Source organism: Mytilus galloprovincialis, chromosome 2 (genome assembly GCF_965363235.1).
Source record: "Mytilus galloprovincialis chromosome 2, xbMytGall1.hap1.1, whole genome shotgun sequence".
Taxonomy (NCBI): Eukaryota; Metazoa; Mollusca; class Bivalvia; order Mytilida; family Mytilidae; genus Mytilus; species Mytilus galloprovincialis.
Genome location: NC_134839.1, coordinates 115,131,957 through 115,197,315, shown reverse-complemented (window position 1 = coordinate 115,197,315; position 65,359 = coordinate 115,131,957). Strand labels below are relative to the sequence as shown.

Here is a 65,359-nt window from a genome sequence, read left to right as displayed (position 1 = left end):
TTAACGTGACCAAGAAAAACAACAAATCCAATGAAAACTTTGAAACCATACCTACTAAACAATAATATAGACTGACAAAATAAGTAATATACAAAATATACAAACTAAAACTCATAAAACATACTAATTGAAAACTTTAACCGGCTTATCCTTCAAACAAGAAAACTCATCCGTGCTAGAAATCAAATAATAAGATAAACAACTTTGCAAATCAGATGGAAATAAACTTTGAACTTTGTTGACAACTTTGCATGATTTTTTCACTTTCTTATATATGAACTGCAGTAGAAACTGGTTTTTCTGGTTCAACAACATGAACAGAATTGACACTTTTACAAACTTTATTGGGACAATTAGCTCTGATATGTCCAACTACCAAACAATTAAAACATTTTTTTACTTTAAACTTCTTATAAACCAGCTTTTTAAGAACTTTGACAATTTGATCAAAACCAGACTTCAAACAACTAAAATCTAAACTTTCCTCACTTTCCTCAATTTCACATTGAACAAGTCCAATTGTCAAATTAAAACATTCAAACTCTGTAGCCAAAAATATAGCATCATCAAAAGTTGCAGGATGCTTAAAATGGACAAACTTTCCCATTTCCTTCTCTAATTTGCCAATAAAAAGATCCATAAAATAAGTTTGCATACTTTGAAAATTATCTGGATATGCACGATGACATAAAAGTTTGAATCTGTGTCCAAAATCGAACACAGATTCATCCGACAAAATTAAACAACTATTCAGTTGAAATTTATAAAATGCTATCCTTTCCTTAGGATTAAAGCGTTGAAAAAGTAAACTTTTCAAAAAATCATAGCTTTGCAACTGAGTTAAAGTAAGAAGACGTAAAATAGTTCGTGCTTCTTCTCTTAAGTATATTATTAACTGAAGAGCCATTTCAGAAAAATTCCAGTTATTCCACAGACTAACTGCTTCAAATTGAATAAAATAATCTTGTACATCGGCACTAACACCGTCAAAAGTACAAGGTTTCTGTTCAAACTTTATCATTTTGAAAATCAAAAATTTAAACAATATCAAAAGTAAATGCAATAAAAATATTCATACCAAAACTGAGGGGTCAGGTATCCTGGTCACGGCACCATTTGTAACGGAGGGGGTCGGTGACGACACCTCCCGGGACGTGTAGTGGCCAGTACTTCGCCCCTATTCGACCATCGGGATACCTGATATCAGATTATGGCTGAATAACAGACAATGAATCAAATGAAACTATATTTTATTTACAAATGTACAATAATAATTGCATGAATTTAAACAAAGTCGGAAATAAACAGGAGTCAGAAAACTGTCTTAAATGAAGTTCAAAAATAAAGTAATTTCAAATGTAAAATGAAAAATAGAGTTTTCCCAGAGTTAGTCTTAAAAGTCAAGTAAATTTGCTTCGCGTTGTGTTTTAATGTAGTAAAATTGCACCAAAAAGGGGTGACTAACTCTGGCGAACTGCACCGAAGTGGTGGCTAACTCTAGACTCAAGTAGTACTAATTTTAGTTCCGGCGAGTATTTGGAGGCCTGTGCAAGGCCGACTCCGACTGAATATCAAATGATATCCTAAACTTATCAGTAATCAGGCTAACTTTAACAGAAAAGGTACTGAAGAAAAGTTAAATAAATGAATATTCTAAAACATGATAAAAGCATCAAAAGTTAAATAATGAAACATTTAAATTAACAATCTTCACTTTTATCCTACTATATTTAAATCAAATTTAACTTAAAATAAACATTTAAATACTAAATAATTAATCTGTCCAAATTAAGGGGAATTAACCTAGGCACACTAAGGCACATCTATTACAATAGTTAAGTCACGGGACCTAGATAAATTCATCAAGGATTTTTTAAATTATATGATATGTGTTATATAATTCAGTTGAAGATTATCTCACACGTGTGTGAATATATCTTAAATGAGTCTAAAACCGATTTTATCTTTAGGAGGAAATACAAGGAAAAACGACTAAATACTGATATCACTTACGTTTTGCGGTCAATAACACGACTATTTCGGCACGTTTGTCTCTTATATCGGTTGCGTTCTATTAAATTAAGAAACTAAAATATAAGTCTGACCAATAAATTTATCAATTGTGTCCTATTCAAAAATGTGATAGTTTAACTGAATGTGGATACGCATGGCTGGTGATGCTTGGATCATAGAAGACGCTTACCCTATCTACAATCTTGGTAATGCTCTTTTTACGATTCTCACACTTTTTCGGATCGTTTACATTGAGTTGTATCAGTTTAGTATTTAGAAATGTAACAAGCTTGATGGTCGCAAGGACCGAAAAAGGAATAACAAAATTTATTTCAGTTTACAAATGATAATTGATCTGCTAAAAGTTCGATCATTGATTAAAATCTTTCAGATCATCGTAGATGTTACTAAGTGTTGAACTCTATTGAAGTATTCTCTAATGGAGATAAGATATACATAAAAATGTCGATCAAATCTCAAGTAACAAGGGTTGTTTTTGCTAATACCATATGTTATTTATTTTCTATTGTTACAACAGAAGCTGTTGATATCGATGAAAATGATGTGATTACTGAATTAAGACAACTGATCACAGATATTCAAAAAAAACAAAGGTAGTTATTCATTATTTTGTAACAACCAAATTCATGAATGCAAACATTGCTTGCGATATTAGATTCTGAGTTTGTTGATAATTTCTTTTTTTATAAACGGACAGCACTTCTGTGTTGACATGAATTGTCATTGATATAAATTAACTGTTGACAATTATTTTTTTTTGAAATACCTTAGGAATAGATTACATAAGCTGTATTTGGCAAAACTTTCAGGAATGTTTGGATTTTCTTATCCAAGGAATAGATTACCATAACCGTATTTGACACAACCTTTTTGGAGCTTTGGGTCCTCAATGCTCTACAACTTTGTACTTGTTTGGCTTTATCACTGTTTAGATCTGAGCGTCACTGATGAGTATTGAATAGACGAAACGCGAGTCTGGAGTATTAAATTATAATCCTGGTACGTTTGATAAATATTTGGCCCTAAATGCTCTCCAACTTTGTATTTTATTTGGCCTTTAACATATTTTTTGATTCGGGCGTTACTGTTGAGTCTTTTGTAGACGAAACGCGAGCCCTGTGCCAGTTTAAAATGTCAATCCTGGTATCTATGATGAGTTTATATACATTTAGTATAAACAACATCTTCAGAATCTCAATCCTGGTATCTACGATGAGATTATATACATTTAGTATAAACAACATCTTCATAATCTCAATCCTGGCCTTGCGGTCATAATCTTTCGAGCACGATTTTTGTACTCAGACTCGAGAATCAACTAATCAAAATACTGGATTTTGTGTTTCGAGACCTGATTTTGTATTCGGAGTACTGAGTAAAGTTTTATGACCGAGAGCCCTGGTATCTATGATGAGATTATATACATTTAGTATAAACAACATCTTCAGAATCCTAATATTTAATCCTGGAATCTATGATGAGTTTATATACATTTAGTATAAACAACATCTTCAGAATCCTAATGTTTAATCCTGGTATATATGATGAGTTTATATACATTTAGTATAAACAACATCTTCAGAATCCTAATGTTTAATCCTGGTATCTATGATAGCTTATATACATTTAGTATAAACAACATCTTTAGAATCCTAATATTTAAATCCTGGTATCTATGATAGCTTATATACATTAAGTATAAACAACATCTTCAGAATCTCAATCCTGGTATCTATGATGAGTTTATATACATTTAGTATAAACAACATCTTCAGAATCTCAATCCTGGTATCTATGATGAGTTTATATACATTTAGTATAAACAACATCTTCAGAAACTTAATGTTTAATCCTGGTATCTATGATGAGTTCATATACATTAGGTATAAACAACATCTTCAGAATCCTAATATTTAATCCTGGAATCTATGATGAGTTTATATACATTAAGTATAAACAACATCTTCAGAATCCTAATGTTTAATCCTGGTATCTATGATGAGTTTATATACATTTAGTATAAACAACATCTTCAGAATCTTAATGTTTAATCCTGGTATCTATGATGAGTTTATATACATTAGGTATAAACAACATCTTCAGAATCCTAATATTTAATCCTGGTATCTATGATGAGTTTATATACATTAAGTATAAACAACATCTTCAGAATCCTAATGTTTAATCCTGGTATCTATGATGAGTTTATATACATTTAGTATAAACAACATCTTCAGAATCTTAATGTTTAATCCTGGTATCTATGATGAGTTTATATACATTAGGTATAAACAACATTTCCAGAATCCCAATGTTTAATCCTGGTATCTGTGATGAGTTTATATACATTTAGTATAAACAACATCTCCAGAATCCTAATGTTTAATCCTGGTATCTATGATGAGTTTATATACATTAGGTATAAACAACATTTCCAGAATCCTAATGTTTAATCCTGGTATCTATGATGAGTTTATATACATTAAGTATAAACAACATCTTTAGAATCCTAATCTTTAATCCTGGTATCTATGATGAGTTTATATACATTTATTTTAAACAACATATTCAGAATCCTTTTTTTTTTTTTTATCTAAAATCTGATTTATTGCACTATTGCTGTTATAATGAATACCATGTCTACAGCATTTGTCAGGGCACCCCTGTAGTGTTAGTTTTACTGAACAAACAGGGAGATTGTTCAGTAAATTAATAATAATAATAGAAGGTTAGATTTACATGTAACAATATTATATATACAGATTACTACAGAAATTAATTTCCGGAAAAAAATTACATTCGTGAACCGCTTTGACTCTGTATATATGCTAGTTGACCTGGTCATGACCTATTGATCAAGGATCACACGATGGAGGCAAAATTAACAGTCGAAGCAGTTTGTTATATTAATTATGTAGGTGTACATACTTGGTTGCGAATTGAAGTACATTATATAAGTTTATTTATTTATGAATATGTGATATATTACATGAAGGATGCTTCAAGAAATTATAGTAGGGGTTAAATCTTTTATCACTGTCGCTGATCATGATCATGACGAAGTCCACAGCCCGTGGTTCTAAGATTAAATAATATTGAGACACATGTATTGCTGCATAAATATAGCATATAACATATATGCAAGAATAATAATTATATGTACAAGCTTACTTCTTTCAAAATTTTACCATGTTTACCACCTGAAAGTGTCGAAATATTTAAGTAGTTCAAAAAATCTTTTTTGAACAGGGCATACACATCAAAATTTGTAGTTTTATAATTTGAACTGTGGGTGCACTTGTGAATAGAAAATGTGATGAGTGTCACCAACAGATTTATATCATAATAATTTATATCACTGATTTTATATCCTATAATGAGATTTCTGTAGTTTAGGATATGATGACCTATTTTAACTTTATTTAATAGTATTTTGATCTTTTCCCAAAAAGTTTTAAAGTAATGACATTCTAGAAAAAAATGTTTATAATCTTCTGATACATTACATAAGTCACATTTACTGTCTTCTTTTATCTTCCATTGAAAAAGCAGTTGTTTACAAGGAAGGATATGATACAGCAATTTCCATTTAAATATTTTTAATCTGTTATCTTTTAAATAAGTAAATACAAAGTTAAGCATTGATTTAATTGGGATTAAAGAATCTAAATTTAGGACACGTTTCCATTTAAAGAAACTTGAAGGCGTGTCTTCATTTCCACTATTAATGTGTGTGTATATCTGTTTTGTTTCCATTACTTATAAACTTATTATCTTAATTTTTTCTTTTGTATTAATGCAAAGGTTGAGTTTATTTTTTACTTTTGATTTTATTGATTTTTCTGATTGAAGTACCTTGAGCCATTGATTTGGTATAGCGTATTTAAGTTTTGAAATTTCAAACATTAAATTGGATTTTGAGGATATTTTATTAGATATTATTTCTTGAGAGATATTACCATTTTGGTCAATTATATCATTAACATATATAATGCCTTCTTTTATCCAATTTATAAAAACTAAACATTTTCCTTGAAATTTTATCAGTTTGTTTCCCCATAGGATTTGTTGTCTAATGTTTTTAAAATTCATATTGAGTTTGGTATTATTTAAATTTTGTACTTTGAACCAAGACTTTACAATTTCTAAGTAGAATTTTGGTAAAGTTTTATGTAGGTTTTGTATAGAGTAAATGTTGTCTAGATTCATGTAAAGTAGCATGAAATTAGCACCAAATTTATTAAAGTAAAATGTCGGAATTACTTTCCAGTTAGCAAAATCATCTGCAGTAAGTCTTTTGATCCATGCTATTTGTAGTGCAGTTATATAATTATCTATATCTGTCATCTTAAGCCCTCCCTCAGTAGTATTTTTGCTTAGTGTGGTTCGTTTAACTTTTTCTCGTTTACCATCCCATATAAAATTGTGGATAAGAGTTTTAAACTGTTGAATGAATTCATGTGGTAGGTTTGTGACTGAAGCTAAATATGTAAGGTTTGGTATAAGAAGAGATTTTACAACTGTTATTTTACCTATCATTGTAAGATTTCTTTTTTTCCAATTACTTATTAATTTGTCACATTTCTGTATTATTTTTTCAGTATTCAGCTTATCACATTCAGCTCGATCTGTTCCAAAATAAACTCCTAGACTTTTTATTGGTCCTTTATTCCATGTTATATTTTCAAACTTATCTTTACAATGTTTTAATTTTCCTAACCAAATGCCCTCAGTTTTTGATCTATTTAATTTTAAACCAGACAGTGTTCCAAAGATTTCAATGATATTAAGAGTGTGACGTACTTCATCTTTTGATTTTAGAAAAAGTGTTGTGTCGTCAGCTAATTGAGAAATCTTTAAACTGTGCGTTTTAGTATCTAGCTTAATTTGAAAACCTTTGATGTTGTTATCTGGTCTTATTCTGCAGGACAAAATTTCTACAGCAATAACAAAAATCAGGGAACTTAACGTGCAGCCTTGTCTAATACCACTTTTAATGTTATATGGTGATGAGACCCACCCATTGTTTAACATACAACCAGTTATGTCTTTGTACAGAGTTTTAACCCATTTAATGAAAGAATTTGGAAGGCCAAATTTCTTGAGTGCTTCATACATAAATGGCCATTCCAATGAGTCAAAGGCCTTGGAGAAATATATGAAGAGCAATGCTCCTTCAATATTAAAGTATTCTGCATGGTCTATTATGTCTTGAATTTGACGAATGTTGAAACCTATATACCTATTTTTTATGTAACCATTTTGGTCACTATGGATGATTTTAGTTAGTATTGGTTTAAGACGTTGTGCTAAAGAATATGCCATAAGTTTTGTATCAACATTGAGTAAAGTAATTGGTCTATAGTTGTCTAAAAGAAGTGGGTTTCCTTTTTTATATAATAAAGAGACTACTCCTATTTTTTGTAGTGTGCTCATTTCTTCCTTTTGATAGCATGTGTTAAAAACTTTAACAACAATTTCTTTTAAATTTGTCCAGAAGGTTCGATAAAATTCTACACTGAGCCCGTCAATGCCTGGTGATTTATTTAATTTCATAGATTTAATAGCTTCTGTACATTCTTTTATGGTAAGCTCCCCTTTTAGATTTTGAGTTTCCTCATGAGAAAGAGTTTTATCCACTTTTGTTTCTGTTATATATTTTTTTATTTCATTTTCATTAGGATTTGTACTTTTATATAAATTTTCATAAAAGTTTTTTTCTAACTTTAAAATTTCAGATAAATCTGTTATAATTTCTCCTTTTTCATTCGTAAGTGCAGAAATATTTTTATGAGTTTGTCTGGATTTTTTAAGGCCTATAAAAATTTTTGTGTTTTTTTCTCCTTCTTCTGTCCATTTTACACGCGATCTAACCTGAGCTCCCTTTGCTTCATTTATGTATAGATTCTCTAGTTTTTTCTCAGCATTGTTTATTCTATTTTGAACATTATTATCCTGTGAGTTTTCTACATTTTCATTCAATTTTTTTAATGACAGTTCTAATTTAATTATTTCATTTTTATTTTCAGCTTGTTTTTGCCTACAGTATTTGATGGTTATGTCTCTTACTTCAGCTTTAAAAACATCCCACTTAACTCGAGGATCTACAGCCATAGTAAGTATTTTTTGTTTGTAAGTTTGAATTAAGTTATTAATGAGCTTTTGATATTGTGTGTCTTTCAATATACTGTTATTAATTTTAAAGAAACCTCGGCCTCTGCTTTGTGCTTTGTGTCTTAGCTTTAACGAAATTGCCTGATGATCAGTGTAAGAAATAGCAGCGGGTCTAATATCTGCAGCTGTAATATGTGGTCTTATATCGGAGCTGATAAGAAAATAATCTATTCTGCTTGCTATGTTAAAGTTATTTTTCCTTCTCTAGGTAAACTGTCTTTTGTTTGGGTTAATTTCTCTCCATATATCAACTAACTTGTGTTTTTTTTATTAATTGTTTCAAACTATTTACAGGGGTCTGTTGTTCAACTTGTCGTTAGGGCTAACGCGTCGTTAAAATTTCTTAATCATTCGATTAAAATTAATCATATGATTAGTGTGTTGTTCAACTTGTCGTTAATTTTAACGGTGCGTTAAAAAGGCTAAAACTGTCGTTAAACTTAATCCACCTCTTTGAGGTGTATTAAATTTAAATCATATGATTAGTTTAATCACAAGTTGAACAACAGACCCCAGGTTTATTAAATTTTTGTGTACTCGTACTTTTTCTGTCGTTTTCAGTCAGACTTTCATTTATATCCCCACCAAGTATTAAAATGCCTAATCTATTATTTTCAATTAAGTTGTTTATTTTTTTGAAGAAAGAATTTCTATTTCTTTGAATATTTGGTGCATATACATTAACTAAAGTGAAGATGTTATTATCAAGTTCTACATTAATTAGAATAAACCTACCCTCCTCATCTTTAATTTCATTTATTATTTTGTGATTTATGTTATCTTTAATTAAAATTGACACACCTCTAGATAGGGAATTGCCAAAGCTATGGTATATCTTACATTTTGTTTCACTATTTATTATATTTATGTTTTTATCAGTGAAATGAGACTCTTGAATAAACAAGATGTCACATTTTTGATTTTCACACCAAATATATAATCTATCTCGTTTTTCTTTTTTTCCTAGCCCTTGGCAGTTCAAGGAGCAAATATTTAAATTATTACTCATCTAAATAATGAACTATACGTGTATTAGCAAAGATTACACAGAGATATACATCAAAACTAACTGTTCTAAGTAGTTGTATACAATACAACCAAGACTAAACGTAAAATAGTAGTAATGCATGAGTATATATAGTATATATGTATCATTATAATATGTGTTTTTTACAATAATACAGTTTTGCAGCCATCTTATTGATTTTACTTTGTGCTGTAAAATTAATAGATTTAAATATGTTTTTTTCTTTTTTCAAAGGTGTAAAATGTACATGTACCTGTATGTATATAGGAGCTTGATTTTCAGAAATTACTTTTTCTATTTTCAGATATTTGGATTGTTCAATAAGGATTGTTCGAGCGCTCAACGACGTTATAACTGTGATCAAATGAAACATATGCTCGACAGTTTTTGATGACGTCTTAAACTTTCCATACAGTTGAACCTGGAAATGATGTCTGTTTGTGTAGAATTCTTTGGAGATTTTTTAATGTTCACATAAAGCAGTTGTGTGTGTCATGTGTTTTAATAAAATACGGATCTGTACTTTAAGTGAATATACTGCGTGGAAAGGATTAGCATAGCTGGTTGTGGAGTATGTGTGTCTGGATAGTATGGTGCAAAAGTATATGAATGTAATTAGTTTCGTACTTCCTCTGTGTGATGCGGTATATAGTGATATACTACATATGGTTGCGTACCATATTTGTAATTTCGTAGGAATATTTAGTGGTTGATATATTTTCCAAGTATCCTTGTTTGAATTGCCGAAAATAAAAGATTCGTTTGTGCAATTAGTACAATATTCAGAATCCTAATGTTTTACCCTGGTATCTATGATGAGTTTATATACATTAAGTATAAACAACATCTTCAGAATCCTAATGTTTAAAACTGGTATCTATGATGAGTTCATATACATTTAGTATAAACAACATCTTCAGAATTTCAATCCTGGTATCTATGATGAGTTTATATACATTAAGTATAAACAACATCTTCAGAATCCTAATGTTTAATCCTGGTATCTATGATGAGTTTATATACATTAAGTATAAACAACATCTTCAGAATCCTAATGTTTAACAAATCGATTAATGATTTGGATCTTGGTGCGCCTGAAGTTTTAAAGTACAATAAGGTTGGTATGTAAGAGTTAAACAATACGCAAATACTAACCTCCTCAAATACACATATTATATACAAAATTTTCAGTAAAAAATGATGTGTAAATAGAAACGTTAATGAGCAACCGAAACAAAAATAAACACTATTAAACTGCAAAATATAGATCTAAGACAGATTACTGAAAGCAATAGTAAAATGTCACTAAAATGATCCTGAAATGATAGATTTTGACTGTTCTATTTTGGTCACATAGAGGTAAATACTGAATGACGTTCGGGACACACCAATTTATGAAGTGTCATTTCCCTTTTTAACAAATAGTTTTCGCCTCATTACATATATTTTGTTATTTAAAAACTAATGTTCATTTAAATTTGGAATTTTCCTCAGCACCCTGCAGCAGTATTGAACATATGATACATTATAACTATGTGACTTTTAAATTTGAGGGACATGTGACAGATTATCACAGTCTGCTTTTGACATGTGTGATTATTGTAAGAGTTTATAACTATGTGATTCTAAATTTAAGGGACTTATTAGAAGTGGTTACATTCTACCATCTAGTTATGATATGACATGTGTGATAACTGTTATTGTTTCTCACCATCTGTTTATGATATGGCATGTGTGATTACTGTTATAGTTTATCGCATTCTGTTTATGATATGACATGTGTGATTACTGGTATAGTTTATCGCCATCTGTTAATGATATCACCATTTGTTTATGATATGGCATGTGTGATTACTGTTATAGTTTATCGCATTCTGTTTATGATATGACATGTGTGATTACTGGTATAGTTTATCGCCATCTGTTAATGATATCACCATTTGTTTATGATATGGCATGTGTGATTACTGTTATAGTTTATCGCATTCTGTTTATGATATGACATGTGTGATTACTGGTATAGTTTATCGCCGTCTGTTAATGATATCACCATTTGTTTATGATATGGCATGTGTGATTACTGTTATATTTTATCACCATTTGTTTATGATATGACATGTGTGATTACTGTTATAGTTAATCACCATCTGTGTATGATATGACATGTGTGATTACTGTTATAGTTTATCGCATTCTGTTTATGATATGACATGTGTGATTACTGGTATAGTTTATCGCCATCTGTTAATGATATCACCATCTGTTTATGATATGGCATGTGTGATTACTGTTATATTTTATCACCAATTGTTTATGATATGACATGTGTGATAACTGTTATAGTTTCTCACCATCTGTTTATGATATGGCATGTGTGATTACTGTTATATTTTATCACCATTTGTTTATGATATGACATGTGTGATTACTGTTATAGTTTATCACCATCTGTGTATGATATGACATGTGTGATTACTGTTATAGTTTCTCACCATCTGTTTATGATATGGCATGTGTGATTACTGTTATATTTTATCACCATTTGTTTATGATATGACATGTGTGATTACTGTTATAGTTTATCACCATTTGTTTATGATATGACATGTGTGATAACTGTTATTGTTTCTCACCATCTGTTTATGATATGGCATGTGTGATTACTGTTATATTTTATCACCATTTGTTTATGATATGACATGTGTGATTACTGTTATAGTTAATCACCATCTGTGTATGATATGACATGTGTGATTACTGTTATAGTTTATCGCATTCTGTTTATGATATGACATGTGTGATTACTGGTATAGTTTATCGCCATCTGTTAATGATATGACATGTGTGATTACTGTTATAGTTTATCACAATCTGTTTTTGACATGACATGTGTAATTACTTTTATAGATTATCACCAATGAAGGTGGGGGATACAACTTAAACACTGGGGCTTTTGTTTGTCCGGAGAGCGGAATGTACTATCTATCGTTTTATATAGGAGAGAGAGGTGACTTATCACCTCAAGGGGCATACATCTACCTGAAGGTAAACAATGTGAACATTATTGATGCAGTGGTAGATGCGCCTCATTTCACACAGGATCTTCAGGGCGGAAATACGGTAATCATTCGTCTGAAAGCTGGAGATGTTGTAATAACTCAACACGAAGACAGTGGTGGTCATGTGGAAGGGGCGACAGGTCTACGCCTTACTTCATTCTCCGGTTTCATGCTTTATTCCTAAAAATAAAATTATGTGAGAGTATACATTAACTTCTTGAAAAATCGATTCGTTCGGTTATTACATAGGTTTGCTAGTATATGTTAATACGACATATTATAGCAATAGTTATCATACGTACCTGGATTATAATTTAATATGCCAGACACGCGTTTCGTCTACATAAGGATCATCAGTGACGTTCAGATCAAAATAGTTATAAAGCCAAACAAGTACAAAGTTGAAGAGCACTGATGACCCAAAATATCAAAAACAATTGTGCCAAATACGGCTAAGGTAATCTATTCCTGGGATAAGAAGATCCTTATTTTTTCGAAAATTGAAAGTTTTTTAACAGAAAATTTATAAAAATGACCATGTTATTGATATTCATGTCAACACCGAAGTGCTGACTACTTTGCTTGTGATACCCTCGGGGACGAAACATATCATTATGTAGTTTGACAAACGAAAATATAAACCCTTTATATTTTCGTTCGTCTTGTAATACACAAATGTTGATTTATATATACAATGACTTAGAATTTGATTGAATGACGTATAAAGGCACATATAGAAAGATACTGACCCTATAATAATTGCGATGCATAAATAGAGAAAAGCCTTACATTTAAATAGAAAGGTACAGCAAAGCTTAACGTGTAAAAAAACTTTCATTTTTTTTAAACAGAGAAAAGTGGAACAACGCTTGAATATAGAAAAAAACTGAAGTTTCAAAAGGAAAATTAGATCAAAGCCTAAATAAAGAAAAAAAAATAGAGAAAGGAAATGTGGAATGTGTCAAAAAAGCCTATAAGACCGTTAGTTTTCCCGTTTGAATGGTTTTACACTAGTAACTTTGGGGCCCTTTATAGCTTGTTGTTCGGTGTGAGCCAATGCTCCGTGTTGAAGGCCGTATATTGACCTGTAATGGTTTACTTTTATAAATTGTTATTTGGATAGAGAGTTGTCTCATTGGCACTCACACAACATCTTCCTATATCTATATATAAAAAAAGGAGGGAAAATAAAAACCTTCATAGAGAAAAATAAAATTTTGTAAGATAAACGCAAATCAAGGATTAAATCGAAAAAGACTTACTATTATGTGCATACGATACATTTGGCCCCACTGTGATTTGTGTTCCAAACTTTGCATACAAGCTCATATTCATCCAGCCACTTCAAATAGGTAACACAACATACCTTCATGTGCTACTTTTATAGATAAATTGGGACAAAATTTAAGACATTTACTTTGAATTATGTTTCGTAGATATTTCTATATTTGGAAAGAAATATCTAACTTTTATGTTGCAAAAGATAAACGTAGACGGATCTTTGTAAAACCATGATGAACGGAATATCAACTCTTCATAAGTGTGTTTGGATATGTATACCATGCTTTGGGAATAATTCGTTTTAATCACAATTTCAGGACTTCAATAAAAGGACTCGGTGATTTTTCATAAAAATTGGCACCAAAATCTTCATACATAATCAAGCCAAATGTCACTTTTGAAAAGAAAGATCCATGTCCTCGTTTTCAGGTTGAATCAAATTGAATAATACAAATCTGTCGAGAAATACATCTTTTCCAGATTTGTCACAGTTCGACGTCGTAAAAATAACATTTTACGTTAGCGACCTGATAACCAAAAAGTATATCGAACGTTGAAGAAAATTTAAAACGGAAATAATCAGAAAAGCAAAATAAGAAGAAAAAAAAAAAGAACTTCGAAGAAAATTCAAAACGGAAATTCCATGAACAAATGGCACAAATCAAAAGCTCAAAACACACCAAACGAATGTGCATGCATTTTCTGACATTGTCAATACCTATAATATGAATTTTAAGACCATCGTGTATTATTTTTGAAGTTGATACGGATACACTGTATGGTTATTATCCGATGAACTTTGTAGAATCTCCTTAAAAGAGAAGAGCAGAGCATAGTTTAAATACAGAAACACTCACATGTAAACGAAGGGGAAGAGATAAGCTCAGAAAACTGACACTCAAAATCTAATTCAAATTTTATCTTTAATTCGTATTATTAAGTTAATGCATGAAATATCAGAAAGACAGAAATTAAAAGATTTAATTTCAATTGGATTGTTTGTCTCATTGATCTCATAATTCACTCAGTGCAGATAGTCCATGTTAAGATATCTACTTTGCTGCATTTATCAGATTTCTAATGCATTTACATTTTTGCTTTCTGATATATGATCAAACAATTGGAACTTGCTCTATATTCAATCGGGTCGAAGGAGTTCATAACAAATGGTGGAAATATGATTCTCATCACATACTATTTGGTGTCGACAATTCGGTAAAAAAAACTTAATGTTAAAATGAAAAGGGATACTGCATCGATGATGTTGTTTATATAGCTCGTATAATTATTGATATCTTCATAAGCTTTAATATTGTACATGTGTAGCGTGCTAGTTATTTTTTTTTTATATAAGTTTGATTTTGTTTATAATTGTTTAGTATTCTGTTGGTCCGCTGTTTCCCTCTAATAATTGATATGTTTCCTTTGGTTTTGGTTTGTTACCCAGAATTGACTTTGCTCAATATAGTTGTGATTATTGAACAGATGAATAAAGTAAAACTAAAAATTTTGAACTCCGATGAAAATTCAAAAAGGAAAGTCTCTAATTTAATGGCTACTGTTACTTTTGTCTTTAATTAAATAACTAAACATATATTTACATTTAGGTGTTAATACTTTTCATTTGTTCATTTATCCTGTCTATTCTTATATTTCTCAGACTATTTTTGACGTCAGTATAAAATACGATTAAAATTTCTGTCTGTAAGAAAATGATTTGAATATAAGATGAAATTGAACTATGAATCTGTTTAAATCAAGGAACGTTTAATTTCCTGTATGTCATTGGTTCGTAGATGCCATCGGTTGCGCTTTAGGTCTTATTTGTTAATTTTAATCAGACTGTTAGCTCTGAAATTGTTTCTCATTTTGTCAAACCATGGTGTTTTATAGCTTTTAAACGGTATGGATTTTGCTCACTGGTGAATTACGTTCACTGACCTATAGTTTTGATCATCTTTGTCCATTGGTGTTTGTGGTGCTTTCAAACTGGTAATCACACCACAGGTGGTTTATTATGGCCACATCTCTTACAAGTTAACACAATAGAAACGCAACGATTGAAGACCCAGTTTTATTCAGGATTGACCAAATATGGATCAACGAAATAAAATTCAAAATATAAAAACAATAGCCACGATTTTATACAGTAATGATGATGCTATATATATAAATAGACTTCATCCTCATAAGAGATTCTACAAATCTTTCCTTGACAATACAGATCACTTTTGTACTACTGCGTCGCTCATTTTAAAGGTCACGAGAGAGATTGTGATATCCTGTTAATGCCTGGCAAGTAGCGATAAGAAGTATTGTTTGTACTAAATATTACGAGATAAGATTGTTTGGGTCACAAATAAACCAACATGGCTGACATCTCTTTTCCTGCATACGCTGTCCTTGTGTTTACTATAATTCATTCTTTTTCAATGCTACCTTTACAAGCTGAAAAAGAAAATGACGGCTTTGTATTAAATCAAATGTTTACAGAAGTTCTAGATAAACAAAGGTAGGAATAAAAACTTATATATCTGATTAATTATCAAAAGTACCAGGATTATAATTTAGTACGCCAGACGCGCGTTTCGTCTACATAAGACTCATCAGTGACGCTCAAATCGAAATATTTATAAAGCCAAACAAGTACAAAGTTGAAGAGCATTGAGGATCTGAAATAGAAAATTTAAAGCCTTCTCATAATTTTTCATTAATGTCTTATAGTTTATTATTTTTTGACAGCAACATGTGAGCAATACAAATAGATGTAATGGGTACAAATGTAAATTGAAATATAGTATACAAACTGTGCTATATTATTAATCACTAAAAATAGTTATCAAAGGTACCAGGCTTATAATTTAATACGCCAGACGGGCGTTTCGTCCACTACAGACTCATCCGCGACGCTCAAAATAGTAATAAAGCCAAACAAGTAAAATGTTGAAGAGCATTGAGGACCCAATATTAAAAAATGGTGCCACGTGCATTTTCTAATAAGCCAATACGCATGATAATTAATGTTGATGTAATACGAAAATATATTGACTTCGAGTAGACAACTCTTTGTTCTTACTCCTCACTGCCAAATGCTTATCGGTTAAACAACAAATACCAAATCTATGGTTTGATTCTACCTGGTTTCAAACACAAGGCGAACACGCTATCACGAGACCATCTAGGTCGGTAGTTCCTCCTAGACAGCAAAGCGATATAGCCTTATTGTGCTAATGCGGCGTAAAGCAACCAACAATCAATCAACCTATCACTCCTTAAATCTAAAAGGTACCAGAAAACACCCAAGACATCGTGATCCGTGTTCGTATTTTAAAGTCGTGCTGATTATGAAGTGTATTGTTTACTCTGCTATCAAAATCTATCTGTTTGAACCCATCCTGGTTTTCTTACTACAACCAGAAAGTCGACGTGACATAGATTGAATTTAGCAGATTTAATTCGTGTTTAATGACGAAGTTCCTGACTTCGTTATTTTAGTTTCATAGTTTCGATGGCAGTACTGATCATACGCAAAAGCGTATAAGACACGGATCGATAAAAATCTTCAAATTTGAGTTTTTTTTTTCAAAAATTGACGTTATCAGTGGATTTTTTGTTTGTTTCAAAGACAAATTTATGATGTACACTACATTTATACTTCATCTCACAAATATTTCCGAGTTGCAGCTCAACAAAACTAGTCTCCACCTTTAGTAGTATAGATATGAATAAATGTGCATTAGAAACAACAAATTTCGAAAATAAAATTCTATCTGGTGCTTTGTGGCAGGTATTCGTCCGGACGAGACGGTGGTAATAAAACATTTCAAATCAGAACAATAATATGGCATATTAAGTTAAAATTGTTATCAGCCAGTTCCCCAATTGAGTGAACTTCTTAAATTATCATTTGTACTTATGGGTATCCAATTTGTTCTCAGTCCGTCTAGAAGGATTACAGCAGAATATGTTTGAAACATTTAATTCAAATCATAATTTCTCTACATGTCAATGGCTCTCCATACATTTATTTTGTTTTAAGTGTTTTTGTAGTCAATAATTGGAGATTAATCAAATGGCACCATACTCATATTAGCATTTAGACGTACCTCTAGTCTAAATTGTTTTACATTTTGTCTTGGCGGAGCCTTTTAATCTTAATATGCGGCATTGGTTTTTCTCACATCAAGTCAGTTGATCTTTGATGACGTATTTTCACTCATACCAAATCGTCATATGTGTATATTTATAATGCTAAGTAAAATAGAATCATAAGTACACTCGCGTCTTATGACATTGAGTTACGTAATACTGATTGTATATAAGAATCTTTTGAAATGTTTACAGTGATAGTTTTCACTTTAACATTTCTTTATACTTATTTAGGATTCATGAAGCTTCCATTTTGTTGCAACAGAAAAATAAGGTTAATCAAGTACATCAAATCGATGGAATTCATGAGCTGCAGAAAGTAACCAAGGAGAAAGACGATCAAAAAGATGAACTTCAAAAGATGAGGAAATTGATCAAGGATCAAGCCGATCAAAAAGTTGAAATTGAAGAATTGCGGAAATTGATCAAGGATCAAGCTGATCAGAAAGCTGAAATTGAAGAATTCCGGAAATTGATCAAGGATCAAGCTGATAAAAATGCTGAAACTGAGGAATTGCGGAAATTGATCAAATATCAAGCTGATCAGATAGCTGTAATTGGGGAATTGCGGAAACTGATCAAGGATCAAGCCGATCAAAAATCTGAAATTGAGGAATTGCGGAAATTAATCATTGTTAAATCCAATTATAAAACTGAACTTGTGGAAATGTGGAAAGTAATAGAAGACCAAGCTATTGAAATTGGTAAATTGAAGAAAATACAAAACTTACTCAAGGCTTATTACAACGAGATAATCAACATAAAAGCTGAGACTGACATTAACCAAAATTTTAAGACTTCACAGTTAATACAGCATGAACACATTTCTAATAACATATACAAAGATGAGAAGGATCTTGCTGGAAGAAATGTACCTGTTGAGGATTCAGTAAATAAAACAAACCAGTCTTTAAATAACACTAGCATTGTTGGGTATAAACTATACAAGAGACTTCTTCAAGGTAAGATGTTAGCATCTTGTTCTACTTTAATGCAAATAATGAAACTATGACTAGTTTAAATACTCCATTACTTTTGTAAGGGAAGGGCATCTCCAACATTTTTAGGGTAGGGATAAGCAGCTGAGAGGTCGAGTGTCCCCCCTTTTATATTTTGGAAAAACACAAATATGAACCCTGTCATATTTTTTTGGACAAACATTTTACCTATATAAAACATATTTACCCTATTTTATAGAGAGGTAAATAAATTTGTCAAATATCTGATGCATTTAATCGGTTCTGAGAAAAAATCTGATTCAGTTGTTTCTGTTTAAATCAGCAACCTTATATGCCTTCTTAATTTGGGACCCTATTACATATCAAAAAGCTTGAAGAAAGAGACTTTTGTCACTCGGGTCATCCCAACCACTCATGACACCTTATATGTCTTTTAATTTCGCGACTCTATTATTTATCAAGAAGCTTGGAGAACGAGACTTTTCACGCGGCTCATCCCTACCACTCAATTCATAATCACTAACCCCCTCCCCCTTCAACTCCGAGATATATATGTCATTACCATTGTTAACGTTTCAGTAGGAACCTCTGGATGCCCATTTATAATCATTTTTTATTGTTAGATTGCTATTCTTTTGGCGTTCATTTCAACAATAAATAAGCAATTGAGGAATGTTTTACAAAGGGATTTTTATTTAATAATTAATATAACCGTATTTATTTATTTTTCTAAAAACCAGTTTGTACTGAATAATAAGTATTTTGATAGTCTTTAGCTAGAAATCATTCACACCTGATGATAAGTTGATAAGAAAAACAAATCGAGGACATCTCATCCACTGTAAGATTCAAAATCCATGTTCAAGCATTGCTGGAAGTTTACCTTATAAAAATGTTAAGTTCAAATTTAAGAAGCTCAAATTAATGTTCTTTCTTTGATTCCGAGTGATATAATGATTAGTATGATTGACCTCATTAAACAAATATTTAAATCTTCATTAGCCATCATTTAAAAGACAACCAACTTAATTTAAGTTTTGCTAAACAAAAATGTAAATATTCTATGATTTTTTTCTGGTAGTTCTGACAAATGACATAAAAATCATAACAATTACCACAACAACTATCTGATTATAGTTATCCGAACAGTAATGTTCATTCACATCACTTTATATGTTTATCCATAATTTTACATTTTGACTAGCTGGTTCTGGCGGTATCGCATTCAGTGTTTATCTTGATCACGACGTCGATTTTGGCGCACATCAAATTTTGAAATATAACAGGGTATGTATTTTAAACCAAGGAAATCGATGTTTGTCTTTATCTACATCTTTTTCTGAAATTTACAGTGTGGTAATCGTTTGTAATTTGTGTGAGACGAATTTGAGAACTTATTAATAGAGATACAAAACGTACTTAATTTACTTAAAGGTAAATTAACATTTCTACTTAAGGGCTACAAATATTGAATTACTTACGATAATAAACATCATTTCCAGTGACAAATTACTATCGTTTGCTATTTATCCAAATATAAAACCAAAAACTATAAGACTAAAATATATAAGGATGACAATAAAGCGAAAATAGAAAAGAAAAAATCTTCGGGTGAACTCAAGTTCTCCGTTAGTGAAAGCAGTTCCTCTTCCTTGAATGGCAACCATTGTGTGTTAACTTAATGTCATGTTTACATCAATTTGAACGTCATAGTTGGTGTTGTCCCAAACGGGGAAAAGATAATTGGATGTGGATGACGACATACCCGATATCACATGTAATCTTTTGTATGCATAGACATCTCAACATCTCCAGCAGATAAAATATTTATTTCATTTTTGATAATATTTACCATGCCTCGAGTTTTGTTTGATGAGTTATCAATTATAAATTATAATGTTGATCGTAGCTTAGGAAGCTATTGAACTAAGGAATTTCCGTCGCAAAGTTCGAAAATCAATTATTCGAATGTTTTGCGAACTCCTTCATGACTTAACATCAGTGTCACAGGTAAATGTTCAAGTTATCAGTAACACATTTCTGTATTCCTTTCCATATATTTACTTCACACAGTACGTTTAATAAGTGGATTTCAATCATGCATAAACAAGAAAGAGTGCACTAGTTTACTTTTTAGCGATACTTTAGTCGACAGATTTTATATTGTACACTATTAAGCATTCTGTGAAAAGTTTTTGGTGACTGTTGTTTTATTGGTCACATTAATGTCATATGTTTTACTTAGCCTTTGGTATCAAAAAACATTTTCATCGATAACTAAATACAACTTTCGTTTTCGAATATTCTTTTAAGGGTTCAAAACATGAAATTCAAATGGGTTCATAAAAAAAAACATGAAATTCAAATGGGTTCATCAAAAAAAACTGTAATATGATTGTGTCACACAAAATACTAAATACTTTTCGCTACACCTTTATTCGCTTTCAGCTACTTTGTTTTATTGAAATAGAAATGTTGTCCTATCGAATTATTTGCCATATCCACACATACTTTCTTATAACAAATATGGTATACAACAAAAGACAACAGTAATTGAATTACAAGCTCATGGCATCATCGCTTACAAATCCTCCCTTAACTTCTGAGATTTGTTTATGTTTTTTTTTATTATTGTTGTAGATTATAACAAATGAAGGGAATGGATACAATGTACATACAGGTTCTTTTACGTGTCCAGAAAGTGGAATGTATTTACTGTATTTCAGCATTGGACAGAGAGGCGACACTGCAGCTAGAGGCGCTTATATCTATCTAATGGTCAATAGTGTGAACGTTATAGATGCGGCAGTAGACTCTTATCATAACGCACAAGATCTTCAAGGCGGAAATACAGTTATTATACGTCTCAAAGCTGGGGATGTTGTATTCACCGAGGGTGGTGCCAGTGATCATGTTGAAGGATCAACAGGAGTACGCCTTACTTCGTTCTCTGGTGTTCTTTTATACCCTTAATACCCTAATAAGATATATGTCTACCCGAGTTTTTTTTTCTTCTTTACGTCTTTGAATGTTAAAATGTGTTTAGTTTTAAATACTGACTAAAACAATTCTACACTCACCTTCTATTGGAGCGAAAATAGCATGTTATACACAATTCTTTCCAATTCTTTTTTTTGACACATTTTTTTTTTTAAAACAGGGATATTTTTTAGTTAAAAGCAAACAGCGCTGAAGTAAATCCATTATTCTTTTTACATTTTTACAAAATTTAATAATGAATGATGAAATCAAAAGCTCAAACACAGCAAACGAATGGATAACAACTGTCATATTCCTAACTTTGCAAAGGAATTTTCATACGTTATACTTTGTTTCATAGCTAGCTAAACCTCTTATTTGTATGACTGTCGCATAAAAAGTCATGTGTAATATTGAATTGTAATCAATATATATATGTAATGCAGCGCAATCTCGACAGCGCCGAAGAATTGATCATCCCGGACGTTTAATGTGATCCTGAGGAATGTTATTCCACTTGTCCCGCAAAGAAAACTCAAGCTGACTTTATGATATTGGTGATGGTTTCATCGTCTAAACCATGTCAAATCTGATGCATAATTTGCGCGATCGGACCAAAATCCGGCGAAAAGCATAATTTTGGCCAAGGCGGGTGCCAAATGTCACTGACGGTTTTTGGTACATAATGAATGATTTTTGATCTACAGAATTTGATGTTTACGCCAGACGGCCGTTTTTAAAAGACATAATTAAGGAAAGACTGAGGTGCTCTTTAACCATTTCTGCGCAAATGGTGCTTTACTGAAATTGCTCCAAAGGTTTTACCGTGACCACCATTGAACTTTCGTGACATTTGGACAGCCATCAGAGTTGATATCGGATATGTTAAAGACCAAATGTATCGGTCTTGCTCAGCATTTTTTGTACCCCGGGATGTGGCTAATCATTAAATACTCCATTTTGGTTGAATTTGTGGATGATTTGGGTAATTGTAGAGGCTACAACTTCAGTCTTCTCGTAATTGTATGCTGTGAAAGGTTTCATTGGATCATGCCCAAAACTGCATGTCACTGGTTGTCAGAAAGTCCTGGCATTTGCTCAAATGTTCATTGCAGTTTCGTAACAATAAGGGTGGGAAAATTCATGACATTAGCCAAACTTTAAGTGGACAAAATCGTGAAAATTGTGCGTATGTTGAAAAACGGTGAACTCGGTTTATGTCCTGTCAAAATAACCCGCACTTCTCATTTGTTCCAAAAATCACTCAACCGTAAAGTTGTCGACAAATGTCTTAAAAGTCATTTTTAACCATCTATACAAAGTTCTTATGTAAATAAAATAAAAATTATAAGATTTTTTTGAAAAACAAAAGTGTTGCGTTTTCATTGGCGCTCAGTATATATATATATATATTATATATAGAATAGAATAGAATAAAATATTTTACTTACCAAATTAGGGCCCCAGGAGGGCATATAGCATACAGACAATATTATTATAAACAATAACATATGCAATACACAAACAATAAAAGATATGCAACAAGTGTTATAAAAATAATAAAATAAAATAATATACCACAGAAAATAATTATTGATTGATTTAATATTATTAGCCTTGCGTCCCGTGCCAAATCTATTTGTACGTTGACGAGATAAATTTAACAAAAGTAAGGTCCTGTAGTGTTAATATTTTGGTGTAATATTTAACATTGCCATAAAAAACTTATTCGTACAATATATTCATTTATTTGGGAAAACAAGCCTGACAAGATTAAAAGAGAAATAGTATGTCTGGAACATAAATTTGGGGGCTGAAAATGTAAGTTATCCAAGAATATATAAAAGGGTTAAAATTAACGTGGGTCTGACGGTTGCTAAAAAACAATATTAAACTCAAAAAGCTTATAGAAAGCACAGAAAATATTGATATTGAAAATCTAGTATTTCTAGGCCCACCAAACAAATGTAAAAACTCCTTTTGGAAAGAGATTTTGAAAGCATGGACAGAAAAGCAAAACAAACTTAAACCAAAAAATGAAGAAGAATTTTTAACAGATTCACTTTGGAATAATGGGAATATTAAAATAGGTAGCAGATCTGTGTTCTATAAAGAATGGGCTGATAACGGTATTTTGTTGATTAATGATCTGGTAGATAATGAGGGTAAATTAATGTCGTTTGAGCAATGCAAAAATATTTATGAAATTAAATCTTAACTTTCTAGTTTATAATGGAGTTATTATAGTTTTCAAAGGTACCAGGATTATAATTTAGTACGCCAGACGCGCGTTTCGTCTACATAAGACTCATCAGTGACGCTCATATCAAAATATTTATAAAGTCAAACAAGTACAAAGTTGAAGAGCATTGAGGATCCAAAATTCCCAAAAGTTGTGCCAAACACGGCTAAGGTAATCTATGCCTGGGATAAGAAAATCCTTAGTTTTTCGAAAAATTCAAAGTTTTAGTTAACAGGAAATTCATAAAAATGACCATATTATTGATATTCATGTCAACACCAAAGTGTTGGCTGCTGATATCCTCGGGGACGAAACGTCGACTAGCAGTGGCATCGACTCAGTGGTGTAAATAGTTATCAAAGGTACCAGGATTATAATTTAGTACGCCAGTCTACATAAGACTCATCAGTGACGCTCATATCAAAATATTTGTAAAGCCAAACAAGTACAAAATTGAAGAGCATTGAGGACCCAAAATTCCAAGAAGTTGTGCCAAATACGGCTAAGGTAATCTATGCCTGGGATAAGAAAACCCTTAGTTTGTCGAAAAATTCTAACTTTTGTAAACAGGAAATTTATAAAAATGACCACATTATTGATATTCATGTCATTACCGAAGTGGTGACTACTGAGCTGGTGATACCCTCGGGGACGAAACGTCCATCAGCAGTGGCATCAACCCAGTGGTGTAATTGTTATCAAAGGTACCAGGATTATAATTTAGTACGCCAGTAGCGCGTTTCGTCTACATAAGACTCATCAGTGACGCTCATATCAAAATATTTATAAAGTCAAACAAGTACAAAGTTGAAGAGCATTGAGGATCAAAAATTCCCAAAAGTTGTGCCAAACACGGCTAAGGTAATCTATGCCTGGGATAAGAAAATCCTTAGTTTTTCGAAAAATTCAAAGTTTTAGTTAACAGGAAATTCATAAAAATGACCATATTATTGATATTCATGTCAACACCAAAGTGTTGACTACTGGGCTGCTGATATCCTCGGGGACGAAACGTCGACTAGCAGTGGCATCGACTCAGTGGTGTAAATAGTCATCAAAGGTACCAGGATTATAATTTAGTACGCCAGTCTACATAAGACTCATCAGTGACGCTCATATCAAAATATTTGTAAAGCCAAACAAGTACAAAATTGAAGAGCATTGAGGATCCAAAATTCCAAGAAGTTGTGCCAAATACGGCTAAGGTAATCTATGCCTGGGATAAGAAAACCCTTAGTTTGTCGAAAAATTCTAACTTTTGTAAACAGGAAATTTATAAAAATGACCACATTATTGATATTCATGTCATTACCGAAGTGGTGACTACTGAGCTGGTGATACCCTCGGGGACGAAACGTCCATCAGCAGTGGCATCAACCCAGTGGTGTAATTGTTATCAAAGGTACCAGGATTATAATTTAGTACGCCAGACGCGCGTTTCGTCTACATAAGACTCATCAGTGACGTTCATATCAAAATATTTATTAAGCCAAACAAGTAAAAGCGCGATGTTTGGCTAGTCTTGAACCAGCTTTAACCCACCATTTTTTCTTCATTTATAGAAATGAATGGTGAGTTGAACTTGGTGTCATGGATAGCCAAACCTCACGCTTTATGGCAATGTTTGAAAATATCATGGAAATGACAACACTACGTGACATAAATACTGCACAAACACGTGCAAGAACATTCATTACAGAGAAACGCACAAACAAATGATATAACAGTCGACACAACATGCAAATTGCAGAACAACAACGAACATATTTCATCAACGACAAACACAACAGGATATAAAAACATTGATGCGCGTAAATAACATGCAATCTCGCATCTTCAAATTTTTCATGATAATGATGTTGTAGAAAGGCAAATATATGATTATGTGGACTACAAACGATAAAGCAACAGATTATCCAACAAAAACCATAAAAGAAACATAAAAAAAAAGGTATACATAAATGTAGGATGAACAAAATACCGCTACCCGTATAGCTATGCAAATTCACACTTGTTATAACAATTATATTTGGAAATAGGTCCCGTTCGATACTTAACAGACAGACGACATAGATGATAAAACACAATCTAAGACGTGGGAAAAATTACAGTTATTAGTTTAGACACAAACACATCGTGTAGATCAACCAATTCATGATGGTGTCCATAAAATTTACGGAGCGTCGTCTTTAATGCTTCCTCCTCATAACTCTATTGGAACAGTTTCTGCGTAAGGAGCACACTCCACACGAACATGCACGTGCATTACGTATCAATTAAGATATATACACATGCGAAGGAGCAGAGGGTATGTTACTGTTGAGAAATGGGTAATTGATGATTGGAAAATAGTATCCCTTACATCGAGTTGTTACGGCCAGAAATCACCTTTAAATTGTAGCCAACACAAGACACAAATCAATAATAAAATTTAACAATATTTATTATACAAAAGTTTACAAGAAGTATTACACAAATATTACTGTCAACTTAACTGTCAAAATATGAGTCCAATCTTTTATCTTTATCTGTATCCTGATATCTTTCGGAATCCAATCTGAATATTACGGTCACAATCCAGTATGATGTTGTTTGTAGAATAAAAGTGTCAATCCAAAGGCTATGAATATTAATGTCTATCGATGTCTAAGTCCAAATCCAAGAGTAAGTCCTAGAGTGAGTTTAACTTTAGTGTCTGTATATATATATATTTGTCATGGAAGATTCTAGAACAGTCTATAATGGAACATCCTAGAAAGTTACAACAGAAGTTTCTAGTAAAATGTGGAAGTTTATATAATGCATCTTTTATTAGGATCATTCTGGAACGTTCCAATCATTCTGTAATTGTTCCAGAGATTTCTACACTGCACAATTCTAAAATTATTCTGTAAACAACTATCAGGCCACACAACACAAATCAGGCCAACATAAATAAATACAATAATTACAATATCATAACACCTCCCCCCTTAAAAGAAGTTTTAGTGTAACTAAAAGAAGTTTTAGTGTAAATAAAACTTATCATGAATAATATGAACAAAAATACATAGTATATACAAAGTGTTTTAATAAGCTCTAGATAAAGCATCTGCTATTACATTATCTTTACCCTTAATATGTTTTACAGTTACATCATATTCCTGTAACAATAAACTCCACCTAGTCAACCTCTGATTCTTGTTTCTCATTTTATGTATGAAGGTGAGAGGATTATGATCAGTACAAACAAGAATAGGATATACAGTGGGATTCAAATATACATCAAAATGCTGAAGTGCTGACAACATTGCAAAACATTCTTTTTCAATAGTTGAATAATTTTTCTGATGTTTATCTAATTTCTTGGAAAAATATGATATAGGTTTCTCAACATTATCATCTGTCTCTTGATATAAAACAGCTCCAATTCCTACATCGCTTGCATCAACAGCAAGTTTAAATTGTTTTTCAAAGTCTGGAGTAATCAGAACTGGACTATTAATCAAAAGTGATTTGCTATTTTCAAAAGCGTTTTGACAATTTTCACTCCAGATAAATTTAGAATCTTTTCGTAAAAGATGAGTCAGTGGTTGAACCACAGTAGCAAAATTTGAACAAAATTTTCTGTAAAATCCAATCATGCCTAAATATCTCATAAGTTGTTTTCTATTTGTAGGAGGAGGAAATTTGGAAATAGCTTCCACTTTAGCCATAATAGGTTTCACTTGACCTTGGCCAACTGTATGCCCTAAATAATCAACAGTGGCCTGACAAAATTCAGTTTTACCAAGATTAACAGTCAAATTTGATTGTGACAATCTATCAAAAGTATCATACAAATGTGTTAAATGCTGTTCCCAGCTATCACTACATACAATTAGATCATCAATATCAGCATAACAACAGTTTAAATCTTTTATAACATTATTGATCATTCTTTGAAATGTAGCTGGTGCACTTTTCATGCCAAACGGCATTACAGTATATTGAAATAAGCCATCTGGTGTAACAAAAGCTGATATTTCACGAGCTCTCTGTGTCAGTGGAACTTGCCAATAACCTTTCAACAAATCAAATTTGCTCACAAATTTTGCTTGACCAATGTTGTCAATACAATCGTCTATCCTTGGAATCGGATAGGAATCAGATTTTGAGACTGAATTTACTTTTCTGAAATCAGTCACGAAACGAAAGGTTTTATCTGGTTTTGGCACAAGGAGACAAGGAGAGCTCCATTCACTGTTACTCGGCTCAATAATATCATTGTCAAGCATATATTTAATTTCTTTTCTCATAACTTCAAGTTTGAGTGGATTGAGCCGGTAAGGATGTTGCTTAATGGGAGAAGCATCTCCTACATCAACATCATGACAAACAGCAGTGGTTTTGTTTGGCACATTTGGAAAACGATTTTTAAAAGAAAATACCAAAGTTTTTATTTCTTCTCTACGATCAAAAGACAGATGTGCAAGTTTTGAGTCTAAATTTGACAAAATTTCTGAATTTTTCAATCTAACTGTCTCTTCGATAGTTTTAGAACTAAAAGGTGGTTCAATTACATCTGGTTTGTCATGATGGTTCTCAAATTTAACCATGCCTAAAGTGGCAACTGGTTTACTATCACATTCATTAGTACGCTCAAAATATGGTTTTAACATATTAATATGACACACTCTGTTTTGTTTACGCCGACCTGGAGTTTTTACAATATAATTCAAATCATTGATTTTACTCTCTATTGTATAAGGACCACAATATTTAGCCTGTAAAGGATGTCCAGGGACTGGCAAAAATACAAGTACCTTATCACCAGGCTCAAAAACTCTATCCCTGGCATCTTTATCATACCAAATTTTCATCTTGTTCTGTACATTTTTAAGTTTTTCTGAGCAATTTGACATGCAGTATACAATTTTTCTTTAAATCTAGATACATAGTCTAAAAGATTCAAGTCAGTATGTTCAGTAAGCCACTTTTCCTTAATCAATTTTAACGGTCCCCTTACAGTATGGCCAAATACCAACTCAAAGGGACTAAATCCAAGGGATTCTTGAACAGCCTCTCGAACTGCAAAAAGTAGAAAGTGAACTCCATCATCCCAGTCTCTGTCAAATTGAAGACAAAAAGTTCTAATCATGTTCTTCAATGTTTGATGAAAACGTTCTAAGGCACCTTGAGATTCTGGATGGTACGCACTTGATCTATACTGAGCAATCCCTAACTGGTACACGACTTGCTGAAATAGACCTGACATGAAATTTGATCCCTGGTCGGACTGTATAGACTTAGGAAGTCCTACCAACGTAAAAAATTTGATAAGAGCTTTGACAATAGTAGGTGTCTTGATATTTCTTAGCGGAATAGCCTCAGGAAAGCGTGTGGATGTACACATGATTGTCAATAAATACGCATTTCCAGTTTTGGTCTTTGGTAAAGGTCCAACGCAGTCAATTAGAACTCTGCTGAAAGGTTCGTCAAAGGCTGGAATAGGCAGAAGTGGTGCTGGTGGTATTTTCTGGTTAGGCTTACCAACAACCTGGCATATATGGCATGATTTGCAGTATTCTGCGACATCATTTCGAAGTCTGGGCCAGTAGAAATGCTGTAAGATCTTAAGGCAAGTCTTCCTTATACCTAAGTGTCCAGCCAAGGGGGTGTCATGTGCAAGACCAATAATTTCTTGCCTATAAACTTTAGGCACCACCACTTGGTATACCACTCTCCATTCCTCCTCTGGGGTAGCATCAGGAGGCCTCCACTTCCTCATTAAAATGCCGTCCTGATGGTAATAGCATTCGGCCACTTTGTCTGCTTCCTCCTGTGGTTGAGCCCGCTGGTTGAGCTGAAGAACCTCAGGGTCTTTATGTTGTTCTTCGAATAAATTCTTTCGGTTTAATGAATGGCTGTTTACGGTTGGCCATGGCATAATAACATTCTTGTTAACACTAGGTGGTCTTATTATGGCCTTTTCTGAGCTACCAGGACCTTCAATGTCGGCTAGGAAAGTGTCAGAAAGGTCCATGTAATCAAACTGGTTTTCTTGCAAATCCTCATCTTGTTGTTTTCTAGCCATCGCTCTAGTGACAACACAAGCGGGATAGAATTCAGCATCATCTTCAGATGATTTAATATCCACCACTGGTTCACTGGTAACAATTGGTTCAGCAACCACTTTGTTCCTAGCTAGATCATTTCCTAGCAATAATGTAACACCCTCAACAGGGAGATTAGGACGAACACCCACAATAACTGGTCCAGTTATCAAATCTGACTTCAGATAAATACGATGGAGAGGAACATCTATACAACCTAACTCTACACCTTGTAACAAAACGGAGGCACCAACAGAAGTCTTCTCGGACAAAGGCAACACACCTTCTAACAATAAAGACTGAGAAGCTCCAGTGTCCCGTAAAATCTTAATAGGCTGAAGAGTGGTATCATCAACAATAGAAATAAACCCATCAGACATAAAGGGTTTATATTCCTCCATGTAATCACAAAAACTGGACTTAAAAGCCTGACTCGCAGGACATTCTAACGTACTGGTAATATAAGGTGTCGTACAAGCACTGGACTTCGGCTTATTATCTCGTTCATTCTTCTTCTGGAGTCTAAAACAATCAGCCATCAGGTGACCATTTTTCTTACAATAAGCACAAATCAGTGACTTCTTCTCAAAAGTATCAAATTTTGGACTAGACATATTATAACTGGACTGACTCTTATTCTGTGCAATAGGCTTACTATCAGTACGCTCAGTGCTTTGATTTTTGTAATTTCCACTAGAAGTATTAACATTTTGACCCTTGAAACTTCTTTTATGTGAAAGGGTATAATTATCTGAAATTACAGCTGCATCATGTATTGTCCCAACAGTTTTGTCGTCTAAATGTGTTTTTAAGTCTAAATTAACACATTGTTTGAACTCTTCTAATAACATCAATTGTCTTAGGTTATCAAAATTGTTATCTGTTTTCTTTGAAGTAAGCCATTTATCAAATAGATCTTCTTTTTCCCGAGCAAATTCCACATAGGTTTGCGAATCAAACTTTTTATAAGATCTAAATTTCTGTCTATATGCTTCTGGTACTAGCTCATAAGCTTTCAAAACTTCCTGTTTCACAGTGTCATAATCGGAACTTTTTTCTGATGGAAGTGCGGAGTATATTTCAGCGGCCTTACCCTCAAAAACACTTTGTAGCATTGAAGTCCAATATGGCTTTGGCCAATTCAAATTATGAGCAATTTTCTCAAACTGTGGAAAATATTTATCGACTGTTTTTTCACAAAATCTGGGAACCAAACGTATATTTTTTGCTGCATCAAAATATTCTGATTTCTGCTGGACTTTAGTGTTGCTTTCTTCTCTGACCATTTCAATTTTCAGTTTCTCCATCTCTAGCCTTTCCTTCATTTCAAGTTCTTTTAATTTAAATTCATCTTCTTTTTCCTTTTTATCCATTTCCAATCTTTCCTTCATTTCAAGTTCTTTTACTTTTATTTTCTCCATCTCCTTCATTTCCAGTTCTTTTAATTTAAGTTCATGTTTTAATTCAAGCTGTTTTAATTTAAAAGCGTCAATATTTTCGACCTTAAGTTCAAGAGCCTCTTCACCTAAAATTTCTGCGTGAACTAATTTGTCTATAACCAAATTTTTTATAATTTGTTTTCTCATGGATACTTTAAAATGTAATTTCAGATGTTTAGCAAGCAACACTAATTCCTCTTTCTTTAAATTATCAAACCCCTCAAGGTCAGGCGTTTTCAAAAATTTACCGGCATCAAATGCCATTTTGTAGAATTTTGTTGGCTAGTTATAATAAAAATTACTAAACAAATTTTGAAAAATATATTTTCAGTATCCCGGACGAGCTCCCAATTTCTGTTACGGCCAGAAATCACCTTTAAATTGTAGCCAACACAAGACACAAATCAATAATAAAATTTAACAATATTTATTATACAAAAGTTTACAAGAAGTATTACACAAAAGTTTACAAGAAGTATTACACAAATATTACTGTCAACTTAACTGTCAAAATATGAGTCCAATCTTTTATCTTTATCTGTATCCTGATATCTTTCGGAATCCAATCTGAATATTACGGTCACAATCCAGTATGATGTTGTTTGTAGAATAAAAGTGTCAATCCAAAGGCTATGAATATTAATGTCTATCGATGTCTAAGTCCAAATCCAAGAGTAAGTCCTAGAGTGAGTTTAACTTTAGTGTCTGTATATATATATATTTGTCATGGAAGATTCTAGAACAGTCTATAATGGAACATCCTAGAAAGTTACAACAGAAGTTTCTAGTAAAATGTAGAAGTTTATATAATGCATCTTTTATTAGGATCATTCTGGAACGTTCCAATCATTCTGTAATTGTTCCAGAGATTTCTACACTGCACAATTCTAAAATTATTCTGTAAACAACTATCAGGCCACACAACACAAATCAGGCCAACATAAATAAATACAATAATTACAATATCATAACAGAGTTCACTGGGATATATGATATGCCAGTACTGACTGAAATATGGATACTTCAGTGATAGGACATCACCAATATATCGGAAGGTAAAAGTAAAGAATTGCCAAGGGTCACAAATCGAAACCGAGGGTAACACATCAAGTATAAGAGGAAAATAATAGAAGCAACAGAAACAAAGAACTGATACAAAAACAAACGCCAACATAGAAACAATTACCATATTCCTGACTTACTTGGTACAGGACATTTTAAGAAATAATGGTGGGTTGAACCTGGTTAAATGGCTTACCAAACCTCTCGCTTAATTGCATAATGCAGATATTCCTCAATGAAATAGACAACGGAGAACACCAAGTAATGGCTCAACATTACCAAGTGCATAGAAAAAGCTACATAATGCAGGCATCCTTCGAAGGTATAAGGCAATGACGAACACAAAGAGATGTCACGAAATACATATTGCATGGAAATTTACCCCTCGGACAATCTACATGTACGATTACAAGGTTATTGTAAATCAAACTGCAGAAACAAAGAACCAGCTTCTTATTGAATAAAAGAATGGACTATTGCTACCCTTCACATTTTTTACAAAAATACCCTTCACTTCATTTAAAATTACAGCTATAATTTCGGATATTGCAAGTCACAGACTTTTCAAGCCAGTCCGTATTGGCAAAGATAAAAAAGAGAAAAGATCTTTCCTTAATCTTTCCTTTGCCAACAAAGGTATCGATGGCGTCAACTTAGGCAATATCCTTCATCATAAATTAGTTCAATCGAAAATACCTCCTTATTTCAAAGACCAGTCTGTACCAATCATTTCTTATACCTATACCAAACCTATTGCAACTAAAATTTTCAATTACAAACACGTTTTGCAGGATCTCGATATTGACGACTTCAAGTCTAAACCTCCTGATTGCACTTGTGCTAGTTCCCAATTCACATATAATCCTGCTGGCCACGTTATTACCGGTGACCTCAACATTGTTAATAACACTTCTCTACGAAATGTGTTATCGAAAGGTCCGAAATATCGTGAGCCTAAATCCATCAATTGGAAATACAACTTTAAAATTTTGATGGATTCAGTTGAGGATTATGCCAGGCAATGGGCTAAGCGTGAGAATGAAGACGTAGACACTCTTTCCAAATGGATTAAGGCAGTGAGGTCGTTGATACAAATCAGAATTAAGAAACTGAATGGGTCTATCGATGCCTATGCTAAGTCAATCATTAAAGACCCAAATGTTGCAAAACACCTATCCTACCTCCATGACAAATATGTTGTTGTCCCCGCAGGTAAAGCCCAAAACAACATCGTTTTTGTGTGTAAAACATTAACTGCTTGGTAAACGAATTAGGTATTGGCAATTTACTTGGAAACTCAACATATACCCTCACGACACTTACCAAAGAGGAAATCCTGGATAATCATAGGTCTGTTCTGTGTTCCTTTGGAATTTCAACCAAAGATGAAGAACTAGATCTGCCATCACTGTATTGGATACCTAAACTACATAAGTGTCCTTACAAACAACGGTATATTGCTGGGTCTTCCAAGTGCTCCACGAAACCGCTTTCTAAATTATTAACATCTATTTTATCAGCAATCAAAGACAGGCTTCAAAGTTATTATGAAACTGCCTATTCTAGAGTTGGTATTGCTTTGCTTCGTAAAAAAGAATGGCCAACGTAGATACAAGTATCTTGTCTTAGGGAGGGATAAATCCTACTTTGTAAAGGATCACTCTGATTCGAATAAAAAATTCTCTGAAACTGATATTATCAAGATGCTTGATTTCTTGATTGACAACATATTTGTTACGTTCGGAGGACGTGTTTTTCAACAGACTGTCGGCATACCAATGGGAACAAACTGTGCCCCTCTACTTGCCGACTTGTTTCTTTATTATTATGAGGCTGAATTCATGCAGAAACTTCTTAGAAAGAAAGATAAGAAGTTAGCAATATCCTTTAATAAAATTAACGGTACCAATTTTCTTGCACCAGATTTTCGCTATATAGATGTTCTTTCACTAAATAATTCAAAATTTGGTAACTATGTGGAACGCATATATCCAATCGATCTAGAGATAAAGGATACTACAGATACAGTTAAGTCGGCCTCATATCTTGACTTACATCTAGAAATTTACAATGAGGGTCGGTTGAAAACAAAACTTTACGACAAAAGAGATGATTTCAGCTTTCCAATTGTGAACTTTCCATTTCTAAGTAGCAACATTCCAGCAGCACCTGCATACGGGGTATATATCTCCCAATTGATACGATATTCCCGTGCTTGCATTTCCTATCATGATTTTCTTGATAGAGGGTTGCTGCTCACAAGGAAGCTATCAAACCAAGAGTTCCAAATGGTGAAGTTGAAATCATCCCTTCGTAAATTTTACGGACGCCATTACGAGTTGGTTGACCGTTATGGAATAACCGTTTCACAAATGATATCGGATATGTTCCTTACGTCGTAACTACAATCCCCTTCTCTTTCATGAATGTGACTTACCGAATTAGACTATTTACCGGATTTGATATCACATAAGCAACACGACGGGTGCCACATGTGGAGCAGGATCTGCTAACCCTTCCGGAGCATCTGAGATCACCCCTAGTTTTTTGGTGGGGTTCGAGTTGTTTATTCTTCAGTTTTCTATATTGTGTCGTGTGTGCTGTTGTTTGTTTGTCTTTTTCATTTTTAGCCATGGCGTTGTCAGTTTGTTTTAGATTTATGAGTTTGACTGTCCCTCTTTTAAAGGCTTATTGATATAGAAAAAATGAATATAGATAATATGTGCCATAACGCCGGTTATGTTGGATATAAATGACAAAATATGCGATACAAATAACAAAAAAATAGCATTTTACTGAATAATGGAGTAGGCTACTACTCTTCATCCACTTATTACAGAGATTCAATTCGTCATACATAGAGAATGGACTGCTGCAACTCTTTTGTCTCTCTACCAATAAGCTTACGAATGAAATGTTATGTTATAAGATAAGATAGAATAAGAGTACACAATTTTTCATTTTGATTCAGCATTGATAAAGAGCTGTTTCCACGATTTTAAAAACAAATAGACAGCATAAAAACAATATAAACAAACTGCATTTTACACTTTCATTTATATGTGAAAGACTTGGATTAACATGTCATAGCTTATCTAAAGTAGATAAAAGAGTACTAATACTTGACAATTTTGATTAACCATTAATTTTTTTTAGAAAATTGGTATAAATTGCGATAAAAAGATATAACATATTATACGTCATTCCAAACATAATGAAAAATCTCTAATTGAAGTTATGTGTGATTATTGAAAACTGAATAGAAATTACGCATAAATATTAAACTGTGAACAAAGAGTCTGCATAAAGCAAAACATAAATAGGAATTTTCTCGTTGTTTTGAAGAACCATTGGTGGCCTTGAGCTGTTTTCTGCTCTTTGGTCGGGTTGTTGTCTCTTTGACGCATTCCCCGTTTCCATCTCAATTTTATTTAGCAAAGCCAGACCACAAATGTGTGGACACGGGAACAATATGGTCAGCTAAACATCGATCTAAGCGAGGAATCATGTGGCAATCGCCTTTCTGATTTAATAAATATGCACAGAGAAACAAGATTTGACAGTGTAAACAGAAAGCAAACTGGGATTAGTAGATTTTAACTATCTGCAGGCTTAGAAACGGCAGGTCGAACAATTCCAGGATTGAAGTCTTAAAATGAGTCCGAAAATAGTTTAGAATCTATTTCATAGTGAACTAGCTGCATACCTGACTGTTAGCTTACTGTATGTACTTTTTTCTTATACATGTTATATGTGGTATGTCCAGGATGTTACCATACCCAAAATTATATATTCCCTTAAACAGTTTCTCACATTGGAGCCTTCCCGTTGACAATATTGTAAGTCTCAAGTACCATTGTCCTAACTTTACTCACCTGCAGAGCAGTAAACTTGTAAACTCAGACGCATCCAGAAAACATATACTTGGTCATCTGTGCCACTGACAATCCATTACCAACTTATGTACCGTCCGTAAAACTTTTAAAGGGATAGATGCAAATTGACCACTTAGAATAATTGGTTCTGTAGCTTCCTTCATGACATCAGTTAAATCATATTAAAACTCTGTAGATATATAATCCATATGTCCTGCTGGAATGTTGTTATATAGAAATAGTAGATCACAATTGGGAAGCTGAAATCATTTGTTTTTCCGAAAAGAATTGTTGTTAACAAACCCAAATTGTCAATTTTTAGATGAAAATTAATGGTGTTATAACACCTGAAATGCTAAATTTATGTCCTTATCTAGTATGCTGTCATGTTGGAATTACTAATGCATGTATCTCCTCAGCTATTTTCTTTGTAGGCAAGAAAAAAACTATTTGAAAAATTCTATCCTTCTTTTCAGAATATAATTTGACTATCTGACCAATATAACTCAGAAAGGAAATTACCATTGAAACTGTTCATCATAAGGCTCTAGGACTGTTAACTTCTAATAGACTATTAAATATATAATTGACAATTAGTTAATAGAGTGATTTAATAGCGTTGCAAGAAACACTTTTAAGGATACTATTAACTAATAGACAATTAAGTGACTATTAACATTTTAATAGTCAATTAAGCGCCATTTAATTCTGCCATTTTCATCATTTTTTCACAACGTCATTACGATTTTCTCGATTTTCATCATTTTTCACGACGTCATCATGATTTTCACGATTTTTATCATTTTTTTATGACGTCAACACGATTTCAGCGATTTTTATTAATTTTTCATGACGTCAACACGATTTCAGCGATTTCATCAGTATTCAACGGGGTTGTCAGTTCAACATCGAAGCAGCTAAATAATGCTATGTAGTGCTACGTAGATTTATGACTATTGAACGTGTAGCTAGCATATACTAGCTGCTATCAATATCTACGTTGCTACTAGGCTAGCTACACGTTCCATATAGCCATACATCTACGTAGCCGCTAATATATTGAACGCAACCCTGGGTCTACTTTCAATTGACATCAAAACATGTCCAATTCCAAAATACAAGAAATTGCATATGTTGTATTGAAAAAGATAGAAAAGTCTCGAAAAAACGAGGGGAATAGGGGAATAAAAAAGTATTAGTCTTAAATTCCTTTATGTTACTAATTCAAATATAAAGTTTATTGTCGACGTATATAAAAGAAAATTAACAACTGCAGCCTGCTATATTTATAATCTTCTATTTTGAGAGCCTGACTCAATCCAATTCGATTTTTTACTTCGTTTATGGAAGGTTGTGCACTTGTTCAAGTCTGATATGGAATAATTCAACAACTTTTTTTAAATAAATAATTTTGATTTAAAGAGAATAATCCCATCAGTTAAACCTATTCCTCCTGATAGTCCTAAAAATAATAATACAAGTAACATATCATAAAGTACTTACAACATTTTAATTTTGCGTGATGTCCAGTGGCAAATATTACTGACATGCATGTTCAGGCCGAGAACAATCAGTTGACAGTATAAAAAAATATTAGATAGGCCCTGTAATAGTTGCCATCCGGCATGAACAAATCAATGACACTTAAATTGCCACTAGACAATGAAAGCACATGCTAGTATTGAATATGAACCGCCGCAAATTTGCCTTGTAGCATTTGCCTTGCAGCAGGCTCAGACAATTTATCACGGTTGGTTGGTAGATATGTATTAGTGAAAGTGGTCGGATATATTCACCCCTAAAAATAAAGAATGAATGAGACGCGGTGTAGCGAACATTTTGTCAAACTAAATAAACTTTGTGAACCTTTATCGAATAACTAACATGACGATACACAGCTATGAATCTCTCTCAAAGCAGAGAAATTAGAAAGTTAAGGCTCCAGTTAGGCTTTACCGCTTAGACGATTGTATGCGAGATGCTTAGACGATTGTATGCGAGATGCTTAGACGATTGTATGCGAGATGCTTAGTTTAGTGTACAGAATTATTTTGAGATGAACGTTAGTTTAGTTATTCTATATATACAGCAATATTTATACACTACTTAATTGAAGAGTGAATTATTTAAAGTTAAAACGTGGTACGTTGAGCTATAAAGACAGTGGTAAACCAAATAGAACTTTGTAAAGTTTGCCGCGTTCTCTGTGAGGAATCTGTAAGAATAAGTTTACAACAGCAAAAAAATGCTGGTAAATCAGAATAGTGAAAACTGGCGCCTTCTGTTGTGAGTGTCAAAAGAGGTGGTATTGGTTGCTAGAGTAATTTTTGTGTCGCATGTTTGCATGTGTTGTTTAACACTATATAACAAGGTATGGTGGAATCTGCATTCAAAATAATTTTTTTTTCATCTGCTTGACCAGAAATATTTTTATCCATCAAATTGGGGATCAGAATAAATTTTTTTAGGAAAAAAACATAACCCCCTTGAAGTTAAATGGTCGTTCCCTGATCACGTGAACATTTTTCATTATGAAGAGAGACTGCTCTGCTGATGACATTTCCTTTTTTAGTACAATGTGTTCCCATTTTTGTATACCAAAACTTGCGAAGTTGCAAGTTTCTTTATATGCATATGGTCACGGTACTTCTTTGATAGTTATACCCGATAGGTGGCATGCTGAAATCTGTTTCTGTGATATTAGAACGAATAGTTCAAATACCATGTCGACAATTATTCTACCAAGGGGTTTCTTGATTGGGGTAGAGGGTATTTCATATCTGTTTTCTTTCAAATGTTTGCCATTTTCTCTATTTTTATACTTTTGCCCATTATTTTAGAACCCCATTTTTCTCTATTCTTTAATCCCCCCTCTCATTATTCTCTATTCTGTAAATCCACATCCACACCCTCATGAAGTTTATTTTCTATTACGGCAGTTATTAACCTTTGTCGGACTATTGGGGTGTTAGGCCAGTGGGGTGTCGGAATATCTGGGCGATCCCCAAAAGTCCAATAATTGTTTTTGTTATTATGAACCCTATCCCATGTCAATATCAGATATTTGTTTGAAGTTTATACCCAAGATATACAAAAGTGTCGGATAGTTTCGTTTCATCTATATTACAGTATTCAGTTGCAAAAAAAAATGTTAGATGTATTATTGGTTATAAATATTATGGACAATATACACTATGCCATCTTTATTTAAAAAAAACTAAATTAATTCACTGTGTAATTTATCAAAATTATCACGTAGTTTCTCTTTATGTCCTACGAATAACAATGTATGGTATTGTGCACTGTTCTGTGTTTGTGTTTCTTATCTGTAGTAATCATTAACATGTTAACTTGGCATGCCATACTTGATAGAAATGCGGACGTGAAAGAAAGCACCCTTTATCAAAATGTCAAAGGAGATAACATTTACACATTCTTCGTTTATAAATACATCTTATTTCAGGGAAAATGTGTATTAATTTTCAATGTTGAAACCAACATCGATCTGCTGGATGTGTAATTTTACGGAGAAAAACTACGGCTGTCATTTAAAACTGCCATATTTGTTATTGCATAGCAAAGACTGGTTAAATCATTGACAATATAATATTGACCCAAGATTGTTATCGTACGATGCAGTCCGGTGTATCCGCGCATTTTATGAATTTTGGCTCCACTTTGAATAACTTATAAAAACTAATAAATGGAAATCTTCTAAATGCATGATTTTACCCGAAAGTTATGTTCCACGTGTGTCCGAAATTTGACCAGGAAACCAGGGTCCCCTGTTATGAGAGGTCTTCAAATGTCCAATGATTTCGTCCATGCCTTCTAAAAAATTTTAATTTTGGAGGAAGAGGATTTTATACGATCTTTTACTAAGGGCATCAGTTCAATGATATTTGCCGTATTTAAAATAAAACCATGTTTCCCTAATAGATTCATGAGGAACCGTGTTTTTTTTAAACTCGGCATTCCGGGATTGATCATTCGGGATCCGGGAATTCTTTTTTCGAATTTCGGGATATCGAGTTTAAATTTCTTTGAATTCGGGACCTCACTGAGGATTTCATATTTTTAAGCCCGGGATTTCGGGATCAGGACCCCTCCGACTCCCCTCCCCCTCCTATTCATAATGAATATGGTTTATCATAGAATAACAATTTTATCTTCATTTATGCTTCAAGAACTTCTCAATTTTTATCTTTTCTTTCTCTTATTATCTTAATAATAACAAAAAATATATTTTTGTGACGAAATCATACAATGTGGGATATCACCGGCTACAGGTCGAAGCTCTCGGTTTGACAAATCATAGAGTTGAGAAGACTGTCACGGTATTTTTGGCTGATTTCGAGGTACAGGTAATCCAAGCACTTGCATTGCATCCATTTTATTAAATGTACAATTAAGGACTTAATAGCGCTCCTTCGTTTAATTAAATTTAATGGTGAGTTAATAGACTATTAACACGGGTAGTAAGGTCGTCATATCGAGGAGCGTTTAGTACAGTGATTTTGTCATAGTTTGGATAAGTTTGACATGGTTAATTTATGTTGCTTCCCTAAACTATTGCCTCAGTTCTATTCACACGAGCAGATAAAAAGCAAATACGATGCTGGAATCTGTATTGGAGGTCAAACGATCTATATTGGAATTGTTGTTTCACGAAATTAACGCAGAATAAGCAAGATATCGGAATTGCTATGGTTTGGTTAAGCGATTGACATGGTTCGGTTAAGAGTCTAGAAATTCGTCATGGTTTTGGTCAAGATTGTCATGGTTTAGATCGAAATAAATATATTTGTGTTTCACTTTAATACTGAAAAGTTGATTGATAGCGCCTGTTATTGAACTAAGTTACACTATAAATTAACTGCCTGAGAAGAAAATCAGCCTGTTTAACCAAATTTAGTGGGTGTAATCGTCAAAGCGTATGTTAAGCATGTCATGTTACTTTTCGTAAGTTTTCTACAATATAAATGTCAAAGTCACTGCTCTTTTAAACTAGCTTTCGATATAATTTTACAAAAAAAAAAGACAGAGCATTGCTTCTGTTTCACATATAATCTTTTGTCCATATGTCCAAAGTCATGCTTGACTCGGCAGGGGATATCATGAGCGGCATCACTGGCCAAATAGCTAAAGACTTCTATTCGAAAGTGGCAGCCAGTCAAAAAGTAATTCTTGTTTTTCATTTCCTTTTCTAGAAAACTATTCATTTGTTGGTTTTTCTTTATTGTAAATTTTGAACTAGTTTATGATGAATAAAAGGAGATGTGGGGTTATAGGTCCATGCTACAGTAACCTAACTACAAAACCAACCAAAGGATATTAAGAGGACATCATAAGTCTTCAACCATTTACGAAACCGAATAGTTACGCGTGACATGGACAACAGTTTTAAAACTTATTGGTTTTGAACTATAATAGGTGAAATTACAATAAAAAGTACTTTCAAAGTTCGAATTTAAAATATGAAAGATTACAACTCCAATTTTGGCTTTAAGCCGATATAATGTTCAAGTTTATCAATTGTTATTAGGAATCAATAAAAATCTTTGTAATATTGTATAAATGCATCGTGTATAGTATCATTGAATTATTTCAAATATTTTACTTTTTATGTAATACAGTTTCTATACTATCTGAAAAAAAACTTCTGCTTTCTAGTTTTAAGTATGACGTGGTATAATATTAAATGTGATTGAAAAAAAGATTGAAATTCAAAAAAACACGTGTTATATTGTCTGCTACATGTACATTTAAACTGTGTACGACCTTAATTGACCTGGCTAGACAAGAAATCATCGTTTTTAATAGGACAGAACGCATTATAAGATGGACGAAGATGAAACAGATGGTAAGTTTGTTGATATATATCACAAGTACACTTCATTTGAACTTCTTAGAACATTCAATGATATTGTTATGCTATCTATATTTGCCCTTTATCATTTTTGCTTATTTGATTTTCAATTTACAAGGTAATATCAAATGTAAGATGACGTGGGAAATACATAAATGAGACAGCAAACCAACAATACAAACATGAATTCTTCAACAATAGGATGAATTAAATTGGCCAAACTCTATATCTGCCTGTTTCTATAAAATGGGTAAATAAATTGAACAGAGACAACCAGAGATCTGAAACCATCAAACTATTCTCAGTATAGCGTAAAACAGTAAGGTATGACATAGGACAACTTGTCGCGTCACTAGGGTCTTGACTTTTTTGGTGAGTCGCAACTTCGGAATTCAGTAAATATGTTTTTGAAAATAAATGTGTAAAACCATTCCTTTCACAATAGTTAGCATTTATGAATGCCTGTTTGGTGTCTGTGTTGAAAACTTATATTTTCATGATTTCGTAGTTTATAACTTCTTTTCAATTTGTGTAACTAAATATGTTTAGCATTAAAAAGCGCAGCCAAATTCATAATTGTTTTTTTGTTGTTATTTATTTACACGATAAGGCTCAAAATTTTTCACAAATGCATTGAATTGGACTCGTACAATTTTTCAGAGGCAATTGCATTTATTGCTCCTTTAGACGGGTCATTTGAAGCTGTTGGTGATACTGATTTAATTGAAGAAACAGTGGTTTCACTCCATAGAGATGATGACAAATTAGATGAAAACAATAATGAAAATCAACAGGGTCTGCCAAAAAACAACTAACATCTGTTCTAAAATTGTTCAAAGATGATATCTAACACGCAACATGAGAAAACACGCGGATCAACTGATTTGTTCTCATTGTCCAGCGAAATTCTCAGATAGATGGGCCTTGACGGAACATGAAGCACGACATTCAAACCCTTTAATGTGCGATGTTTGCGGCAACTACAACCCGTCTAAATGTACCGTATGCAGCAAGGCTTTCGCTTATAGACAATCAATGGCAAGACATGTCAAAAAATGTCAAGGGAATAAGTCCTACATCTGTATGGAATGTAATGCTGTGTTTAACAGCAAGCGTTCACTAGACCAGCACCATAGTGGGAAACACGAGCAGAAAGAGCATACATGTATGTGTGGAAAGTCCTTCCGTTGGGTTCGATCATTCACCAGACACAGTAAAATATGTAAAACAAAATAATATTTAATAAATTTAAAATTTGATTTTTGATGTGCAAATCCATCATATGGGTTCACGATTGCACTATTTACGTTTAGCAGTAGATCTTCGGGTTGGTCAAACTTTGCATTGCTTCTGAAATAAATAAACTCAGTATTGTTTAATTAGTTCTTTTGGATTCAAGTTTATAATATGACTGTGGCAATAAAAGATTTAAAGATTAAAAAACAAATATTGAAAAAAAGGATCCTTTCAATATTGTTTCATATAATGCTATTCAATGAAACTACAGTGTTAAATATATATCGTTATTTATTTGTGTCTTTAGTGTTTCTGTTACTTGATTTTCTTGTTTAAACCCGATCTTGTGAGTTTACATGTGTGGCATGGTTAAGGTGAAGAAGAGGTTGGGGAGCCCACAAACATGTTTTACTCCGTAATATTTTGTATATACTGTCCCAAGTTAAGTGTCTGTAATGCCGTGAATATCGTATGTAACTGTGTATCATATTTTGCTATTTCTTTTGGACAGAAATTAGGCTGATGATTTTCTAATTGGAATTCCTATACATTGAATTTTGTCGCAGCCTTTTTTATCTTGCTAAGAAATATGGTTTTGCTCATTGTTGAATGTTGAAGGCCTCTTAATGACAAATAGCTGCTAACATCTACATCATTTGATCTCAGGTTGATAGTTATCTCATTGGCAATCATATTGCATCTACTTATAACATATTACTACATTGTTTGTGCGTTTTTATGTCCTTTTGTGTTTCAAATGGAACGATTTTTGTGAATTTTGATAGTAACTCTTCATTATACACGAGAAGAATTACATAACTGAACCATGTCGAACATGAACTTAACCATGACTTTAATGAACCAAACCATGACACAGATATTTCAGTAATTTTGAATTGATTGAAAAGTAGGTATTTTTCAGAATAATTGACCGCAGTGTTATATCACGAAGATATATGTGATGTAACAGACTGTAAGAAAATAACTTTTTTTATGCACGATAAACCAATTAGCAAGTTTTAAATTTTGACATACGCAAGCTTTTTTCTGTGTTAAATCATTAACCATATGATACCACTTGTGATGTACTAACATATTTACTTTATACAAAGGTACTTACCAGCTTGAATTAATGATCAGAAGTTCCGTTTACAAAATATCCCAATGTTTACATTTTTGCATTGATTGTCATCAAAAAGGCTTAACACCGTCATGTCAAACTTATCCAAACTATGACAAAATCACTGTACTAAACGCTCCTCGATATGACGACCTTTCTATCCGTGATTAACGTTAATTGAATTTTGTGCAACGCAAGTAATAGACTGTTAAATTTAAGTGTACTTTTAATAGACTATTAACTTTAATAGACGTTTGTGCAACCCAGTCCTGGAGTTTAATACAATATTGATGATTTTTCAGGTGGTTATCAACTAAGAGTTTGAATATCTCTTGTGCAGTTTCTGTCTTTCTTTAACAGATATGTTCTATTTTCAGTAGCAGGTGCCATATGGCTAGATCTTATGAAGTTGAAAGCTAAACATTATTCATTTATATAGATACTCCTAGCTGGAAAAGTTTCAGTGCATGTAGATTGGATTTCAACAGATGGCATATGATAAAAAAAAAGATGAGAATATGCCTGTGAGAATGTATAATAAACTTTACAATATAACAAATTAGGCAATAACTTTTATTCCACAAATAATTTATTTTGGTCAGTAACAACACAAAAATAAATGCTTAAAAATCTATAATTTATCACAATTGTGTTTATTTGGAATGTAATAAAAAACTGTATGTAAATTAATCAAAAAGATTTCTATGACACCCAATAAAAACAGGAAGTAAAAAACAAACTTGAGCAAGTACTAAAATAACACAGCCACAACCTTCTAAATATTGAATAATCAGCAATAATAAACCAAAAATATGTCATCAATAATAAACCATTCTTGAATAATAACAAAACAGTAAATACGTGTGAAGCACAAATAAAGTCATTCAGGTTGTGTTGCACTACATCTGTTCTGTAACCTTGAAATATTGACAAGGTTAAATCCTCCTTCAAGCTATCATATAACTCAGTTCAGCATGGTAGATATGCTTAATGACTTCACATAAGAGAGTACAACATACAGATACATCTGATAACCAAATACAATGTAAGACCAATACATGACATCCCCCCTTTTTTGAAAAGAGTTATTTTGTAAGTTCGCTGTTCAACTCTAATTAAATTAAATTAAATAACAGTTCTCTCTTTAAGAATAAAGTCTGATTCAATGTGTGCAATATAGATAAAGTTCTACTGGATTTCACTGTTAAAGTTTAAGTTGTCACATCTTCATTATTGTTAATAAAGTTCTAATGGATTTCACTCATGGTATAAATTGTCACTTCTTAATATCTTAAAGCTTTGTATAAACTGTCTCCTTTTAAACAATGTTAATACTGATCATCAATCATAACTATTAATGTTATTGTAATTGTTCTTAACCATGTCTATTTTTATATCAAATAACAACTATTCTACTGAGTATTGAATAAAACAAAAATGACTAGATCTACTGACTAGAATTACTAAATAATATGACAATATTTCAGAACTTTCACTAATTTGACATTTGATATCTTAGATTTTTCACTTGATATCTTACATTTTCACTTGATATCTTTGATTTCACTTGATATCTTACATTTTCACTTGATATCTTAGATTTTCACTTGATATTATAGATTTTCACTTGATATCTTAGATTTCACTAGACATTCTAAATTTTTCACTTGATATCTTAGATTTCACTAGATATTATAAATTTTCACTTGATATCTTAGATTTCACTAGATATTATAAATTTTCACTTGATATCTTAGATTTCACTAGATATCTTAAATTTTCACTTTCTTTATAACATTATTGACATTTCTATATATTTGATGATATTTTATATGCACATATTTTTTGCTATTTTGCTTTCACTTAGATTTCACATATATTTTGCTATTTTGCTTTCACATATATTTTGCTATTTTGCTTTTACTTAGATTTCACATATTTTCTAAACATAAATTTCCTTTCCTTCTGAATTTACACTGATTGAATTACATACATAATCATTATATTTGATCGGCACTTTAACGGATCTTCCTGATCTTGTGCTACAAGTTGGTTCAACAGATTTCCTTTCGATTTGAGTTTCCTGATTTTGAACGGGTTTGTTTATTTCTGTTGCTTGTTTGAAATTTTCAGTGATAGGATCATTTCGGATTTCTTGTTGAGGTGTATTTACATCCAAATGTTGTTCTATTTCCATTTCTGGTTGAAATGTTACTCTTGTTGTTTTAAGATGTTTGCGGTTTCTTCTTAGGCGTTCCTCCAAGAGTTTCAACTATGTAAGATCTAGGTGTTTCATGTTTACGGACAACCTTTCCTGGTGTTAACTGATTGTTGTGTTCAATCATAACTGTTTCGTTGTCTTTTAGTTCTCTCAACGGTTTTCCACTGCGTTTGTTAAAATAATATTCTTGAGTTTTTTGTCTTTTGTTGTATAGTTTTTTAACTTTCTGTTCGTTTACAACAGTTGGTTTTAACAGTGGTGCTGATGTTGGAAGACTTGACTTCAAACGTCGTCCAATGTGCAATTGTGCTGGTGATAATTCTATCTCATCTAGTGGTGTGTTTCTGTAGTCCAACATAGCTTTGTATGGATCTTTGCTTTTCTTTATTAGACTTTTCACGGTTTGTACGAATCTTTCAGCTTGTCCATTTGCTTGTGGAAAATGTGGACTAGTTGTGGTATGAACAAATCCATATTCTTTTGCAAACTGTGCAAATTCTCTGCAAGCGAATTGCGGACCATTGTCTGTGATCAACTGATCAATGTATCCAAATCTAGACATTTGCTTTTTTAAGTAGCAAATTGTATTTGATGAACTTAATTCATCCAGTTTATCAATTTCTGGCCATTTTGAATAATAATCAACTGTTAGTAAATAATGTTCTCCTTTGTATTGAAACAAATCAGCTGCTAATTTAGATGAAGGTCTATCTGGAAGCTTTGACGTTATCATAGGTTCCTTGTTGTTAGTTTTCTTGTTGTTTATTGCGCATGTTTCACATTTTTCTACAATGTCTTGTATATCAGACATCATTCCAGGCCAATACATGAACTCTCTGGCTCTGGTTTTGCATTTAACGATTCCCATATGTGTTTCATGGATTAGTTGTAACATTTCTTTGCGTAAACTTGTTGGTATTATCAGCTTTAATCCTTTGTACAATAGGTTATCGATGCAGGTAATTTCATTTCTAAACTGCCAATACATTTTGAGATCTTCTAGTAACTCTTCTTTTTTCAGTGGCCATCCTTCTTCATTTATTTTCTTCATTTGTTGCAAAATTTCATCACTCTCTGTTTGTTTCTTAAACAGTTCATATTTCTCAGGTGATATTGGAAGATGAGCATTTAACTGACTTTTATTAATTTCTATATCTGGTACCAGTTTTTCTACTGTTTCCTGTAAGTACATTCTTGACAATGTATCTGATACATACATAGATTTTCCTGGCTTATATCTTACAACAATGTCATACTTCTGTAGCTGTAATACAAATCTTTGTATTCTTGGTGGTGCCTCATTTAGTGGTTTACTAAATATGTTTTCTAGTGGCTTATGGTCACTTTCTACTTCTACTTGTCTACCGTATACGTAATGGTGGAACTTTTGACATCCAAAAACAATAGCCAAAGTTTCTTTCTCAATTTGAGCATATCTTTGTTGAGTTGGAGTAAGTGCTCTCGATGCATAGGCAATAGGCTTGTCATTTTGGAGTAACACGGCACCTAAGCCTTTTGAGCTAGCATCAACGTTCAATGTTAGTGGCTGTTTTGGATCATAGTAGGATAGAATAGGCGCATTAGTGGCCATGTCTTTAAGTTTATTAAAACTAGTGTCTTGTTCTTTTTCCCAACACCACTCATTCTTTTCTTCTAAAAGTACTCTTAATGGAGCACTGACATCTGACATATTTGACAGAAATTTACTGAGATACGTAATAAAACCAAGAAATGTTTGCAATTCTTTCATGTTTTCTGGCTTTTTCATCTTCTGGACTGCACGCACCTTTTCAGGGTCTGGTTTCAACCCATCTTTACTGATAATGTGTCCAACATAGTCAACTTCACTTTTTCGGAACTGACATTTTGATTTACTTAGTTTTAAATTGCATTGTCTTGCTCGATCTAAAACTTTTTTCAGTCTCTCATCATGTTCTTGGATTGTTGATCCCCATATCAGTATATCATCAACAATAACTTCTGCTCCTTCAATGTTTTCCATTATTTCTGTCATAACTCGTTGGAATATTTCCGGAATTGACTTAATTCCAAAGGGAGCTCTCAAGAAGCGATATCTCCCAAACGGTGTGTTAAAACATGTCAGTTTGCTGCTATCTTCATCTAGTTTGAGATGCCAAAATCCTGACGTTGCATCAATTTTGCTAAATACTTTAGCATTCGGAATATTAGCTACTACTTCTTCTACAGTTTTCATAGGGTAGTGTTCCCTACTAATCGCTTTATTTAAGTCCTTCGGATCAATGCATATTCTTACATCTCCATTTGACTTAACTACAGTTACCATACTGTTGACCCATGCAGTCGGTTCTTTCTGTCTAACGATTACTCCTAGTTTCATCATTCGGTCTAGTTCAGTTTTGATTCTACCTTTCAGTGAAACTGGCACCTTCCTTGGTGGGTGTACTACAGGGTTACTACTATCATCTACATGTATTTTATGTATTCCAGGTAAACATCCAAGTCCAGTAAATAAATCTGAATATTTGGCTTCTAGTGTATACACTCTATTGATTAAGCCTACTTCTGAGCATGTTGCAGCTCCTAATACTGATTGTGATTTTGTATTCGCAACATAAAATTCTACTTCATGTTTCTGTTTTTTTAATGTAATCGGTAAAGTTATTTTGCCGTCACATTCTATGTTGTGTCCCGAGAATGATTTCAATCTTGAATCTGGTTTGCTTAATACATTATTTGTCTTCATGCGTCTAAAATCTGTACGATTCAGAACATTACACCGTGCACCGTTGTCAAGTTGAAAATTAATACTGACATTTTCAACTGTGATATCTTCACACCATGTGTCACTCTCATTTTTTTCATTGTAGAGTGCACCAACAAATAATGTGTCTGAGTCACTTGAGTCATAGTAATTAGAACATTCTTCTCGGTCTATCTCGGGTACCTTTTTTTCTTTTCTGGTTTTGCACATTTTAGCAAAATGATCTTTCTTGTCACACTTTTTGCATTGTTTACCTTTGGCTGGGCAATAACTTCCTGCGTTATGGTCATAACCACACCTCTGACATAGGTGTAGCTTTGATTTGTCTTGTTTATATCTAGGTTTAGCACCTTGTTCATATTTGTGCGGATAACTGTTTTTTGGAGTTTGTTTTGAGTATATTTTCTTTCTGTTTATACTGTTGACATTTGGGTCTTCACCAATATTCATTGTTTGTAATTGTCTTTGAGAAAGCTCATAAGTTCTTGCTATATCTAAGGCTTTTTCTAATGTAAGTTCTGACCCTTCATTTATTAATTTTTCTCTAACTTTAGATGATTTTGTTACAAAAACAATCCTGTCTCTGACCATTCTATCTGGGTTTGCATACTGACAATCTTTTACCAAAACTTTTAGATCTGTTACAAATTCTTCGCAAGTTTCATTTGTTTTTTGTAGTCTACATTGGAATTTATAGCTTGAGAAAACTTGGTTGGATTTGGGTTTAACATAAGCTTCAAAGTTTTCATAATATTTTTCAAGTTTTTTCTGGTCTTCTGCCGTCTTATCCCAAGTACTGTAAACATTCCTGCCCTTTTCGCCAACCCATATCATAAGATAAGCGCATTTCTCGTCTCCCTGTTTCTTTTTTAACGGCCCTTGGAACATAAATTCGCAATGCGTTTTAAATGCTTTCCAGGTCCCTGGGAGGTCCCCACTGTCCCAGTTCATACACGGTGTTCTACCGTTTATACCGTCTGCCATTTCACCTCGATGCGTTCATTTGACACAAATCTAAGTGTTTATACTAATGACTAGGTTTTTTGAATTCTCCTTATTTCATGATTTTAGTGGACCGACATCTGACACCATATCATATAACTCAGTTCAGCATGGTAGATATGTTTAATGACTTCACATAAGAGAGTACAACATACAGATACATCTGATAACCAAATACAATGTAAGACCAATACATGACACAAGCCAGACTAATAATATTTACAAACAATAAAATCTAACTATATAAAAAGGTTTTGATGAATCTGAATAAAGGTACAATATGTATTGGACGGATCATTTTAAATCTAATCATCTGAAAAATATATTTGGTTACATGAAGTCTAAAGCCTTACAAAAACATTTAATTTCCAAATCTAGAGTCAATCATGTATTGTTGACCTATTGAATATTTGTGACAAAAAGTTAACTAGATACGCTTGAGAAATTATCAATTATGGAAATACTGTTGGAGTATCACACACATATATATATAAATATACATTACGTAGTGTATGTTAGATCAAAATATATTGCTAAAAGAACATAGAGTAATATACATGTTTATCTATAATCATTAACCATTTAGTTTTATACCAGTGGTTATGTCATACCATTACACATTATTCCCCACTTATATAACATGTGATTTTTTTCTGAACTAGACTAACTCTTTATTATATCTTTATTATATCTTTATTATATCTATCATTTCACAATAGAAATTGAAAACATGTTTGTAGGTGTTCACATAGTTTCCATTAAAACAGAAAAGGTCAATGGGTCAAAAAGTTGTGTCATCCCTTTTAAGGAAACCATGAACTTTTAATTCCATGTTTTGAATACCCAAAATTTGACATTAAAAGATTTATGTTGATGTAAAAAAGTTTGAAATTTACCAAATTTGGACTTTTCTGGACTAATAAAACTAAACAAAAAAGCAAGTATTTCAAATGTGTATAGAATATTAAATATAAAGTTTATTTCAGAATATATCTTTGCAAAAACTTAACACTTCTTCATTAAAAAAAAATGTGTTTACTTGTATTTTAAGCCGTCAAATTTCACCAATAATTATAAAACATTAAAATTTCACTTTAAACTCTTTAATACACATTTATTTAACAGAAGTTGTCTACTTTTACCTAAAAATAAAGATATGCTGAAGGTTTATATATAACTCATAATTCAACATTAACATAAGTATATCTTTTTTTTTTTTCCTAAAATCTGATTTATTGCACTATTGCTGTTATAATGAATACCATGTCTACAGCATTGGACAGGGCACCCCTGTAGTGTTAGTTTTACTGAACAAACAGTGAGATTGTTCAGTAAATTAATAATAATAATAAATGGTTAGATTTACATGACACAATACTATGTATACAGATTACTACAGAAATTAATTTCCGGAAAAAATTACATCCGTGAACCGCTTTGGCTCTGTATAAATGCTAGTTGACCTGGTCATGACCTATTGATCAAGGATCACACGATGGATGGAGGTAAGTTAACAGGCGAAGCAGTTTGTTATATATTAATTATGTAGGTGTACATACTTGGTTGCGAATTTAAGTACATGATATAAGTTTATTTATTTATGAATATGTGATATATTAAATGAAGGATGCTTCAAGGATAGTAGGGGTTTAATCTTTTATCACTGATCATGATCATGACGAAGTCCACAACACAAATAATGTTGAAACACATGTATTGCTGAATAAATATAGCATACAACATATATGCAAGAATAATAATTATATGTACAAGCTTTAAGTTACTTTTTTCAAAATTTTACCATGTTTACCACCTGAAAGTGTCGAAATATTAAAGTAGTTCAAAAAATCTTTATTGAACAGGGCATACACATCAAAATTTGTAGTTTTATAATTTGAACAATACACAGAAGTTTATTTCGCATTATGGCCATGGTGAATTTTTTAAATATGAAAGTTTTTGTACAATAAAATTGATTTTTAGATAATTGAAGAAAAATATAGCCTTCTTAGTAGGTTTATATGAACATTTAGATTGTTTTAGCATGTTTTATAGGCCATTTATATGTTTGACAGTCCGTATTTTCCTATCCGTACCGTCCATAGGTCCATAAATTATTGTAGTGTTTATCAACAAAGATTTTGCGCTCGATCTTTTCAATTCAATTTTATGGAAAAACGAGCAGAAATGCATATGATTTTGTTTGGACCACTTGATAGATATAAACCTATGGTTTCAGGAAAGATATCACTGTAAATGATTGAAATTGTCCTTTGGACCAAATTTTGGAGACTTTTGTGACATATTCACCCCCCTTTTTTGCTATATTTTGTATCAAAGAAATGCAGATTGTTGCTATGGTTACACCCAAAAGGGATTAAATTTCACCGTTATGACCATTAGAAATCAAATCTATGGAAGATTCTCTTTCTATATATATATAAATGCATAACACAAATATTAAGCCTAATTCGTAAGACAGGAGGGGAAAGTGGGTGTTTAAAGTTATGAGTATTTCCTAACTGTGTATTGCTACCATAATTATGGCAAGTGACTAATCAAAGAATTGCTTCTTTTAAACAAATCATACAACAAACATATTGATATTTAGATTATAGATACAATTGTGAAGGAGAAACATTTTTTAGTATGACAATATATGTTAGTTTTGTTGCTTATTGTCCGTTGCAACCAATATAGACATATTGACACAAAGACATGGTTCGGTCATAAATTGATACTTTATTGGCTACCCCTTGGAAAAGAAGATTGCGCGTTATGTAGAAACATTAGAAGGGAACGCTTTATATGTTTTCATGCGACTAAATCAAATTTATTATTATAGCAAGTATAAAGTCACAATTTAGCATGAATTAAGCCTATTTTTTTCCCGCTGTTATATACACAACAAAATTGACATTCTAGATCTTTAAAATAGGTTTAACTTGTAAAATTTATCTACTGTTAATGTTTATTTAAGTTTTTAAACAAGAAAAGACAGGCTTAGAAGGTATAGTTTTAGAAATTTGACTAAAAAAACGAGAAAATGCATTTTGACATGGCATGTTTCATAAAATCACTTTTTTGTTGCATTTCAGTGTCAACTGCTAACCTTAATAAAATATTTATTTTTTAACCGATTTTCAAACCTAGCAGGCCAATATGCTCATTTGAGCTAGCAGAAAACAGATATCCATTTGAAGTGGAATTGGGAAAAAAATGTTAATCCTTAAGGTAGCAATTCACAGTTCGAAGTTTAGTTTCGCATTATGGCCATGGTGAATTTTTTTAAATATGAAAGTTTTTGTACAATAAAATTGATTTTTTAGATAATTGAAGAATAATATAGCCTTCTGAGTAAGTTTATATGAACATTTAGATTGTTTTTAGCATGTTTTATAGGCCATTTATCTGTTTGACAGTCCGTATTTTCCTATCCGTACCGTCCATAGGTCCATAAATTGTTGTAGTGTTTCTCAATAAAGATTTTGCGCTCGATCTTTTGTGACATGTTCACCCCCCCTTTTTTTGCTATTTTGTATAAAAGAAATGCAGATTGTTGCCATGGTTACATCCAAAAGGGAGTATATTTCACCATTATGACCATTAGAAATCAAATCTATGGAAGATTCTCTTTCTTTAAATATATACATGCATAACACAAATATTAAGCCTTATTTGATAGACAGGAGGGGAAAGTGGTGTTTAAAAATTATGAGTGTCAATTTTAAGTTTTTTTCCTAACTGTGTATTGCTACCTATACTATCAGGCTCCACCACTTTTTCACCATCAAATGCGGAAATCATATCGTGCACGTCTTGTTCACTAACTACAAACGATGACAGGAAATCAGCACAACGAACGTTAAAGACTGGTAAATCCTTATCTGAATTCTCCAAATTAGCTATAGAACAGAAATATTTATTCAAAATTTCAGACTTTTCAGAGCTCTCATATGCCGAATTATAATTTTGACTAAACGTGAAGGTCAAGACTAGTCGAAACAGGTCGAGACAGGTCATGACTGGTGGAGAATGTGTGATGCCTGGTCGAGATTTGGTCGAGACCATTTCAGACACCACCAAGATCATCAAGTACTGAAGCAGACTTATTAAGTAAAGTCGAGAGTAAAGTGGAGTACAGTTAAGTACTGTCGAGACTAGTCGAGTAAAATCTGTGATCGACTTTACTGGTCGAACCCAAATATGGTCTTTTCAAACTCTGTGCATTTTGTAGTGTGAGTACTGTGAATATTCCTTATTTACAACTAAATACTCAATCAGGAATATGACATTTCCTGTCCATTCGTTTTTGATGTGTTTTGTTATTTGATTTTGCTATGTGATTATGGACTTTCCGAATTGATTTTCCTCTGAGTTCAGTATTTTTGTGGTTTTACTTCTCACTAGTGTCGTAATGAATTTAATGCATTTTACTTGGCATTTCTCAATTCCGACTTGACATTCCCTACATGTATTCACAGTTCACACATAGTTATAGTAGTTCTCACTTCTAAGTTATTGTTCTCAATGTTAACTCAGTAATAAGACAGGTCGAATTGAGAAGAGGTAATACTAAGTTGAAACTGAGAGATGTCAAGTTGAAGTTGGACATCAGAAATCCCAGCTTGATACTAACGAGTCAAAAATGTCTACATGGAAGTAACAAATGTCTACATGGAAGTAACAAATGTCTACATGTAACAAATGTCTACATGGAAGTAACAAATGTCTACATGGAAGTAACAAATGACTACATGGAAGTAACAAATGTCTACATGGAAGTAACAAATGTCAATATGGAAGTAACAAATGACTACATGGAAGTAACAAATGACTACATGGAAGTAACAAATGTCTACATGTAACAAATGTCTACATGGAAGTAACAAATGACTACATGGAAGTAACAAATGTCTACATGGAAGTAACAAATGTCTACATGTAACAAATGTCTACATGGAAGTAACAAATGTCTACATGGAAGTAACAAATATCTACATGTAACAAATGTCTACATGGAAGTAACAAATGACTACATGGAAGTAACAAATGTCTACATGGAAGTAACAAATGTCTACATGTAACAAATGTCTACATGGAAGTAACAAATGACTACATGGAAGTAACAAATGTCTACATGGAAGTAACAAATGTCTATATGTAACAAATGTCTACATGGAAGTAACAAATGACTACATGGAAGTAACAAATGTCTACATGGAAGTAACAAATGTCAATATGGAAGTAACAAATGACTACATGGAAGTAACAAATGACTACATGGAAGTAACAAATGTCTACATGTAACAAATGTCTACATGGAAGTAACAAATGACTACATGGAAGTAACAAATGTCTACATGGAAGTAACAAATGTCTACATGTAACAAATGTCTACATGGAAGTAACAAATGACTACATGGAAGTAACAAATGTCTACATGGAAGTAACAAATGTCTACATGTAACAAATGTCTACATGGAAGTAACAAATGACTACATGGAAGTAACAAATGTCTACATGGAAGTAACAAATGTCTACATGGAAGTAACAAATATCTACATGTAACAAATGTCTACATGGAAGTAACAAATGACTACATGGAAGTAACAAATGTCTACATGGAAGTAACAAATGTCTACATGTAACAAATGTCTACATGGAAGTAACAAATGACTACATGGAAGTAACAAATGTCTACATGGAAGTAACAAATGTCTACATGGAAGTAACAAATGTCTATATGTAACAAATGTCTACATGGAAGTAACAAATGACTACATGGAAGTAACAAATGTCTACATGGAAGTAACAAATGTCTACATGGAAGTAACAAATGACTACTTGGAAGTAACAAATGTCTACATGGAAGTAACAAATGACTACATGGAAAGTAACAAATGACTACATGGAAGTAACAAATGTCTACATGGAAGTAACAAATGACTACATGGAAGTAACAAATGACTACTTGGAAGTAACAAATGTCTACATGGAAGTAACAAATGACTACATGGAAGTAACAAATGTCTACATGGAAGTATGTCTACATGGTAGTAACAAATGTCTACATGGAAGTAACAAATGTCTACATGGAAGTAACAAATGACTACATGGAAGTAACAAATGTCTACATGGAAGTAACAAATGTCTACATGGAAGTAACAAATGACTACATGGAAGTAACAAATGTCTACATGGAAACAAATGTCTACATGGAAGTAACAAATGACTACATGGAAGTAACAAATGTCTACATGGAAGTAACAAATGACTACATGGAAGTAACAAATGTCTACATGGAAGTAACAAATGACTACATGGAAGTAACAAATGTCTACATGGAAGTAACAAATGTCTACATGTAACAAATGTCTACATGGAAGTAACAAATGTCTACATGGAAGTAACAAATGACTACATGGAAGTAACAAATGTCTACATGGAAGTAACAAATGTCTACATGGAAGTAACAAATGTCTACATGTAACAAATGTCTACATGGAAGTAACAAATGTCTACATGGAAGTAACAAATGACTACATGGAAGTAACAAATGTCTACATGGAAGTAACAAATGTCTACATGGAAGTAACAAATGTCTACATGGAAGTAACAAATGACTACATGGAAGTAACAAATATCTACATGGAAGTAACAAATGTCTACATGTAACAAATGTCTACATGGAAGTAACAAATGTCTACATGGAAGTAACAAATGACTACATGGAAGTAACAAATGACTACATGGAAGTAACAAACGACTACTTGGAAGTAACACAGTAACAGATGTCTACTTGGAAATAACAAATACCTGCTTAAAAGTAACAAATGACAATTTAAAAGTAACAAATGTCAACGTGAAAGTCACAAATGTCTTATTGGGAGTAAAAAATGTCAAAACTTAGAGGTGAGAAATGTTAAAACTTTACGACAACAGAGATAATTTCAGCTTTCCAATTGTGAACTTTTTATTTCTAAGTAGCAACATTCCTGGAGCACCTGCATACGGGGTATATATCTCCCAATTGATACGATATTCCCGTGCTTGCATTTCCTATCATGCTTTTCTTAATAGAGGGTCACTGCTCATAAGGTGAAGTTGTAAATTTTACGGACGCCATCAGGAGTTGGTTGACCGTTATGGAATAACTGTTTCACAAATGATATCGGATATGTTCCTTACGTCGTAACTACATGCCCTTCCCTTTCATAAATGTGACCTACCTAATTAGACTATTTACCGGATTTGTTATAACATAAGCAACACGACGGGTGCCACATAGTGAGCAGGATTGTTTACCCTTCTGAAGCACCTGAGATCACCCCTAGTTTTGTTTAATTAGGTTCGTGTTGCTTATTCTTTAGTTTTCTATGTTGTGTCATGTGTACTATTGTTTTTCTGTTTGTCTTTCATTTTTAGCCTTGGCGTTATCAGTTTATTTTCGATGTATAAGTTTGACTGTCCCTTTGGTATCTTTCGTCCCTTTTTAAGTTAGATTCAGAAATTTCAAGTTTGAAGTTGAAATAAACCAACAGAATGTCCCTACCAGTCATTTGTATTGTGCATGACTTTCAGATTCATTTTTTTTTATAGTAATTAGATATAAGAAGATGTGGTATGAGTGCCAGTGAGACAACTCTCCATCCAAGTGACAATTTGTAAAAGTAAACCATCATAGGTTAAAGTATTGTCTTCAACATGGAGCATCTATATATATTCTATTCTGCTTTGTAGCCCTAAAATAATGTATTCATGATGTATAAATATAGATTTATTTTTATAAGCTTTTATATATAATGGTTACACATAAAATCTTGCATAGTCTATAAAACAGATAACAAACTTTTCATGTTTTATGCGTTCTTGAAAAAAAATAAGGATGTATAACTTAAAATTAGACTGAATAAATATATTTTTTTTTAACTTAAAATAAGACTGAATAACCAGCTATAAAATACTGATAGATTTATTGGGAATTTTAAAAAAGCGACATTAAGAATTCAAAAAATATAAGATATCAAATGAAAATAAAACAAAAACAAAAACAAATGCACAATTTAATTTTGATCTGAGGATTTTTTTAAAAATCAGGTATGCATAGTTGTCCAAAGTCTCTAAAAGTTAGAAATGAATGAATGAAACAAAAACAATCAAATGTGTCATCAATTCTAAATTAACCAAATAAAAAACCCACATCAAAAAATGATATCAACAACCTCTGATTCTTAAACTCTTTTTATATCGTCTGATACATAATGTTTTCACACTATGAATCACTGCAATATGAAATTATATTATTTATTCGTATATTTTAACTAATTCCATTTATTCAGGGAAAGTCACATGTAAAACTATATTTTTGAAGGTAAATAGAAAACGGCGGGTAACAAAAAGCATATTGCACGTTTTTTTTAGAATATCAAAAATCCATATACTTCGTAAATTGTACGGACGACAACACGAGTTGGTTGACCGTTATGGAATATCCGTTTCATAGATGATATCGGATATGTTCATTACGTCGTAACTACAATTCCGTTCCCTTTTCACAAATGTGACTACCGAATTCGACTATTTACCAGGTTTGTAATAACATGAGCAACACGACGGGTGCCATATGTGGAGCAGGATCTGCATACACTTCCGGAGCACTTGAGATAACCCCCAGTGTTTGGTGGGGTTCGTGTTGCTGAGTCTTTAGTTTTCTATGCTGTGTTTAATGTACTTATATTTGTCTGTTTGTCTTCTCCCCATTTTTTTGCCATAGCGTTGTCAGTTTATTTTAGATTTATGAGTTTGACTTTCCCTCTGGTATCTTCAAATACATAAGATGTACAAAATTTAAAAAAAAAAAAAAAAAAAAAAAAAAAAAATAACTGATATGTTGTTACATGTATTGTCTAGGAGACAATATGATATCTATAAAATTCCAACAAAATCAAATTATCGAATATAATACGCCTTTGTATGGGGTCAATACAGGATATATCAACATAAAGAAGTATATCGACCTCAGTCAATATACATCTTCCAGGTCAATAAATCCTTGTATATATCTCATACAAAGGCTATAATTGTATATTAATGACTTGTACTCTACATATATGTGGGTTTTTTTTATACAAAAATTAGCAAGCACAGCCACCTCAAAAAATTAAATACAAAAAGTATTAAATCATAGAAACTTAAACAGATAGTCACATTAATAACAAGTTTCAATCAAGATCATTGCCGTCGTATGCCATTGCTTCTGGTTTCTGATCTAGGCTCTCCTGAAAATATATATAGATTGATATAAACTAAATTTAATTGATATTTTCATTCTAAATCTTTGAAACATGTCTACCATTTTTTTTCATTCATTTAAATATATATATAAAGCTTTAACAAAACTTCGTAACTCCAGGGTAAATATAAAAAGGGAAGAACAAAAAAAAATCAAACGCTCAACTATAACAACCGATGGAACGAATATAAAAGCGATATGGTGTCCAACGTTTAAATCTCACAAATCGATAAGAAAGAGACAAACAAACGGAAAGAAACAAAAGCAAAGCGAATTGCATGAACTACAAAAGGAAAGAGACCCAGTTTGTCGAAATGGTGATCATATGTTAAGTCTATATGACAAGCATAAAACCGTTTATCTTTTATGACGCATGTATTGAAGACATTGTTTTTTTATTGATATTTTTGGGGGATATTTTGAATTGTTATGGTTATATTTATAAATTCACTGTTTACAAAATTTGGGAATTTTTTGAAATACTAAGGCTTTTCTACCTCAGGCATAGATTACCTTAGCTGTATTTGGCAAAACTTTTAGGAACTTTGTTTCTTAATGCTCTTCAACTTCGTACTTTATTTAGCATTTTTAACTTTTTTGGATTCGAGCGTCACTGATGAGTTTTTTGTAGACGAAACGCGCGTCTGGCGTTTATACTAAATTTAGTCCTGGTATCTATGATGAGTTTATTGTAAAAAGAAAATGTTCATTTTCTATTTGAACGTTGATGGAAATTTTGCTGTCGCGATGATATTTCTTACATTTGATTAAAAACACCCAGACAATTCTCATATGGTTTAAAAGTATAAATAACATTAGTATTTTTTGCTGTCAATATCTAAAGAATAGAATTATGTGTTATTTCCAACAGTTTTTGGCAAATCCAATCTAGCTAAACATTTTGACAAAAATGAAATCTGTATCATGTAGATATAATAAAAAATGCCTCTCGAAAATGATTTGAATTTTGAAATTATAAATTTCCCTCATATTATCAGCAATTTACCAACTTCACCTGCATATGGATTATGTATTTGCCAACTCACTGTGTATTCTAGAGCTTACAGCAGACTATTGTTATGCGTTTACTTTTCTACATTGGCTAGAGGTATAGGGGGAGGGTTGAGATCTCATAAACATGTTTAACCCCGCCGCATTTTTGCGCCTGTCCCAAGTCAGGAGCCTCTGGTCTTTGTTAGTCTAGTATGATTTTTAATTTTAGTTTCTTGTGTATAATTCGGAGTTTAGTATGACGTCCATTATCACTGTACTGGTATATTTATTTTTAAGGGGCAAGCTGAAGGACTCCTACGGATGCGGGAGTTTCTTGCTATATTGAAGACCCATTGGTGGCCTTCGGCTGTTGTCTGCTCTATACTCGGGTTGTTGTCGCTTTGACACATTCCCCATTTCCTTTTTCAATTTTATTAATTGCAGATGAGCAGACTATACTAAGACCGCGTAAGACTTGTTGCTTGTTAGTTTAGACAATGATACATCGTATCGGGCAACCAATTCGTAATGATGACAATAAATGCGTATATTGAATTTGTGCCATGAATTAACATACAATTGCCTTTTTTTTTTTTTAATAAAAACGATTTTACTCTATACTAAATGAAATTATCTGAAACAAAAATCTCACCCGAGTCACTTACCTTGTCAATACAGGTCATACTAGCCGTCAGTTTTTGTCTAGCTATTCGATTTATGATATTTGAACTTTGGTAAGGAAAACTGTTGCCTTGTGTTATTGCAAGGAATTTTCATTGTTAACATCATTTATTTCAATAAAAATAATTTTGTCTGTATCAAAGTTCGCAACGGGTATAATTTGTTTGTAAAAAAAACCTCATTGTTCTGTCATTATTATAGGGTGTGTTTAGTTAAATGGTTTTACTTTCTGTCAACTATTACACAATTGGGACAAGAATCGCTAAGCTCTTTATCTACATTCAACCATATTTTTAGTGTACAAAAACGGATAATTTCATGTAATCGAATATATAACCATGAATATTCTCCTTTTTTTTCTTTCAATTTGATAGTATATTGGTTGCAATTACTGGGCACATTACCGATAATCTGCATTCCTCTAGAAATGACAATATTCAAACCAAAACCTGTTGAATAATTTTCCGTTACATACAATACGACACTAAAACTCAGTTAAAATTTAATATTTGGATAGTGCAAATTGTTTTGAGCAATAAAACAAATTATTCAACGCATTGAAACTTACAAAGTGTTATTTTAATTTTTAAATATGTTTGTAGCAAGCTTCTATCTCCTATTAATGTCCTTTTTACACAATGATATGAAAAAGTAAAATAACAAAAATATCGAACCCCGCGGAAAATTCAAAACAGAAAGTCTGTAATCAAATTGCAAATCAAAAGCTCAAACAAATCAAACGAATAGATAAACAACCCATGATACTTGCATTGCACATATTTTATCCCTCCAATAGTAATAACTTAACTGTTCTCTCGTTAAAAAAGATGATCTGTACTGTTTTTCGAGCTTATGAATGAGTTTACCCTTTTTCTATATTTTGTATAACAGGATATTTTTACGCACATCAAGCCTTTACAATCAGTGAACTGTTATCTATATGCATTTAAAAACAAATAAAATACACGCGATAAAAAAATAGTACTACGACTATTAAGCTGCCAAATTTAGGACCTCCACTGCGAGCAGAACAATGCCACAATAACCTGATTTATTTGGCCTTTTAACATTTGACATTTTTTTATGTGAGCGTCACCGATGAGTCTTTTATAGACGAAACGCGCATCTGGCGCAAATTCTAAATTTCAATCCTGGTAGTTTATATATTACGCTACACATAAATCTGCAGTCTGAAGTGCTTTATTCCCGATTTTCCTAAATATGGAAGCTTGAATACAGCTATGAATAAGCCATGGTAACTTTTTAATTAAGTTTAAACATAAGATGCGATCTGAGGAAAACAGACTTTAACAGAATAACTAAATTTATTCACGTCAATTTTGGTTGAGAGAGGTTAAACGATTTTTCGAATCGCCTTTGTGGAACGCTCAAATCTTAGTATATAAATCCAAGGAACTAAATATGTAGCAAGTTAGTAATTATACGCAAAGAATCACCTTAACAGACTAGTCATCTTAGGTCAACTGTGCAAAGTGCGGTGTACAATTGGTGTCTTGAAGAATGTGTACTTCGTTTGATTAAAATGCTCTCAACCGAGTACAGTTATATCATTATCGATGAAAACAAACCAACAATATGTATTAAAATCAATTTGCTGCAAAAAGACTGAATATCTAATAAGCGTAAATGATTAACTGTATATTGCTGCAAATTAGTATCAGTGCTTTGCAAGGAACAAAAACAATTCTTTTGTGTTTTGTCTGATTCTCAATAACATACATACCTTATTTACAACTGCAGTTGAATACAACATCCTAGAAGTACTATGTGAGTTCCCAACTAATATTCTGATTGATTCTAGTTTTTGTTTAATGTATTCCGGAGGATCTTTAAAATTCAAACATTTTATTAATGTGCATGTGTATGTTGGTAATAAACAAGATTTTTATAAAGTTGAAAAAAAAGTGCTGACAGAATAACACATTGTAGAATATTATACAAAAAATATCAGCTATTTTGTATGTATTCGATTTATAATCTAGGCTATTGTGAGCCGCTACGAATCATATTTCCAAACAGATGACTCCATTAAAATTTGTTTCAAGACTTTGTACGATCTCTCTTTTAACCAAAATGAATTACTTTATTCACTTTTCAGAATGATGCCATGACATGACTACATATTTAGTAAATATCTTCCAACTAAGACGAGATGAAATACGCTGACTTTTCCTATTCAGAGAAAACTTTGTCAGGAAACATGAGTTACTTATTGAGAGGATATCATTTACATATCGGATAGTGAAGTTTTAAGGACAGTGCTAACTTCTCTTCCTTCCTAAGAAGCTCCTGTTTGAAGTCAGCCTCTTATGAATAAGACGGCTTCGGGAAGTAACCTCGTTATATTAAGGAGCGTTTAGTACAGTGATTTTAAGGAATATTTGGTCCTGAAGGCTCTTCAACTTCGTACTCTTTTTGGCCTTTTAACTTTTTTTTATTCGAGCGTCACTGATGAGTCTTTTGTAGACGAAACTTGCGTCTGGCACAAATACAAAATTTTAAATCTGGTATCTTTGATAATTTTATTTGTATTAGTTTGGTTCAGTTAGACATGATCGTATTAAGTGTTTTAAATGACAAACAATGACACGATATAAACAATCCGTTTTTTTTTTGCTAAAGGAACTTCTGAACATGAATTCAAGGTAGTGAGTATATCTGTTTATAGCAAATATGTGAATACATTAAAATTTGTATCAGATAGTTAACAATTTGACACAGAAAATGCTTGCGTATGTCAAAACTTAAAAGTTGTGATTCGTTTCTTATTCATAAAGAAAAGTTATATGTTTTCTGTCTGGTACATCACATATGTCTTTATGATATTAACCTGCTGTTAGCTATTCCGAAAAATAGCTACAGTTGCACACAAGTCGAGATATATGAAAATTCGGTGTCATGGTTTGGCTTAGTATAGTGTCATGGTTCATGTTGGACATGGTTCATAACTGTGATTCCTGACGTGTATAAGGGAAGAGAAACGATCAAAATAAACAGACATTCTACGACTTTTGAAATACTGTTAAAGAAATATTTTCGCCGCTTTTTTTCCGCCTGTAACCCATTCTATCCTATTTTGAGGAAATATATCGTTGTTACTACCTAATGTTATTGATTTGTTTCCATACAAGTAAATCTGAGTTTTCATACCAACGTTGATAATATACGATAATATAGTCATGCATTTAAATAGCAATTTTCTATTTTATTTGGAATACAAAACGACCTAAGAAAGCACACAGTAATATATAATACGCAGACGCGATATGAAACAACTATTCATCTGAGACCAAATGACGCACATGCGAGGTACCCGTACTGCCATGAGCAATAAACACAACACATATTACTCAGCAAGCAATAAACAGCTCCGACAAAAAATATAAATGCAAAGCAATTCAAATGAGAAAACCATCGGCCTGGTTTATGTTCAAAAGAATAAGCGAAAAACAAATATGGCATACGTAACGTAACAAACGACAGTCACCTTTTTACACATTCTTACGACAGGCTCGTACAGAATATTGTGACTTCAATATAATATAATTAATCATTAATAATAAAAGTTCATGAAATTAGGTAAGCAGTTCATTGTCCATAAACAAGAGTTTCGTGTTGTTCGTGGCAAATCAAAATATAGGGATCAGACCTATTGTTGATTTAACACACAGAAAAATGGTGGGATTAATACTCAGGTATTTTGTCGTCTATCTTTATCAATGGGAACATTAATCATTTGTGCTTCTTATATTCCATGACACTCCTTGAAAGATGTAACATATTTCCTGAAGTATTGAATCCTTTCAAATCATTATACCTTGACA

General features: G+C 32.4%; 2 protein-coding genes and 1 long non-coding RNA gene across 3 annotated transcripts in view; 2 read left to right on the top strand and 1 right to left on the bottom strand.

Annotated features, from left to right (window-relative positions):
- The first annotated feature begins 4,842 nt into the window (after positions 1-4,842).
- On the top strand, positions 4,843-9,693 carry LOC143062504 (uncharacterized). Its single transcript, XR_012974795.1, has 3 exons — positions 4,843-4,948; positions 8,064-8,149; positions 9,540-9,693. It is a non-coding gene; the product is annotated as an uncharacterized LOC143062504 (long non-coding RNA).
- Positions 9,694-15,935: 6,242 nt separating this feature from the next.
- LOC143065509 (uncharacterized) lies at positions 15,936-21,684 on the top strand. The gene is made up of 4 exons (XM_076239127.1): positions 15,936-16,087; positions 17,959-18,686; positions 19,888-19,970; positions 21,324-21,684. The coding sequence occupies exons 1-4, from the start codon at positions 15,945-15,947 to the stop codon at positions 21,654-21,656; spliced, it is 1,287 nt and encodes a 428-aa protein (XP_076095242.1). The 5' UTR covers positions 15,936-15,944; the 3' UTR covers positions 21,657-21,684.
- Positions 21,685-56,578: 34,894 nt separating this feature from the next.
- The window catches only part of LOC143062621 (uncharacterized), a 16,856-nt gene continuing 8,075 nt past the window's right edge, over positions 56,579-65,359 (bottom strand). Inside the window, exons 6-8 of the mRNA XM_076234284.1 lie at positions 65,353-65,359; positions 63,259-63,362; positions 56,579-56,923 (exon numbers count right to left, since the gene is read on the bottom strand). The exon at positions 65,353-65,359 is cut by the window's right edge and continues 61 nt beyond it. Of these exons, the coding sequence (XP_076090399.1) occupies positions 56,579-56,923; positions 63,259-63,362; positions 65,353-65,359 (456 nt within the window). The remainder of the gene's footprint in view (positions 56,924-63,258; positions 63,363-65,352) is intronic.

What these genes read in the sequence shown, in the direction of transcription:
- LOC143065509 (XM_076239127.1), top strand. Translation starts at nt 15,945, where the DNA reads ATGGCTGACATCTCTTTTCCTGCATACGCTGTCCTTGTGTTTACTATA. An exon ending in GAAGTTCTAGATAAACAAAG is followed by an intron (nt 16,088 to 17,958) that starts GTAGGAATAAAA and finishes ATACTTATTTAG; the next exon opens with GATTCATGAAGCTTCCATTT. An exon ending in AAATTTTGAAATATAACAGG is followed by an intron (nt 19,971 to 21,323) that starts GTATGTATTTTA and finishes TTATTGTTGTAG; the next exon opens with ATTATAACAAATGAAGGGAA.